The 60,948-nt window shown below is 37.1% G+C and overlaps 6 protein-coding genes across 23 annotated transcripts in view; 3 read left to right on the top strand and 3 right to left on the bottom strand.

Moving 5' to 3' along the window:
• Nucleotides 1-7,091: 7,091 nt before the first annotated feature.
• LOC112203673 (protein FAR1-RELATED SEQUENCE 5-like) lies at nucleotides 7,092-11,418 on the top strand. 10 transcript variants are annotated; one of them, XM_040507352.1, is made up of 7 exons: nucleotides 7,247-7,335; nucleotides 7,559-9,645; nucleotides 9,734-9,852; nucleotides 9,930-10,001; nucleotides 10,138-10,346; nucleotides 10,521-10,681; nucleotides 11,251-11,418. In XM_040507352.1, the coding sequence occupies exon 2, from the start codon at nucleotides 7,581-7,583 to the stop codon at nucleotides 8,919-8,921; it is 1,341 nt and encodes a 446-aa protein (XP_040363286.1). In that variant the 5' UTR covers nucleotides 7,247-7,335; nucleotides 7,559-7,580; the 3' UTR covers nucleotides 8,922-9,645; nucleotides 9,734-9,852; nucleotides 9,930-10,001; nucleotides 10,138-10,346; nucleotides 10,521-10,681; nucleotides 11,251-11,418. The 10 variants fall into 8 exon arrangements, with proteins under 10 accessions (XP_040363287.1, XP_040363286.1, XP_040363289.1 ...); XM_040507355.1 differs by lacking the exon at nucleotides 11,251-11,418 and having other exon boundaries at nucleotides 7,559-7,620; nucleotides 7,993-9,645; nucleotides 10,521-10,886; XM_040507354.1 differs by lacking the exon at nucleotides 11,251-11,418 and having other exon boundaries at nucleotides 7,559-8,166; nucleotides 8,476-9,645; nucleotides 10,521-10,886.
• A 1,492-nt stretch (nucleotides 11,419-12,910) lies between these two features.
• Nucleotides 12,911-16,493, top strand: LOC112167307 (putative calcium-transporting ATPase 13, plasma membrane-type). Its single transcript, XM_024304310.2, has one exon. The coding sequence runs from the start codon at nucleotides 13,289-13,291 to the stop codon at nucleotides 16,346-16,348; it is 3,060 nt and encodes a 1,019-aa protein (XP_024160078.1). The 5' UTR covers nucleotides 12,911-13,288; the 3' UTR covers nucleotides 16,349-16,493.
• An 888-nt stretch (nucleotides 16,494-17,381) lies between these two features.
• On the bottom strand, nucleotides 17,382-20,141 carry LOC112167308 (probable folate-biopterin transporter 4). 9 transcript variants are annotated; one of them, XR_005810763.1, is made up of 8 exons: nucleotides 20,026-20,141; nucleotides 19,697-19,824; nucleotides 18,997-19,146; nucleotides 18,575-18,917; nucleotides 18,350-18,437; nucleotides 18,116-18,200; nucleotides 17,665-17,997; nucleotides 17,382-17,560 (listed from the first exon to the last, which is right to left on the bottom strand). XR_005810763.1 is itself a non-coding variant. In XM_024304311.2 (5 exons), the coding sequence occupies exons 1-4, from the start codon at nucleotides 20,104-20,106 to the stop codon at nucleotides 18,376-18,378; spliced, it is 354 nt and encodes a 117-aa protein (XP_024160079.1). In that variant the 5' UTR covers nucleotides 20,107-20,141; the 3' UTR covers nucleotides 17,382-18,200; nucleotides 18,350-18,375. The 9 variants fall into 9 exon arrangements, 1 of the variants encoding a protein (XP_024160079.1); XR_005810768.1 differs by having other exon boundaries at nucleotides 17,382-17,997; nucleotides 18,575-18,662; nucleotides 18,849-18,917; XR_005810765.1 differs by having other exon boundaries at nucleotides 17,382-17,997; nucleotides 18,575-18,657; nucleotides 18,849-18,917.
• Nucleotides 20,142-29,266: 9,125 nt separating this feature from the next.
• LOC112203672 (putative calcium-transporting ATPase 13, plasma membrane-type) lies at nucleotides 29,267-30,013 on the top strand. The gene has a single exon (XM_024344600.1). It carries the CDS (start codon nucleotides 29,267-29,269, stop codon nucleotides 30,011-30,013), a length of 747 nt encoding a protein of 248 aa, XP_024200368.1.
• A 694-nt stretch (nucleotides 30,014-30,707) lies between these two features.
• On the bottom strand, nucleotides 30,708-33,062 carry LOC112201824. Its single transcript, XM_024342746.2, has 2 exons — nucleotides 32,872-33,062; nucleotides 30,708-31,201 (listed from the first exon to the last, which is right to left on the bottom strand). Exons 1-2 carry the CDS (start codon nucleotides 33,029-33,031, stop codon nucleotides 30,918-30,920), a joined length of 444 nt encoding a protein of 147 aa, XP_024198514.1. The 5' UTR covers nucleotides 33,032-33,062; the 3' UTR covers nucleotides 30,708-30,917.
• Nucleotides 33,063-59,190: 26,128 nt separating this feature from the next.
• LOC112167236 overlaps nucleotides 59,191-60,948 on the bottom strand; it is a 5,213-nt gene continuing 3,455 nt past the window's right edge. Inside the window, exons 5-7 of the mRNA XM_024304223.2 lie at nucleotides 60,865-60,948; nucleotides 60,241-60,364; nucleotides 59,191-59,794 (exon numbers count right to left, since the gene is read on the bottom strand). The gene's annotated coding sequence lies outside the window, so the exon portion shown is untranslated. The remainder of the gene's footprint in view (nucleotides 59,795-60,240; nucleotides 60,365-60,864) is intronic.

Here is a 60,948-nt window from a genome sequence, read left to right as displayed (position 1 = left end):
ATTAGGGTTTGAATCGATTTTAATTATAAGTTTCGGTTTTGATCTTTGTTCTCTCATTCCATCTTTGTATTTATGTTTTTGCATTTTAATTCTTTTGTTTACTTAATTTATTTTCAAAACCCAAAAACAAAATCTCCCCCCTTTTCGTAAATAATGTTTATACTTGTGAATATCTTTGTAAATATTATACTTTGTTTTAATTTTAATTGTTTGTTTGTCCTACATTGACAGGTGTACCCTCAATCCCCGGAATAGAACGATCCCTATTTGCTTATACTACTAACGATATTTATAGGGTTAAATTATGCGCTTGCTTTTAGCGTTATCAATTTTTGGCGCCGTTGCCGGGGATTGAAAAATCACTTGTTTTTGTTTATAATTGTTGTATATAAATTGTTTGAAACTTAGTTTAATTAATTAATTAGGTTGTTTTTTATATTGTTGAAATACGAGTTTTAATTGTAAGTTGTAAATTGAATGGAATAGGTGAAGTCTCTTTTGTTAATATTGGTCTAAACCCCTTATTGGTACCTAGTTCAAGTCCCTTAAGGTTGAGGGCGGCCTTTATTAACACTTGTTGAACTGTCTTCACACTTATGAACTTTTTCATCTTAGTAAGTATAGCCTATGTGGAATGGTGTCTAGGAAGGGGACAACGTTCATGACGGGTTTTTGAATCCAGAAGTGCTTACAAATGGGCCTAAACCACTATGTGGGAGTAGCTCATGCCAAAATGGATTTTTCCTCTCGTGTTCGTCCTCCCCCACCTGGCCATTTCAGTAAGGTTGCCCAAAGGATGTAAGAGGGACTTTGTGTCTAGACGACTATACTTGGGCCGCATGTCCAACTTGATTTACCGCTTGGAATTAGATTTGATATCAATAATATTTATGACAAAAGAAAATGTAACAAAATGTTGTGATACACTACGGTAAAAAAAAAAAACATTTGTGTAAATATTTTTCATGTTTTTTTTTACTCACTTGTGTACCTAACTTGTGTCTTGTGTACAATGTACTTGTTAATTATACTTGTAGTTTGTAATTCTTAGTTACTTGTTTATATATATATATATATATATATATATATATATATTTTTGTATTTCTTTGTTAATTATAGTTACTAACTTTTTAATTTCTATTCCGTCTGGCTGAAAGACGTTAAACTCAAGCGCTGCTTGGGAGGCAACCCAATTCAGAAGCAGCTGTGAATGAGTCTACAAACACAGATTTGCTTTCTCTTTCCCTATTTCTTTTTATTTATTTATTTTTCTTCTTTGTTTTTATTTTAGAATTTTTTTCGTAAATGCCTTCTATCTATGCTTATTTGTGTTCATTGCATGCTTATGATTGATTACATTGAGGACAATGCAATATTTAAGTGTGGGGGAAGGGATTTATATTTTTGTCATTTTTATTGTGAGTTATATATTCGAAAAAAAAAAAATCGAAAAATGTCAAAAAAAAAAAAAAAAAATTTTTTTTTGCATTTATTGAGTCTTTTGTTTTTGTTTTTGTTTTCGAGTCATAGGATGCCCTTTCAACTATCTAGGATGAGCTTATATCTCCGAAATTATGGCTAAGAGAGGATCACAAGATTGAGATGATTTTAAAATGGTATTCTTTGGTTAATTGAGATATATGAAAAATGTATGCATGTGTAGTGGATATGGATTTCGTGACCTTGGTACAGAATATGAGCATGTTAGGATGAGTTTTGATTCATAAAAACCCATGTTAGATATTTGAGCCATGTCCCTTTTTCTTGGAGTGATAATTAAAAAGAATATATTCTTAATTTCTTGGCGATGTTTTGATGATCTCATTATTCTTTCATTTGATTGACTGCTTGCCATAGATTAAGTTTGATGGACTAGAGAATGCTAGAATTCGCTCTTGTGCTTGTTGAGACATTTTATCAATACATGGCCCTGATTCTGGAAATGATAGAGGCACCCTAGGAATTACCACCATTGCCAAATAATCATGTGTCCCCTTTTGTGCCTGTCGTGGGACTCCCTTAGATAAACCCTTTTGAGCCTACATTAAGCCTTTTCTTTCATTACCCTTAAAATCCTTAACCCCCAAACCTTAGTATAGCTACACTCCTACCCTTTGTTCTAAAAACTTAGTGGAGCTATCTTTTGGGACATTACTTAAGGATTTGGCATTGAGAATGAAGATTGAGAAGAGGTGAAAGTTCAAGTGTGGGGGTAGACTTGTCCATACAGAGAAAAATATGTGAAAGCCGTGAAAAAAAGAAATGAAAAAAAAAAGAAAAAAAATGTGTACGGCTAGAAAAGAAAAAGAAAAATATATCTATGGATTTTAGTCCCCCATACTTGGTGAGTTTGGAGTTTGTTTTGAATTGAAGGCCCACTACAGAAAAATTTGGCCTTTGTCCAATTCACTAGGGTTCAAGGGAAGTTTAGAATGAAGGTTGAGCCCAACATGAAGACATTAGGCCCTTTTATTTTACCCCTAGGAAGGACATGACGTTTTGCTATGCCTTGGTGGATTTCTAGAAGTCTCTACATCTACATGAACTCTGCTAGGTTTTTAGGACACTTTGTTAAAATCCTTATCTTTCGTTTCTTAAAACCTTGAGCCTTAGCCCCATTACAACCTTTGAGAAGACCTTCTTGATCCTTAAGATGGGACAGCCTTTGATGTGGAGATGAGTTACAAGAGTTGAACCTATGGCTTGGGTCCATCCGTGCAAGTAGTTGGTATCTTTCATGAGATCTTTTGAAAAATATATACATGTGCTTTCGTTTCATATGATATGTGATGTACTTGCTATCTTTCACATATACTTGAGTGTATAAGCTTTTAAGCATTGCCATGATCTGAGAGAAGAAAGAGTGGATATACCTGGTGAGGATATGAATCATACTTGTCTGAAGCATGCTGAGCTTAACCCCATCACCATTGTTACAACCAAGTCCTACTTGTTTATATGTGGATTATATGTTTGAATTAACTCTCGAATATCTAAATATTGATTCTTGGTTGAGTGCTAATCTTGGTGTTATGAAAGTAAGAGATTGCTGAGACAAAAAGTTGAAGGGCAGTAGAGTCATTGTTTGTGTAGAGTCTTTAAATTTTCGTTGACTCTTTGTGTGATTTTGCTAAGGGACTAGCAAAAGTTAAGTGTGGGGGAATTTGATAGGAGCATTTTAATGCGACGTTTTAACTGTTATTTCCCTATATTTTCTGCGTTATTTCCTTAATAAACTCTGTTTAGGAAAGTTTCCATTTTGTAGTTTCTATTTTCCATTTTTAGAAAGTTTCCATTTTAGTTTAGGAAAGTTTCCATTTCTTATTTTAGAAAACTTATATTTTCAGGTCTTTGGAATAAATAAGCTGAATTGAGTTCATAAATGGAAAGAGAAGCTTCATGAAGATGACATGGCAAGGAGAGAATCAAGGAAGAGTTTTTTTTAGAAAAAGGAAAATATATTTTCCTTGGGGATTAAATTTGCCGTGTAATACTTAAGGAAAAACAAGGTGACAACGTGGGAATTGAAGATGATTGATTGAGGATTTCAAGGAGAGATTTTCTTGGGAGACTTTTATGGAAAGAAATATTGTTGGAGGAATAATTTGGTGTGATTGCCAACGTGAAAATCAGAAATAATCAAGGAGATGACGCAAAGAGAGATTCAAGGGAGATATTTATGGAAGGAAAATATGTGTGCACCAAGGAAAAGCTCAAAAGGCGTCTAGATTCATCCCTAAATTCCCTAAAGGAATGTTGGCCGAAATTCATGAAGAAAATCAGAATAATTTCAAGGAAATTCGGCAATTAAATATTAGGGAGGTATTTTAGAGAATTATGATTGGTTGGAACACATCACAAGGCTTACTTGGCATTCTATGATTGGTTGGACCACATCACAAGCTTACTTGGCGAATTATCATTGGTTGAAGCTATGTGGAAAATTCTGATTGCTTTGTGAACCCTAGCCATGCTCCTATATAAAACTCCCCCTTTCTCAACGTCAAGGGTGCCTCTACCTTACAATTTACACTTTAGAAAAAATCAGAAAATCTTCTTAGCATAGCCGTGAGTTTCTCCATCCTCTAGTCATCTCCACGAGTTCAAGCAAGGCCAAGGGAGAAGAAGCATAGCCGTGAGAATCCATCATCCATCTCCAACCTTGAAGCTTGCTTTCGAGATTCAAGAGACCACCACATCAATCGTTCATCACCATCCCCATCTCACGGTGTAATCCGATTCTCCTTTGTAACCTTTGCTTTGAATTTCGTTGGTTATGAACTAGTTGACATATGTGTTTGAACAAATATTAATTTCTGGAATTTTTATGATTAATTGAGAATTTTCAGATTCATATTATTGTGATTCGAGAGTTGCTTATGTGGGTTTGTTTAATTAAATTTGCGTTATAGATAACTTTTGTATTTTAATCTTATGTGGTTGCAAACACTTAGGGTTTCGATATAATTGGTGCTAGGTTTAAGAACATGAAATCGACTTTTCGTTTTGTGTAAACTTGAATCAAAGTAGTAAAGGTTTTGTACAAAGATCGAATTTAATTAACGAGGATTGCAATTAGGTGGACTTTTCCATACTAAGTTGTACACTTGAGTTGATAGCCTTTCTATGTGTTTCATGCGTTAAACATGTCATGATTGACTAGCTTTCTAGGGCTTGATTACATGTTTGATAGGATTAATCTTTGTGCTTTCACTTAGGTTAATTAGCATTGAAAAGTAAAAAAATGGGAAATTATTTGCTTTCGAATATTTCACATGATCAACTCTTTTCTCATGACTTAGATGAACAATATTAGGGTTTGAATCGATTTTAATTATAAGTTTCGGTTTTGATCTTTGTTCTCTCATTCCATCTTTGTATTTATGTTTTTGCATTTTAATTCTTTTGTTTACTTAATTTATTTTCAAAACCCAAAAACAAAATCTCCCCCCTTTTCGTAAATAATGTTTATACTTGTGAATATCTTTGTAAATATTATACTTTGTTTTAATTTTAATTGTTTGTTTGTCCTACATTGACAGGTGTACCCTCAATCCCCGGAATAGAACGATCCCTATTTGCTTATACTACTAACGATATTTATAGGGTTAAATTATGCGCTTGCTTTTAGCGTTATCATTTAGGGATATATATACTTTATGTGTCTATAGTGCCTCTGGAGTAGTACTGAAGGAGGATTTACGCTAGTCTCTACGAATTTAATGTATAATGAGTGAACCTATTTCTATGTACCACCATGGGTACTACCACACCTTCTTGATCTGTCTAGTTGACGGCAGCAGAAAGGTATGTAATGGCCATTCTGGCATGTGATGAATGATACTAATGCCCGATTGGGTTTGATTAAAAAAAAAAAAAAGATTTGATCTATATATTTGATATTTTTTAGTAGATATGTTTGTGTAGATATTCCTATTAGATTTCGTAGATTTCTCAACGTGATTAAACATCCTTTTGTGAAGATATTCCTATTATTAGATAGCACCTAAACTCTAGGTGGGAGTATTCGTTAGCCATCAAGAACTTGTAGAAACTTGTAGAATCTATTGAGAAACAATAAGAGGAAAAAAAAACATACAATCAAGAACTTGTAGAGTCTATTATACCTATTCAATAGCATAAACCCTGAAAAATCACAAAACAAATACCTCTTCGTCAGAATTGAATAGGTAGCAAATACAATGCTCATCAACTGTGCCAATCGGATTAAAGGGATATGCAGTTGAACAAAGGAAACCCACCAATATTTGATTATGCGATCCATTTATATCACAATCACAATTTGAAATCAAAAACATAATAGCATGATTGTGGAGAAGGTCGCACCTAAACTCTAGGTGGGAGTATTCTTTAGCCATCAAGAACTTGTAGAATCTATTAAGAAACAATAAGAGGAAAAAGAAACATGCAATCAAGAACTTGTTGAGTCTATTATACCTATTCAATAGCATAAACCCTGAAAAATCACAAAACAAATACCTCTTCGTCTGGAAGACACACACCTATTGAATAGGTAGCAAACACAATGCTCATCAACTGTGCCAATTGGATTAAAGGGATATGCAGTTGAACAAAGGCAACCCACCAACCTCTGATTGTGCGATCCATTTATATCACAATCACAATTTGAAATCAAAAACATAATCGCATGATTGTGGAGATATTGATACCGGCTTTGAATGTAGAGATTAGGCTTTTGAATGTGGAGATTACATAATCTCCAACCCAAAGGAGAGTTTTCAATTGTTGGAATCAAGGGTTGAGTAATTCCGGGTAACGTCTATGGGTAGCCGTTTCATGACTTCCATCGGCAGCAAGAGTGGATTTTAATATTAATCCTATTTAATAGGTGATGGGGAATTTGATAGTGGCAGCTTTAGTAATTCTTAACAACATTGAATTTTAATATTTATCCTATTTTTATTTTGAATATACCTAATTAATTGGTTTGGGTGTATATTAAAATACTCTTATGGATGAGTTTATTCTAAAAGGGGCGTGTAAATTTGGGTGTAGAATCAAATTTCCCTGGATTCAATATCAAAAGAAATGTAGTTGCTAACTCGGTCTAACTAATTTGAAGTACAAGAGAGGTGAAGATTCAGTCATCTTCAATCTTTAGGTAGGTGTTATCGATGCAGTTACTTTCGAGACTGCATACAATGAGTTCAGTGGCAATTAAAAATGTTGATGTTAAGGAGGTCTTCCTTCTGCAAGAGCCTCGACAAGACTTTTTGTCTCTCTTTTTCCTTCTGCAGAAAACTGTAAACAAGTGGATCGATATAGGGAGAGATTCTTAGGTGGGGAACCCATACCAACTCATTTCTTCAACCAACCACTTAAAATTCGACACCTCTGTAATTTTTTTCCATGCTGGCATCTGCTGGGAGGACTCCAAAATGGCTCCAAAATTTCAGTCAAATTTTATCTTTCCCTCCTCCTAAATTTCAGCTACTACTATTGTGACCGTCAGATTAAAGCAACGGCTATAGTTCCTAAACTCTATTGTTCTAGTTTGGGGGGGGGGGGGGGGGAGTTCGTCTCCTGGCAAGAACCTAAAGCCTACTATTTTCATTCCAAGAAAAAAGAAATCACTCTTTCTCTTGCGCAAAGTAAGCTAAACCTCATCATCCAGGTATATTCTTCATATGATTTTTCTTTATATTTATTGACTTCTCTTGCTGGGGTTGTTCTTCGTTTTTTTTCTTCCCCTTCTTCTACTGCGATTAATCCTTATATGTGAATCACTAGTTAGTCTTTTTCCTCCCTTGAGGAGATATATATATTTGAATACTTGTGCAATCTTGTTCCAGGTTTGTGAGTGTTTGTATGAATGAGTCTGAAAGACTATGAATAATTGTTATGTTTCTAGGTGCTGGGTTGTTTTCCCCTCTTTTCTTCACCTCATAATTTAATTGTTTGAGTTCTTAAAATATCATAGTCTGCAATGGGAGCAAGTTCTTGATTAAATCTAATTAATTGTTTATTATGTTGTTATATTTTGCTGACTAAATATTTGGTTTTTCCTTTTGACAGACTTTAATTGGATTATGAAGAGATGGAGGAGATTGTTGGAGAAGATGGAGAACTAAAGCCGGGTATGCAAGTATATTCTGATGATGAAGCTTATAATCTATACAATAATTATGCTTTGAGAAAAGGATTTAGTATTCGTAAAGGGCATATAAGAAGAGATGCATCAGGTAATGTTCGATTGAGAGAGTTTACGTGTGCGAAAGAGGGGTTTACAAGAGACCAAGATACATTTGAACAGAAAAGATATAAGAAGTTAGAGACACGAACCGGTTGCAAGGCTATGATTGTATTTACTGTCGCAGATGGAATATGGACAATTTCTCATATCAATTCAGAGCATAACCATGACCTTGCTAGGCCTGAAGAAAGACAATTTCTAAAATTAGGCCGAAAAGTATTGGAGGCTCATGGAAATGTCATGCTTTCTATGTTAGGTGCTGGTATACCGCCAACAAAATCATTCTTCTACCTAGCAAATGAAATGGGAGGTCCTGAGAATGTTGGGTTCACTAAAAAAGATGTTCATAATTTTTTACAGAGGAAGAAAAATGAAATGCTTGAAGCAGGGGATGGACAGAGTTTGTTCAATCACTTTAAGCGCAAACAAGGTGAGGATCCTAACTTTTTCTACTCAATGCAATTAGACCAATATAGTCGAATGACAAATTTCTTTTGGAGAGATAATAGATCAAAATTTGATTATGATTGTTTTGGTGATGTTATTTGCTTTGATACCACATTCCGTACAAACAAGTATAATTTGATTTGTGCTCCTATAGTGGGAGTCAATCATCATTGGAGAAATGTGATGTTTGGATGTGCCTTTTTATTGGATGAGACTACCGAGTCATTTGTTTGGTTGTTTGAGTCATTTTTGGAATCGATGGGAAATAAAGCCCCAAAAACTATTTTTACAGATGAAGATAAAGCAATGGCAAAAGAAATTGGGCAAGTTTTTCCAGGTACACAGCATCGGTTATGCACTTGGCATATTTCTAAGAATGCTGGAAAGAGAATTGGTAGTTACCTTGCGAATCCTGAGTTCAAGAAACAATTCAACAAGTGTTTGCATGGCTGTAGTACTGAAACTGAATTTCAAGCTTCATGGGATGATATGATCAGTAGATATAATCTTGGTGGTAATTCATGGCTTGAGAAGTTGTATTCGCTCCGGGAGAAATGGTGTCCAGTTTTTAGTTTGGACACCTTTTCAGCAAAAATTAGATCAACTCAAAGGAGTGAAAGTACTAACAATGTGTTCCATCAAATCTCTACACACACAATGGAGCTCATCAAATTTGTGCATCACTATGAGAAAAAAATTGAAGAGATGCGTTTGGCGGAGTTGGAAGATGACTACTGATGCAAAAATGGCACACCTCGTCCCCAAGTGTGGAGTAGAATGTTAAGGAGAGCAGCTAAGGTGTATACCATTAAAATGTTTCAGCTATTTGAAATAGAGTTTGTTGGCTGTATGGGAGTTAGACTAAAAGAAGCTTTCAAGAGGGATGAAGTACATTCATATGAAGCAATTGAAGATGGTAAACAAAGTGTACACAAGATTCAGTATAACTCTATATCCTTCGACATTTCTTGTTCTTGCAAGTGTTTTGAATCACTTGGAATCTTGTGTCGTCATGCTTTGAAGGTGTTTGATATCAATAATATCACTGTTTTACCCACTCAATATATATTGAAGAGGTGGACTAGAGAAGCAAAGAAAGGGATTGTGGTAAGCAATAACATTTCTGGAGGTACAAGTGAGAATATAAAGTCTGCTAGATTGTTGCGCCTTAGTGAGCTAATGCATGAAGGAAATAGTGTTTATGACATAGCTTCATTGAGTTGTTTAGGGACTAAGATTGTGAAGGAGCTGTTAGTAGAGGCAATGAAGCGTCTTGAGAAAGACAAGGAAACTCAGGACATGTTGGAAAATTTGAACAAAGTTGGTAATCAGTCCAATCTTGACATTCCAGTAAACTCAGGTCATGTTTTAGATCCACCATGCGCCAAGACTAAAGGAATGACAAATGAAAGAATCAAAGACATAAGGGAGAAAAAACAACGGAAGAATAAGCAAACAAAAGGTACACTTACATATCTAATACTTACATTTTAGAAACTTTAAATTTTGTTGTTGTTGTGTGTCTGATATAATTGGATTATGGACCATAGATGCAAGCCAAGACAATCAAGAAAACATGATTGATTCTTCTTTTATACCAAGAGCTCCACTTCATGTGCCAGCATTTAATCCTCACTTTGGTGTTCCTCACACCCCATTTCATAATCAGGTATGCATTTTAGACTTTACACGTTAGAGTTTTATGATATATAAATAAGCACTGTAACATTTTATCTTTTCTTTTAGGGTAATTTAAGTTGGACTTTTGGGAATCCTAATTTCTGTTTCAATTATGGTGTTATGCCTTCCTCAAATCAGGTATTGTTCAACATTTAATTATATATTTATACAATCTTGGTAGGTATGTGTTTTCATATTATATTCTTCAAGTTGATGTCATGAAACATTGATTACATTATAACTTTGAAGCTAATTTGTTCCCTATTTTGTACAGGACTCCTGCAACTCTGCAAGTACTAATAGAAGAGTATTGTGAAAGGAAGAAGTATACTTGAGGTTTTGGAGGTGGGTTTTGTTGGAATATAAATCATTTTAAGGTTTGGCAGGTGGCTTTAATTGGGATTCAATCTGGGCATTTCAACTCTTTGTTCGGTTTCAATGGGATGTTGCTTGGTTTGATGGTTGAATACTTGAATTGGAATTGTATGTCTCTTTAAGGCTTCCTTGCTTAGTCGTAGTGATTTTCCTTTGTCAATAAAAAGTGCTTGCCTTTTGAGTTCAGTAAGCTAAAAAAAACAAAAATTGATTTCAACTTCATATGTTATTCAACTTGATGAGGCTGCAATTGTTTCTTACGTTGTAAATTTTTTGTTTCAGAGAGTTCAATTGGCTTGTAAAGGAATGGAGGAAACTATTGGAGATGATGAAGACATGTTTGGAACTGATTTTGATTGAACCTTTTTCCCATCTGTGCTACATGTAATTTAATCTCTGTGAGATATGGTTTGGAGAAGATGAAATCAATTTTGTTGAATCTGGTATGGGTATATTGTAGTAGAAAACCATTTTTGAAACCTAGTTTATGAGACATGTAGCATCCAACATTTCATCTTGCAAAGGTTCTCTTACCAAACATGTGCTGCAAGTTTGTTTTGTTAGGTTCCATGTAACTTCCCAGATTCTTTTTAGTTAAATGAGTCATTAACTCAAGATTGCTGTATGTATATTATTACACTCAATCAATGAATATCTTTCTTATTCCTCTCCCGAATCTTTATTCTTTGCCACAAACAACATCAACAATAGAAATCAATCAAAGAGAAAATGGAAGGTGAATTTGGCAAAGAGATATATATATTTGAATACTTGTGCAATCTTGTTCCAGGTTTGTGAGTGTTTGTATGAATGAGTTTGAGAGACTATGAATAATTGTTATGTTTTTAGGTGCTGGGCTTTTTCCCCCCTTTTCTTCACCTCATAATTTAATTGTTTGAGTTCTTAAAATATCATAGTCTGCAATGGGAGCAAGTTCTTGATTAAATCTAATTAATTGTTTATTATGTTGTTGTATTTTGCTGACTAAATATTTGGTTTTTCTTTTTGACAGACTTTAATTGGATTATGAGGAGATGGAGGAGATTGTTGGAGAAGATGGAGATCACTAAAGGCGGGTATGCAAATATTTGGTTCCCTATTTTGTACAGAACTGCAACTCTGCAAATACTAATAGAAGAGTATTGTGAAAGGAAGAAGTATGCACTGGTTCTAAATGCCCTCTTGGCCTACCCCCTTGCTTCCAGCTATGTGAGATATGAATTGGTCATGATCGGACTTCAATTTTTTTTTTTTTTTTTGAATAGCTAGTTTATGGGACAATTAGCAAACGATCTAGTTTCATAAATTTTAGTTGGTATGAAGCTGAAATTATCATAACACATGTGCTCTTTATTATTGGAATATGAAGCTGTCAATTTACCAAGTTTTTCTTACATAGCAATTTGACTAGTTTTTATTTCCTTATGAATTGAGTATGTTGGATGTTTGTGCAAAAGTTTTCTCCTTTTTTGTTCCTTTCTTTTCTTTTTGATTGGAGATTCAATTCATTGATGAAGCAAAGCTTATAGAACAGAATGAGGAACTTAACATGGAAAATTCAATTCATTTATCGAATGGAAGTTTACAACCATGACAATGCATGAAAATTGAAAAGCTGAACCAATGACACAAGACAAATCAAATAACTAGCCATTGAGCTCATTGATCCCTATAGAAAACTCTGTCTGCATCAATTAGGCTGTGCCTACTAAGATCGTAACCAAAATTCAAGCAATCGCTGCACAAAATGCCCCCAATGTCTTCTACCAGTGCTCCAATTTCACTAAGATTACGTCCTTGCTTCTGTACTTCTTGGATGAGATTGAGATCATCCCCTTTCAATTTCCAAGTGCAATAACCTTGCTGTCAAACAATTTATTGCAAAATAATACCACAATGTTTCAAGTTAGTAGAAGAAGGAGAAAGAAATAGAGATCTTGCACATCATATTATGTTGTATTCCATGTATACAACCCTATAATCATTTTAACAGATGTTAAGCTACATAACCCGAAAATACAGTTTGATTCATGATATGTAACTCTAGAACATATAAAGCCAACTCACATCCATACTCCAGACTAAAAAAACCTAAGATTTTTAAAATTGCCCTCAAAACCCAATCACCCAATTAATTTACATATAAAATTGACCCAAAAAAAAAAGAAAAAAGAAGCTCATCTTAACCAATTCATACACACACCTACGAAGGAGAAGAGCCTAACAAGAAAACCCAATTAAAATAAATATTGCACAAGTAATAATTAAAGATATCCTCAGAGGAGGATAAAGACCAGTAAAGGATTCACAAATACGAATTAATCGCTATAGAAGGAAAAAGGAGAGAGAGGAGGGGGAGGGGTGGGGAGACGAAGAAGAAGAAACCCAAGGAAAAATGATCTTGTTAGAGATGGACTATATAGTGATAGAGATGAATTATAGCCGTTGCTTTAATCTGACGGTCACAATAGTAGTAGCTGAAATTTAGGAGGAGGGAAAGATAAAATTTGACTGAAATTTTGGAGCCATTTTGGAGTCCTCCCAGCAGATGCCAGCATGGAAAAAAATTACAGAGGTGTCGAATTTTAAGTGGTTTGTTGAAGAAATGAGTTGGTATGGGTTTCCCACCTAAAAATCTCTCTCGATATAGGTGCATGCTAGCTTATTTGGATTTTGTATACGTCATTACGTCTCTCGTCACAAGCTGGGCTGCTTATTTGGATTTTGTATGTGTCATTACGTCTCTCGTCACAAGCTGAGCTGATTATTACGTGTAACGTGTACCCCTTCGTACCGACATCGGGCCGCCTCTTCTTTTTCAGTAGTTTCTGAACTATTTCTTCGTGATGCCGCACTTGTTCTGGAAGAATGTGTTGGATTGAGTTCACACGTTTGTCACACGGCAATCGGAGTTTATAAATTCTATCCCAATTCAGAAGCTTTATTATTCTCCCCTTTTCTTTCCCTTTTGAACATGGTTTTGCTTCGATAATCAAAGTTTCTAACCGGAATATTAATTCAGTTATTTCTTTTAAGCAAATCCCCACAGTATGTCTGATTCTGAAAGCATGCATGATCCCAGCAGTTGGCTTATTAGCAAAAAGAAAAGCAAATGGCGTTCTGCTTTTTTCACCGTCTACTGCTCTAGAGCCTTCCTCTCTTTATTAAAACCTTCCTTGCTCAAAATCACAGAAACCAAATCCCTGTCTGGTTCTCTCTCTCCTGTCAATACCACTGCCGATTCAGATCCAAACCTCGATGACTTCGGTGTTGACCAAACAGCTCTTACTCAACTTGTGAAGAACAAAAATCTCTACCAGCTGCAAGAGTTGGGAGGAGTTGAGGGAGTAATATCCCACCTCAAATCTGATGCAGTGAGTGGAATTCCTAGTGTTGATGCTGAGGACATTCTCAAAAGAATCAAAGCATTTGGTTCCAACGTTTATCAAAAAGCACCAACAAGAAGGTTTTTCCATTTTGTGTTGGACGCCTTCAAAGACCTAACAATTCTCATTCTATTAGGCTGTGCAGCGCTCTCTCTTTGTGTTGGCATCAAAGAGCATGGATTCAGACAAGGTTGGATTGATGGTGGGAGCATATTGCTTGCAGTCATTTTGGCCATTTCTGTGTCAGCAACCGGCCCTTACTTGCAGAGCAGACATTTGGTCCACAAGAATATCCAAATTGAGGCTGTGAGAGGTGGCAAGAAGCAAAAGATTTCTCTTTCTGAAGCTGTCGTTGGTGATGTAATTTTCTTGAACTGCGGAGATCAGGTGCCGGCTGATGGGTTACTTGTAGAAGGCTATTCACTGCAAGTAGACCAATCAAGCATGTCAGGACAAAGTGATGATATTGTTGAAATTAGCCATGACCAGAATCCATTCCTGTTTTCTGGGACAAAGATTACACATGGGTATGCTCGAATGATTGTCATATCCGTCGGAATGAACACAAAACGGGGTGAAATGACTAACCAAATCAGCCAAGACACTAGTGAAAAGACACTACTGCAAGCACGTCTGGAGAAGCTAACTTCACTGATAGGTAAAGTCGGTCTGGTGGTTGCTTTCGCTGTTCTTGTAGTGTTGTTAGTTCGATACTTCACAGGGCATACGGAGGATGAGAATGGAGACAAAGAGTTCAATTCCAGCAGCATTGAAGTTGATGACATGATAAGTGCTGTAACTGGGATTATAATGGCTGCCGTTTCAATTGTCGTCGTGGCAATTCCAGAAGGTCTGCCATTAGCACTAACTCTTACTGTTGCCTATTCTATGAAGAAAATGATGGCTGACAAAGCAACGGTTCTGAGGCTCTCTGCTGCTGAGAATATGGCATTTACCACCACAATCTGTACTGACAAAACAGGTACTCTCACAATGAACCAGATGAAGGTGACCAAGTTTTGGATAGGTGAAAATAGTTTGGAACAAGAAGCTTATTCATCAAAAATTTCTCATTCTGTTCTTAATTTGATCCGAGAAGGGGTTGCTTTGAATACAAGTGGTAGTGTGTACAAGCGTAGCCTGGATTCAGAAATTGAGATCTCAGGCAGTCCAACTGAAAAGGCTATTCTATGGTGGGCAGTATATGGGTCACAGATGGATGTGGAGAAAGTAACGAAGAGTTGTAGCGTTCTCCAATTTGAGGCCTTCAACTCACAGAACAAGCGAAGTGGGGTTTTGATTAAGAGGAAGGAAGACAGCACAATTCATGTACATTGGAAAGGAGCTGCAGAGATCATACTAGGAATGTGCTCTAGTTACTACGAACCCTCTGGAGTCGTCAAACAAATGGATGATAATGAAAAAGGGAAATTTCAGCAGATTATTCAAGGCATGGCAGCTAGCAGACTCCGATGCATTGCATTTGCACATAAAGAAATTCCAGCAGATCAATATCGACTGGACCTAAAACAAAAAATTATGCTACAAGAAGATGGATTTACCCTGTTGGGACTCATAGGTCTTAAAGATCCGTGCCGTCCTGGAGTGTGGAAAGCAGTTAAAGATTGTCAAAACGCCGGGGTGAACATCAAAATGATCACAGGGGATAATGTTTTCACTGCACAAGCCATTGCCACAGAATGTGGGATACTCAAGCCTGGTCAGGACATCTTCAGTGGAGCAGTGATAGAAGGTGCTGTTTTTCAAAGCTACTCTGACGAGGATAAACTGTTGAATGTGGACAATATCTGTGTAATGGCAAGGTCCTCTGCTCTTGATAAGCTTACAATGGTGCAATGCTTGAAGAAGAAACGGCATGTAGTTGCAGTGACCGGTGATGGCGCTAGTGATGCACCTGCATTAAAAGAAGCTGATATAGGACTATCTTTGGGAATTAAAGGGACACAAGTTGCCAAAGAAAGCTCAGATATCATAATCAGCGATGATAACTTTGATTCGGTGGTGAATGTTTTGGCATGTGGAAGATGTGTTTATCACAATACTCAGAAGCTCATTCAATTCCAGCTCACAGCAAATTTTACTGGTCTTGTAATCAACTTTGCAGCAGCAGCTTCATCAAGAGCAGTCCCATTTACAGTTGTTCGTTCAATTTGGTTGAACTTGATTATGGACACACTGCTAGCTCTGGCTCTTTCCAAGGACAAACCCACAAAAGAGCTCATGGAGAAGCCGCCGGTGGGCAGAACTAATCCCCTCATTACCAACATCATGTGGAGGAACCTCTCGGCTCATGCTCTGTACCAGACGACAGTCCTTTTGGTATTACAATTCAAGGGCAAAGCAATCTTTGGTGTGGATGATAAGGTACTGGGTACCTTGGTATTTAACACTTATCTTCTTTGCCAGGTGTTCAATGAGTTTAATGCAAGGAAGCTTGAGAAGAAGGATATCTTTAGGGGTTTACAGACAGACAAATTGTTCATGGGGGTCATTACGGTGGCAATTGTTCTACAGGTGGTGACGCTGGAACTTTTGAGCAAATATTTGGATACAGGGAGGTTGAACTGCGGACAATGGGGACTATGTCTGGGAATTGCAGCCATGTCTTGGCCGATCGGATGGGTTGTTAAGTGTATACCCGTGCCACAGAAACCCATTCTCCGCTACCTGCTCGAGTTGAAGTTGGAAAGCAAACAAGAATGAGGCAATTGGATGAGATAGAATCAAGCAGAGGGATAAACTATAGATATTGACCCCTATTGACTAATGTATATTCTTTTGTTCGTTTAAAATACTCAGCACTAGATATAAGTATATAACATCTACTATGGGTTTATTTTTATTTTTATTTTCTCTCTCGAATTTTTATATTATATAGTCACAATTATAAGCGAAGAAACTTTAACTGAAATTGTTATCAGTTCACTTCATACTAACCAGCAGCAGAAGCTGTAGAAAATCCAGGACACGGCTAGGCTGCTGCTTGATGAAAGAGGCTGATCTGGGTGGTTCCTCTCATATTGAGAGATTCTGTCTAGTGGCATTCGATCACGTCTCGACAAAGAACTTCCTGAACGGATTTTTCTTTGCTTTCTATTTGAAATCGACCTAATCTATCATTTGGACGATTGGATCTCTCTATCAATGGAAAAGGGGGTGCTTCGGTCTATGATGCAATGTGCTTTTCTAGTCGCGTGCAATACAATAGATATGCATTCACAAAAAATACAATAGGGTTTTTTTTCCTAGAACATCTGGTTTTGAACTTTTGATGCCCATGAGTTTAGAGTGCAGGATTTCCCTAGTGATTAGCTGGAAGGTGGAGAAACTCGCCATTTATATATGCGAATGGATTGTAAAAGGTCTACAAGTACCAAAAATGACTCCCGGCCAGATAGATAAAAATGAAACATCTGCATGACAACAAATCTGGATATTGCGGCAGGTATCAGTACATATAAGATTCTCAAACGATTCTAGCTGTAAACAAAAGAAATAGAGGCTCATGGTCCATGAGAAGAAAAAAGGAAAAAGTTCTAATCCCCATATCAAATAAGGATGTCACAGATTTAACATAAAGGAAACTCAGTTCTGATGGATGTCAACTACGTCTTATTAGCTTTTAAACCACACTAAGCGAGTAAGGAACATCGAAGACAAACACGTGAAGTCCAACTCTTTTTCCACCCATCAACTGATGATACTTCGTCATTGGAACAATAAATGAAAGTAAAGATGTCAAATCAAAGGCAGCGATTAGGCTTTATTCTCATGCAATATAAATTATGTGGAGTAGTACACTGCCATACCCAAGTTCGTAAACACAGGCTCAATCCTAGCACAATCTAAGAGGATATTGACAACTTCATCTCCTTTCATACACAACTGCAGACACCTTTCAATTAAATTCTGGACCTACAATGTTCATTATTGTACCAAAACAGAAAGATGCGCATGTAAGTATCATCCTTTCAATAAGCGAAACTCAAACATATATGCAATGAAAAGATCTGTCTTACAACTTGAATATCTTTGAAGTGTGGCTTTGCTGCTCTTGTTCTTTGCAATGACAATCTTTATTCTTGGCTTCCTTCAGAAGAAGAATGATAATGTTCCTTCTTCCATTTTGAAGGGCAACCTTTGTTTTGTTCTATTTCCTGTACACTTATGCTTCCAATTTAGAACATTCATGAAATTAAATGTCGATCAAGATTCATGGGAAATACGATTGATAACTTTCTCTGGTTGTTGATTATTGTGGCTGCTTTTTTGAGCTCCTCAATGGACTTGAACAGAGGAGTTAGGTTAATGTTCTTATCTAAGATTTTGACTTCCAAATCCTTCATGTATTTCTGTCAATCAAGGATTCAATACCATAGATCTCTATTCAGGTTGACTGAATGTAACTAACGACATTTAATTATTTCAAAAGTGCGTGCAGTGGTTAACTGAAGGATAGTGTTGCCTTACCTGTAGCTCCAGCGCATAGGATGTATAAAAGGCAAAAACTCTGCATCCGCTAGCCAAAGAGCTATCAAACCCCATAAGTTTGCCACTGTTATTCAACACAAACACAATCAGTTGGGACACTTGAATTTACATTGTCATTGTAAGTGCGTAACTTTATAGTGTTTGGATGTTTTTATTTAGTGGAGTATAAGAATTTCATTGGAGGTTGAAGAAGGAGAAAAGAATAAAGCAGACCTGCAACATGCCTATGAAAGAATGGATCACCAAATTTTCCAACCATACAAAGTCATCATACATGGAATGGCATGGTATACTGGATATCCTGTAATTCAAAAATGATTTGTAAGTAATTTAAATCACAATGCTAAGTAGATAGGTTATGTATGCCATTCTTCCTATTTTTTAGTGGCAATCATGGTTGAGACTTGAGAGCTTTAGGAACATCAAATATGTTGTTACCTTTACAGAAAGTCATGTCGGCAGACGGAATTCCATTATTTTGAACAAAAGCTGCAAAATCAGATTCTCCACTTCCCAACCTGCTAAACTTTGTATGAAAAATACAGTTTAAAATATCCATTTCATGAAAAAAATCTTCCAACATTTATAATGTGTAGATAATGCAAGACTTGAATAGCTGATCGGTTGAACACAAATAACATGAATTGCAATTTTTCTTAAACGTAGCAACAAAGTTTTATATTATGGGGTGTTATGTGAAGTAGTTGCGTACTCTAGGTGAACTGCTGGAACCAACCCACGCTTGGTAGAGAGTTTGTGATGAGTTATTGAGATCTTTGACCTTCAAATTCAAATTTCAAATGACTGAGCTGGGGTGTCATATCAGTGTTAGAATATCTAGCTATACTTTTTTGTACTACCTGTTGAGTAGCTTGCTTAAGAAGTTTATCAAGCTGTGGAGTGGCAGAGGCCCAGAATCCTGGCGCATATACTGCACTGTCGACATTCAAGCAAGCAATAGCCCTCGAAGCTAGCATGTCTCTGTTTTTTTTCTACCCATCCAGTTGATCCTATCTCAATCAACAATTAGATGATTTATAGAGATAAGTACTAAGCAACTGAGTCGACTTTACAAATACATTGTAGTCTATTGTTATGTCCAACTTACTGTATTTGCTCATGCCCTTACATGAAATGTGTTATATATACTTCAAAGACTGGGAGGTAGACAGAGGAGAAACAGCAAATCCTCTCTCAAAGACAAGGATACAGTCTGTGTTTGCGATGATATTACCAATTTACCAATAAAAAGGCATCATATACATCGTTCATTATTATCCAGTTCTTTTCTCTTTATATACATTACGTCACAATTCCATTTTCATCAAATTACTTGAATTCACTACAAGGGAATTTGAACCGCTAAGAACATGATGACGGAACCTTTTCCATCATCATTAGACAGCACATCACAATCAGAACTCCCCTACATTTGAATCTACTACGTATACATGGCATAAGTATTACCAAGCAGCACATTGCATAGTTGTTGTCTACGAAAAGGCATTTTGATACTTACACACTCAAGAACACATACACTAGGTAGAAGAAGATCCATACCCATATAATGGTTTAATGCTCCATGGGAAGAAAGGTATCGAAAACACAATCTGGGAAGACGACGGTGACAACTTGAGCCTATCTTTCAGCTGGTAAGAAACTGCAGTCCAAACAAAGTATCTAAAACCCTACAATACGTCAAACACAAACAACAGTCATATGTCATTTACCATATAAATTCTTCTCACACCCCCTAATAAAATCACCCAAAAAAATCAAAAAATAAATACAACCCAGAATTCCAAAACACAAAAAACCTCATTACACAAAAACCCAGAAACTGAAAATCATAAAGTGGATTAATATAGTTTGACAGAGAGAAGGAAAACCTGGGTGAAGTAAATGAGGCAAACGAGCCAGAGAAATGAGGCTCCAAATGCAGCTCTTAATCTTTTCAGCCTTTCAATCATTTGCGTTCAACTCTCCTCTAGTGTTTCAGTTTTCTGTTTCAAGGGTAGAGAAATAGTAAGAAGACGATTATGACCCTGTTGCGTTTTCAATTTGTAGTACAACGGGCCCTTTATTAAGTGGAGTGTTTTGACATTTCGCACGGGGCCCACCCGTAGAACCTTGACCAAGTGGATAATGTGGGAACTGTAGATCTGGTTTTCTTTTGATTTTCTCTTTTTCCATTTTCTTTTCTTGACACGAAAAATGAAGGGAAAAAATCACAAACAGTGTCTGAATTATGGCCCACTAATAACTTTCATACTGTTTAAGAACACCTAATTTATGTGTCTAGCCCAAACTTTAATTACTTGTCTAAGTTATAATAAGGTTAGTCTTACAGATATGCTCGAAGATATTTTCGGCGATATCCTAATCAATATTGTACAATTATGTTTCCTTGTAAGACTTAGGGCTTGTCCGGTAACGTTTTTAAAAATGATTTTTCAAAAATCGATTTTGAAAATAAAAACGAGAAAACAAGATTGGATTTTTGAGATCCGAAAATGTGTCCGGTAGGTTATTCCGAAAGCAATTTTCAAAAACGAGAGAAGATGACGACTAGAGATGAGAGAGAGACCTGAGAATTAAGAAGATAGCGATGTGAGAATATGGAAGAAGAGAGCACGTTCTTTTTTTTCTTTGTTTTGGAAAATATATCTCCGTGTTTTCTAAAATATGAGAATGAAAATGTGAAAACGTCTATTTGTCGTTTTCCTGTTTTACGAGTAAAATAAAAAAATATTTTCAAAAATTATTTTCTGCATTTTTGAAAACAAACCAACGAACGCATTTTCAAGCCATTTTCATTTTATAAAATGAAAAGGATGACTTGAAAACGTTACCGAACGCCACCTTAGATTCTCTGCTTGTAATCCTCTATATAAAAAACCTCATTTTTCAATGAAAACACAGTTCATTCTCTCCCAATTCTCTCCACTATTCTCTCTGCATCACTTTTCCTAAAACACGTTATCAGCACGAAGCCCTAACCCTGAAACAAATAGCCAAAACCTAAATTGGAATACAAAACCTTGAAACCCTTTCTGCCTCCACCCCATATCTTAAAGAGCTTGATCTCAGGAGTCCAAAACCGGCAGCAGAATCCCAAGAACCAGTCGAAAAAGTACCGAACCGGCCCCTGGAAGAAGAAGTAAATTATCCACCAGTTCACCGCCTTTCAGACCTTCGATTACCACCAAATTTTATCAGAAGTAGTGACTTGATCCAGGATTCAGGAACCGGAAGCAAAACCTCAAGAACGGGTCTGAAAGTCACCGAACCGACTGCTTAAGTGACTGAAACGTAAGCAGAAAATCGGACAGAAGCCATTTAGGGGCAGTTCCGGCCATTACCGGCCAACCACTGACCAGAAGCACCTTTTTTCAGCCAACTTCAGGCCAAAAGTTCCAGCGACGCCCACGCATCCTTGGCACCAGACACCAGTGCAACCAGGATCGAAAGCACACTGCAATCCTACAAGTTCATCTGCCAACACATAACTAGGATTGAAGCTCGTTTGCAATCCTACCACAAGGATCAAAGGCACTCTGTAATCTTAAGAGGTATTTTTTATTAAACGTTCCCGCTTTCCGTACTTTCAGTTCAGCTTCTTTTTCTCAGGGACTTGCAACCTCACTTCTTCTACCCCCCTTTCTTCTTCATAGGGGAGACATAAGCCGAGTTATGGGGGTTCGTGCTATCTTCAAACTTGGAGTTTGTTGAGACCTCCAAACTTAGAGTTTGTTGAGAAGATACGATCGACCACAAACACATTATTGTTTCGATCTAATCCACTACCTCTTGGAATCAAATTTCTTGGGAGCGACAACGCTTAGAAATTCTCAATTTCTTGGGAGCGACTACGCTCAAAAATTTCTTTTGTTTCATGGTAGCCTTTTTACTCCGAAACTAACTATTTTCTTGTTTCTTTTCAGGATGAGTAACCTAAACAAATTGGACTTTGCTCCATTGGAGACAACAGGCGCAGGATACCACAAGTGGGTCTGTGATGTCCAATACCATCTTAAGACAAAATGAATTCTGAATAGGATCCTCGAGCCAAGTCAGAACGTGCTCACGATTGAGCAAGCTGCCGCTTTGGAAGCGAATCAAGTTAAAGCCATTATTCTCATGACAAGGCACATGGATGACTCGCTCTAAAATGAGTACCTGAATGAGGAGGACCCTAGAAAGCTATGAGCAGAACTCGAAGAGCGATTTGGCAATGTTTGTGACTCCCTGCTTCCTGATTTAGAAGTGAGATAGAACAACCTCTGCTTCTGTGATTTCAAGTCTATACTTGACTACAACTCGATCGGAAGCCCTTCGTATCAAGTCTTTGATGGAGTTATGTGGAAAGAACATCATTGATACGATGTTGATCGAGAAGACTCTCTCTACCTTCCTCGTCTATGCATTGATGATTGCAAAGAATTATCGAATTGACATCAATGCAGGACACATCACAAGGTTTCATGAGCTTTTTGGAGCCATGAATGTAGCTGAAAAGCACGACACATCCTTGTGAAGAACTTTTACTCTAGACCTGTGGGAACCAAGTCTATTCTGGAGTCTAACTATAGTCGTGCCCCTAAGGAAGGGAGCCAAGAGCAAAACCCTAAAGCGAGGGATAATTCTGGATGTTCTGATCCATATTCTCGCCCCAAAGAGAAAGGTAACCTCCAAGATAGGGGTGCACGGAACCATGTAGGTCAACGTGTAAGTAGAGGGGGAGGCAAAGCCTTTGGCTATGGTGGTGACACCACCAAGGTTAATAGTCATTCTAATCACGCACCTAGAGCGCCTCTATCAAGGGAGTCTGACCATAATGATGCTTGTATTCTGTGTGGTGCGTCCGGACATTGGGTCAAAGTTTGTAAAGCATCCCAGAATGTTGCAAACGCTTACAAGATGTATCATGAAGCAAAGAAAGCAAATTACATGGAGCAAGAAGATCAAGATGATGATCTCGCTCTAAGGGTGGAAGACTTCAAAGGCCAAGATCAAGAGACTGGCGATTTTGTTTAAGTCTTTTATTTTTCCCAAGATATGTAGGCAATTGCCATATTATTTTTATAGTAAATACCAATGGTTTAGTCTTTCTTCAAACTAGGCTCATCTAAAGTAAGTGTGATGTCTAGGAAGGTTTTGAGATTAGTGGTACTAATTAAGCAAGCCTTGCTCCACCGACATCTCTCTACTCACCTGGTCATATTTATTTTGGAGTTACCAAACGAAGTTAAACGACTACCATTGTTTTGCATTAGCTAGTATTTGGATCAGAGTCTCTTAATGGTTAAGACACAATGATGTACTCCGTTAGCTTATGAATAAAATTTCGAATTCTTTCCATTATGACTCCATTTCACTGAGCTTTTGAAGAATGAATGCTAGAGAACTTCAACGTCTTGCGGATAGTGCGACTATGCATACCATTCACCACCATAGGCAATCATTCGTACAGATGTTGCCTACATATTTCTTCATGACTACGATGGCTGGCCCATCGAGTTTAGTTCAAGGACATGGAATAGCCCAAATTCTTCTTGCCAAAAGGTACCTTGATTACTGTCACATAAACTCTCTACCCTCTAGGGAGAATCGAACCCTATTGAGCTATTCGAGCTAACAGATTCCATGCAGAAATGTATGTAGAGAACGGAAATGAGTTCATTTCCAATACTTCTAATGGTTGCGAACAAAGGCACATCTTAGAAAAACTTGTGTCTCTCTAGTGGTTTTTATGTCACCACTATTCGAGCTATTAAATCCAATAGAGTTTTGAGAGAAGATCACTTAGATCCAAACACATATTGGCTTTGTCACGATAAGATAGGACATCCTAGTCATGATATGATGATCCATCAATTAAAGACTTTACACGGACATCCATTCTTTCGAGCGAAATGAAGCAAAAATCAAAAGTTGATTCCTGGACTAAGTGTGACCGTCGCCGTCGCCGTCACTGCCTCTGGCACCGCTGCAGTCCACCACCGACCTAAGGCAGCCGTTGTCCCCCCCTAATGACGCCATGGTTGGCGTCTCCCATGGCCATGACGCCATGGTTGATGGTGTAGTCTCCGATTTTGCTTCTAATAGCGTTTCAGGCGCTCAGACCCAACCAAAATCCTCAATGGTTAATTCTAAGGCCCCGCGCTCGTTCTACAAAGCCTGTTCCGTATGGAAATTAGGTTTGAGACCGTCCTATGCAAAGGATACGAAAATACTCATTCTGTTCTTACATAGAATTTGAGGGGATTCTGTGGACTGATTCAGCCAACTTGCGGAAGTTTAAATATTTCATGATGTTGGTTGACACGCAAACATGTTGGTCGAGTGTTGTGCCATTGTCTACTTGTAATATTGCTAATACTACACTCTTAGCACATATTATATGGTGACGAGCTCACTCCTCAAGTCATCCCATTCAGTCAATTGAACTTGACAATGCTAGGGAGTTTACATTGAAGACTTTTGATGATTATTGCGTTGGGACTGATGTTGGACATCATATTCCCATGTACACTCTGAAATGGTCTTGCATAAATGACTACGATGGTAGCCCAAACATTGGTAATGCGCACCAATTTCCCTATATCCACTTGGAGTGATGCAATATTGCATGCAGCTATTCTAATTTGTTTACGACCCACCCCCACTCAATCTATCTCTGCATTACAGCTAGTGACTGGTACAAGTATCTTGTACTTACACATATTTGAGTACGCCATTTATGTACCAATTGCGCCGCCACAGCGTACCATGATAGGTCCTCATAGACAAATGAGCAAATATGTTAGATTTGAGACTCCAACAATCGTCTGCCACTTAATACCCTTGCTAGGCGATCTTTTTATCACTAGATTTGTGGATTGTCTCTTTGATGAGGCAGTCTTCATGTCGTTAGGGGGAGATAAGAACATGGATGTTCAGCAAGAATAACAGAAATTGTTGTGGTCTGTCCGCACCATGTCTCATCTTGATCCCCGCTAAAGTGACGAGATCACATATATCTGCTGCAAATATGCCTACAAGGATGGACGTCCCTACGAGTGGATGTAACACCACCATACACGGAGGTAGGAATTGCACCAATGCCATATAGAGTGGCACTCTAGCATTACAGGCCATGACCCTAGTTAGGATGCGTGAGAGGCTAGTAGGTTCGAAGGATACTTAAGCGCAACCCAATCATTTGATCATCGACACTCAAAATCTGTCTCATGAGAATCTTCCTAATTATGGTTATCATTGGGGGACGCCTTAACGTCAGGACCTATTCCTGATAATATAGAGACCTGTCTGAAAATTACACTAGTGTACATGAGATGTGGGATAAAAACCCCATTATGATTGATGATGTAATCACACATTATGTTGCGCATGAGTTTGTTGATTCTGATGATAACGAACCACGCTCTGTTAATGAATGAATGCCAATGTAGAGAAAATGGGCCTAAATAAAAAGATGTGATCCAGGTTAAGTTGGATTCTCTAACGAAGAGGAAGATTTTTCGAGCTAGTGATGCCAACACGTCCTAACATAAAATCTATTGACTAATGGGTCTTCGTTAGAAAGCGTGATGAGAAAAAGAGATGGTAATCTTGCCTTATGGCGCAAGGCTTCTCACAAAACGCTCTGAAGTCGACTAAGATGAGACATATTCTCTCGTAATGGATGTCATTGCACTCCACTACCCTGTCAGTTTGGTAGTTTCCGAATAACTGAACATGCAGCTTACGAATGTGGTTACTGCATATCTATATGGCAATCTAGATACGGAGATATACATGAAGGTCCCAGATGGACTTCAGTTACCCAAGTCAAGTAGCTCTAAATCACGAAGCACGTTTGCAATAAGGTTGAAACACTCACTATATGAATTGAACCAATCCGGACGGATGTGGTATAACCATCTAAGTGAATACTTGACCGGGAGGGGATATGTTATCAATGAACTATGCCTATGTGTGTTCATAAAAAGAACAAGTTCTGAATTTGCAATAGTAGCAGTTTATGTTGATGACATGAACATAATTAGCACCCTTAAGGAGTTAAGGGAAACCACTAAACGTTTGAAATCCGAGTTTGAGATGAAGGACCTTGGGAGAACACGGTTTTGCCTCGGTTTGAAACTTGAGCACCGTGAAGATGGTATCCTAATTCATCAATCAGCTTATACCCAAAAGATGCTTAGGCGATTCAATACTGACAAAGTTAAGCCTTCAAGAACCCCAATGGTTGTCCGTAGTCTTGATCCAAAGAAGAATCTATTCCGTCCAAAAGATGACGATGAAGATGTGCTAGAGGTAGAAGTGCCCTACTTAAGTGCAATAGGTACATTGTTGTACTTAGATCAATGCACAAGACCAGACATCTCATTTGCAGTAAACTTGTTAGCTAGGTATAGTTTTGTGCCAACGCAATGCCAATAGACTGATGTAAAAAATATCTTTCGATACTAGAGATGTACGTTTGATATGGGCTTGTTCAATCCCAACAGAGAGATGACGGATATGACCCATTAGATATCAGGAACGCCTCCAACTCTGGACTGCGTCCTCTATCCCCATCCCAAAAAGACATTAGTGTTTTGGAAGGTTTTGCTGATGCTAGGTATCTCTCTGACCCACACAAAGGTCTTTCCCAAACTGGTTATGTGTTTACCATGGGTAAGACTGCGGTATCTTGGAGGTCTACAAAATCTACACTAGTCACCATATCTTTGAACGTTGCAGAGATTATTGCTCTTCACGAAGTGGTTCGTGAATGTATATGGATTGGATCCATAATTACACCTGTTCGAAGCAATTGTGGTTTGGAAGTCTACCAAAGATAAGCCTACGAGCATTTATGAGGATAATGCTGCTTACTTTGAACAAATGAAGTAAGGCTACATCAAAAGCGACAACATCAAGCATAATCAGCAACAATGGACTCCCCTCAAGATCAAAGTGAACTAGATCCGATTTGAGGACAGTGTGGTAGACTTGTTTACTAAATCATTGCATAAATTCCACTTTTGAGAAACATGTTGGTAGCATCGTTTGCGGAAATTATCTGAACTCCTATGACAGTTGTCATCAGGGGGAGATGTCTACATATTTGGTCTCGAAATGTGAAGGGTGTGTTGTACTCTTTTTCTCTTTCGACCGAGGTTATTTTTGTCCTACTAGGTTTTTGTTACTCGGCAAGGTTTTTGACGAGGCAACGAGAGGAACACCATGTTTGGGCAACACAAGGGGAGTGTTTAAGGACACCTAGTTTGTACGTCTAGCCCAAACTCTAATCACTTGTCTGAGTTGTAATTGGGTTAGTCTTACAGATATTCTCGAAGATATTTTCGGAGATATCATAATCATTTTATGATTATGTTTCCTTGTAAGACTTAGATTCTCTGCTTATAATCCTCTATACAAAGAGACCCCTATTATCAATGAAAACACAGCTCATTCTCGCCCAATTCTTTCCACTATTCTCTCTGCATCTCTTTTCCTAAAACACATACCTCAATTTTCAAAAATATCAAATTGGTACCTAGACTTCACTTTCACTATTAACCCCGTTAACTTTTCAATGGTAGAGTCGTCATTTTACTGTTCATCTTCTCCACTTTACTGTGGTTGGGTCTAAACTGAGTAAAATTTTTGTATGACATCTGCAAAATTCTTTTTCCAACTTTATATATCAACATAATCTTTTGAGATCTACCTCAAACCTCGTTTTGAAACTTTTATTTAGTTTCTAGATTAATCAACTCGATTGCCTGTATAAATGGGGCAAACTTATATCTACACAAGATATGAAGATGCCCCAAACATGAGGATAATACAAGATGATGAGGACTGGCCGGTGCCATGATAATACCAGTCTTTCAATTCAAACATCCATCCACAAATGTAGTTAGAATGCATGCTAGATGAACCAATGCATAAATAAGAAGCTAGATGAACCATTTATCTCAACATTTTCTACAATGAATATCTAAAGTCAAAGGGTTAAGGGTTATCAGCTATAATTAAGTGGTTTCTTTCAACTAACTACAAGTTTCTGAAACCGAAGCTTATCTCTTCTTGTGTTTTCGAGGCTCTGAGTTTGGTCTGTGGTGCTATGCTATCATTTCCAATGTAGCAGATGAATCTAAGAACTATTGCCACTCTAGATGGCTGTACAATGTTAAAAGTCAAAGGATGAAGGTCATGAGCTATGAGTTAAGCGATCACTTTCAGCTAGAGGTGAAATCACTGATTATAAGTATCCGGATATCCTGCTTAACTCCTGTTTTGTTTTTGAGGCTCAATATATGGTTGATCTATGGCACTAAGCTATCATTTCCAATGTATCAGATGAATCTAAGAACTACTGCCACCCTTGTATATTCAATGGCTAACAAACAAGTTCCATCAATCCTAAGAACAAAATCCAAAGGGAAAGCATATTTCGGGAAAAAAGAGCTGCAATCAGTCTCGGCGACCTCCCAACAGTCCTTTAACCTCGCCTCCCGAACAACAATTTCAGGAGACACTGTAGGAAACAGATCAGCCACTTGACTGGCTCTGCAGACACCTACACACAAAAACCAGAAAGATGCCCAATAACCAAATTGCTATGCACATATAATAAACAAATCACTCAGTCCCACAATTACACTAGACCTCTGTTTGGTGCCATCAGTAGAATTAAGCAGAAACAAAAAAAAAGTGTGAAAAGTGTTCATGCTAAAGAAGATGAAATCTTCAAGGGTAGAGTCGTTATTCACTAGCGAAGCTAAAGAAGCTGAGGAAGAAATTTGTTATTCACTGTTCATCTTCTCCAAAAAAAAAAGTGTGAAAAGTAGAGGGGGTGAAATCTTCGTAAACTCAAACTGCGCACTAGCGAAGCTAAAGAAGCTGAGGAAGAAATTTGCCACCAAGCCTAAAGTTGTGGTGGAAGAGCAACTGGGGGTGGCGAAGAGTATCGATGTGAGTGTCAGTATCTCCCCGGATACCCTCTCTTCGTAGGGTGGCCCTGTATAAATTATGATAAGTTCTTGAATTGTTTTGGAGCTAGCTCTTCTCAGTAGTTTCATGTACCGGTTACTTTGAGCTTATTCTGATGGTGATGCTGATATAGGACTGTCTATGGGAATTCAAGGAACAGAAGTTGCCAAGGAAAGCTCAGATATTATAATCACGGATGATAACTATGCTTCAGTGGTCAGTGTTTTGGCATGCGGAAGATGTGTTTATCACAATACGCAGAAGCTCGTCCAATTCCAGCTCACAGCAAATGTTGCTGGTCTTTTGATCAACTTTGCAGTAGCAGCTTCATCAAGGCAAGTGCCATTTACGATAGTTCGTTCAATTTGGTTGCACATGATTATGGACACACTACTAGCTCTGGCTCTTACCAAGGATAAACCCACAAAAGAACTCATGGAAAAGCCACCGGCGGGCAGAACTGAGCCCTTCATCACCAATGTCATGTGCAGGAAGCTCTTGGCTCAAGCTCTGTATCAAACAACTGTCCTCTTGATATTACAGTTCAGGGGAGAAGCAATGTTTGGTGTTAATAATAAGGTAAATGGCACCTTGATCTTTAATACTTACGTGTTTTGCCAGATATTCAATAGTTTAATGCAAGGAAGATTGAGAAGAAGGATATCTTTAGGTATTATCCACACCGACAAATTGTTCATGGGGATAATTGCAGTGGCAGTTATTCTACAGATTGTGACAGTGGAATTTCTAAGCACATTTGAAGATTTCAACCTATGGGGAGTATGTCTTGGAATTGCAGCCATTTCTTGGCCAATCGGTTGGGTTGTTAAGTGTATACCTGTGCCACAGAAACCCATTTTCCACTACCTGAAGATGAAGATGAACTGAAGAACAGAGCTCCACAAGAAGTTTGAAAGGAAAGAACAGGCTTTAGAAGCATCATGCATTGTTCAGATTGATATTTTTGTAAATATATCAGGCAACCCCTATGTTAGGATCAGACAGGATTCGATTAGTGCATCTTCTATTTTGTTCTATTAATATTTTAGTAGTAAAGCGATCTGGAATTGTCGACATGGGATCTAAAGCAAATTATATCTATATGTGCCGACCAGCAATTAGTTCAGTGGTAAGGAGTTTCACGCCAACATTTTTCATCAAAGGGGATGGGACAATTTGAACTTAAAACCTCCACTAACATTTTGTTGGAGAGAAATTCCTCGCTATATGGCAAAAAAATCAAAATAACACACACACCACCAGCACCAGCACCGCCACCACCAACTAAGACATAAAATACAATAGAAAATATAAGTAAAAAATGGCCTCGCCTCACATTCATATGCTAGAAACATTTTTAGGATAACAGTATATCAAATTATTATTGCAATATCTTTTAGACTGAGGAACTGCTGCCTACCACATGAATACAGAAGAAAGGTGTGTCCTCTATCTTACCACTATCATGTTCATCAGAGTTCTTCATTTGTGTATTCTTTGATGACTCATCGGATACTAAACTTGGATCTATCAAAGCTACTATCTAACTAAAAAGTATGTGTTCAGCAAAATACACCTACTATTTTAATTTTATGACAGTTCCTGTATGGCTATTTCAATCAAGGACTGGTCTTAATTAACAAGAAAGATGCTTAACAAAAACTACACTGCAGCATCAATGTCCCACAGCAGTACTGTGTAATGACTGCATAATCTCTTTTCCAATTCCATTCAATATAGGCAAAGAAAGATTGCAACTACAGAACAGTAATATACATCAAGCCTACAATGTTCAAATGCAGTATGCTGGTACACTAGACGGTCGATAGACGAAAGTTCTGACGGTGTGAGAATAACCTGATGGGTGATTATAACTGAACTTTACTCCTGAGCTGGCACCCCTGAGATGAGTGCAGTGCTCATGGAAGCTGCTGATAGGTCGTGCCAGGCACGCATCCCAGCGGTCACTTTCAGGCATCGTCTCTGCCACTGTATATCTCCCCTTAGCATTCGTGAATGCCTGGTAATTTAGAACTTCCCCAGATTTTGTGATGCATAGAACAGCAACCTCAGCACCTGCAAAAAGTCAAACCCATTCATTTCTTCCATATCCCCATATAAAAACACGTGAGAATGTCAACGTTCCAGTAACATACTTAGCTAAAATTGTAAATGCGTGTAGAGAGTTAGAAGCTTAAACATCCTCTGTATCTTTATGACTTCAATACCCAATTCAAAAATGATACGAATCACCAGAAAATGACATGAATGTGAACCATTTCAATATATAGCATTTGAAAATACAAACTAACAGATAGAGAGATTAACCAACAAAGAAGAAAAAACCCAGCTCATTGAGAACAAATGAAGATTAAAATTTTGTCTTAGCGGATTACAAATGTTCCTAAAGACCTAAATACTTGGTCCAAAAAGCACATACCAATCAAGTGAATAATGTACGTATGAATAGGATGGAAGTAGAAGTTAAGGAATCGGAGAAGACAACTGCAGGGAGTACTTCAGCATAATATAGAAGTTCTTGTTAATTGACAATTGTTGGAACAAAGGTTCTATCATAGGGAGAACAGTCCAACTCGGAAAGTCAAATGTTCAATTATGGGAAATGGAAACTAGCAGCTATGAAGCAGCAGATTGTCAAGAGGTTTTCAATTGAACTATGATTTTTTTTTCCTCGTTATCATAATATTTTCTCTAAATGTATCCAAGTTCCAAACTACAACATCTATCCTACAGACCGAAAAAAAAATAAAAAAAAAAATAAAAATAAAAAATAAAAAAAATCTTTCCCACTCAACAAGATGATTGTGCAGTTGTTCTGCACCTACTTAGCAATTGGTGAACACCAGCATAAGATCATTTTGTCCTACCTATTTAGCGAAATATAAATGAAAATTTTGTTCATAAGCCATTAGTTATGCCTACTATGTACTGCTTGAAGTACATGTAAAATCAATTCATCAGGTCTTGATTCACAAAGACGTTTTTCAGAAAATGCAACACCATAGACATTGATGCATATGAGAAGGACAATGATTTAGCAACAAATTCAAATGGCAATACTGGAAGATCTTGTACAGAACAATGAAATATATCTTTGTTCCAGCTGTATGACCTTTAAAGTAAGACTAATACTCTTCAAGTAAGAAAAGGGTTTCAGGCCTGATGATAGGCCAAGCTAGCTAGTTTCATTAGTCTGTTTATTTTTCTGGGTCTTTTTGATCCATGCTTACCAGCCAGGGAGAGAGAGAGAGAGAAAAAAAAAAAAAGGGAAGTAAGAACAGGGTTTCAGCAAGAAATTTATATAAGAGTACGAAACTGTTGGTCAGAACGTAGAACAAATCTTAATCAATTACTACATTTTCAAGAACTAAGCAAAAAAAAGATATTCTGTACATCTTAATATCTATGAAGAGGAAAGTATACCACCACTTTACTCATAGTTCTGAGATTAAAAGATTATAATTACAATATTTAGATTGGTAGAACAATCAAACTATAAAACCAGAGCAATTTTCAACTTTTTAATATCTCCGATAAATTCATGTGACTTTGAACGAATTTCTCTGACCAATCAAATGGGAAAATATCAACAATTTTATGCAAAACACATGATGATCATAACCAAATTCCAACCCAGAAACCCAGATAACCAGGTTGTTAATAATATCATCATCAAAATTCAATTATAGAATCAAAAGTCTATTATAGAGAAGGAAAGAACGGACCTTCTAGAATATGATCTTCAGGTCCGAGGGCGGAGTCGCCGCAAACATCACAGATAACTCCGCCGTTGATTTCACCGGTCCAAGCTCCGATGCGGGAAATGAAGACTGTAAGGATGACAAGGCCCGCCGCCAGCTTCTTCTTGTTCATCTCTGCTTCCATGCCTCTATCACTGTTTCTTCGACTTATTTATACGCCAAGGTGTTAAGACTATGTCCCACGGGGTCCGACTCCTCTAAGGTTACCGGGCCCTATAGTTTCCTAGGCTTTGTTTGCCTGATTAGTGTCGGTAGCCCGTGAAGAATAGGTGAACCATACCAGAAGTTTATTTCCACCCAAACGAGACCTTATTCTAGATTTTGGGTTAACAAATTTTTTTTTTTTTTTTTTTTTTGAAAGGAACAAAATCACTATGCTAGATTTTGATAGATTTGTTCTCACTAAAAAAAATGAAGAAGCTCTTCACCAAAAAAAAAAAAAAAAGCAGCAGCTCTCAATAGGTGATACTCATCCATTTTATCTTAGATCTATCTTCCCATTATCCTCCTCTGCCTCTGCCTCTGCTGAGTGAGTCTGCTCTCATCTAATAATTTTTTTTATTTTTATCACTATAGCTCTGGAAGCCTTAATCCTTAGTTAATTAAGGTCACTTTCAATGGTATTGTTAAGATGATACATACACACATGTTTCTTTTTTTTTTAATTAAACCCGAAGCCAGGTGCCGATATATATACATATATTTATCTAAACCCAGAATAGGCCATTACATACACACATGTTTCTTTTGTAGATTAGATATGAAATAAATTATGTCATTAGTTTACTACTTTATTTTTTGTGAAACATTTTGGTTGATTAATTTTCTCTTATTATTCATATAATACACAACATAAAGAATGATAGATTGCCATACATATATATATATATATATACACACACACACACTTTTTTGTCACTAATGCTATATCATAGTTGGTTCCATACATCCATTGCTTTTAAAGAAGAAGAAAGAAAGAAAAAATTAACCTACCAAAAACATCATAAAGACTTGTAAAATCTAAACAAATACTAGTAAATCAATCCATTATAATCAATCGAAATCCATATAGAATTTAAACAATCCGTGGATATAAAAACTCAAACAAAATCTTTTAAAATATGAATTAAATACACCCCGCTAAGAGAAATTTTAAATACACCCTCTCAATTACTTAATGCACATCCCTATGTTAAAGTAAAATGACAATTGGAATTGGTTTACTCATTTCATTTCATAGCCCCTTTATATAGGGAGAGAATTACAACGGAAATATCAATTACAATGATGACATTAACTACTGATTTGTCCTTGATCCATGCTGATTGATGGTGATTGCTAATTACTTGATTCCCTCTCTGTCAATTGCTTTGACGAAGGCACATAATCTGTTTTTCCTTTAACAGTCCCCCTTGTGCCAAGTTAAAGACGAAATGGTGCATGAGTTGTTGCCTCACTAAAAACCTTGCCAAGTAACAAAAAACCATGTGGGACAAAAATACACCTTGGTCGAAGGAAAATAGCACAACGCACCTTTTACATTTGAGTATGACATGTGTGTGTTAGACTCCCCCTGACGTCTACACCTCCCCCTGATACTTACATTAATCAGGGGAGCTTGGAAAGTCTTCGCATTCCTGTTTTTCACATGTTTCTCAAATATGGCCTTAGGCAATGATTTGGTGAACAAATCTGCCACATTCTCCTCAGACCTTACTTGATTCACTTGAATCTTGAGGAGAGCCTGTTGTTGCTGATTGTAAAAAAACTTTAGCGATATGTGCTTTGTGTTATCACCCTTGATATAACCTAGCTTCATCTGTTCGATGCAAGCTGCATTATCCTCATAAATGCAAGTAGGATCTTCAGTGGTAGAACTCAAACCACTAGTCCCTCGAATATGTGTAATGATAGCTCTTAACCATATACACTCACGAACCGCCTCATGTAGAGCAATGATCTATGAGTGGTTTGAGGAGGTAGCCACAAGGGTTTGCTTGGTTGATCTCCAAGATATCTCCGTGTTCCCAATGGTAAATACATAACCAGTTTGGAAACGACCTTTATGTGGGTCAGAGAGGTACCCAGTATCAGCAAAACCAACCAAAATGTCATTTGGCATTTCGGTGTAGGGAGTGGCTCTTTCGCCATCAACATTTCCTTTAGGTATTGCAGTTCCATCTGCGGTCCCTCTTGTCTCTCTGTAGGGAAAGAACAGTCATAAGTCAATGGTTCCTTTTAGGTATCGAAAATGTTCTTGATACAATTCCAGTGACGTTGCATTGGCGCTGAGCTAAATCTAGCTAACAAGTTCACTGAGAATTCAATGTCTGGTCGAGTATATTGGGCTAAGTACAATAATGCGCCTATTTGATAGGAGCATTTTAATGCGACGTTTTAACTGTTATTTCCCTATATTTTCTGCGTTATTTCCTTAATAAAACTCTGTTTAGGAAAGTTTCCATTCTTTGATTGGGAAAGTTCCTAATTGTAGAAAGTTTCCGTTTTGTAGTTTCTATTTTCCATTTTTAGAAAGTTTCCATTTTAGTTTAGGAAAGTTTCCATCTCTTATTTTAGAAATCTTCTATTTTCAGGTCTTTGGAATAAATAAGCTGAATTGAGTTCATAAATGGAAAGAGAAGCTTCATGAAGATGACATGGCAAGGAGAGAATCAAGGAAGAGTTTTTTTTAAAAAAAGGAAAATATATTTTCCTTGGGGATTAAATTTGCCGTGTAATACTTAAGGAAAAACAAGGTGACAACGTGGGAAATGAAGATGATTGATTGAGGATTTCAAGGAGAGATTTTCTTGGGAGACTTTTATGGAAAGAAATATTGTTGGAGGAATAATTTGGTGTGATTGCCAACGTGAAAATCAGAAATAATCAAGGAGATGACGCCAAGAGAGATTCAAGGGAGATATTTATGGAAGGAAAATATGTGTGCACCAAGGAAAAGCTAAAAAGACGTCTAGATTCATCCCTAAATTCCCTAAAGGAATGTTGGCCGAAATTCATGAAGAAAATCAGAATAATTTCAAGGAAATTCGGCAATTAAATATTAGGGAGGTATTTTAGAGAATTATGATTGGTTGGAACACATCACAAGGCTTACTTGGCATTCTATGATTGGTTGGACCACATCACAAGCTTACTTGGCGAATTATCATTGGTTGAAGCTATGTGGAAAATTCTGATTGCTTTGTGAACCCTAGCCATGCTCCTATATAAAACTCCCCCTTTCTCAACGTCAAAAAGTTCCTCTCCCCCATACAATTTACACTTTAGAAAAATCAGAAATTTTGCTCTTGTTGCCGTGAGGTTTTCCTCTCCTCTCTCCATCCTCTAGTCATCTCCACGAGTTCAAGCAAGGCCAAGGGAGAAGAAGCATTGCCGTGAGCATCATCATCCACCACCATTCTTGAAGCTTGCTTTCGAGATTCAAGAGACCACCACATCAATCGTTCATCACCATCTCCATCTCACGGTGTAATCCGATTCTCCTTTGTAACCTTTGCTTTGAATTTCGTTGGTTTTGTTCTAGTTGACATATGTGTTTGAACAAATATTAATTTCTAGAATTTTTATGATTAATTGAGAATTTTCAGATTCATATTATTGTTCTTCGAGAGTTGCTTATGTGGGTTTGTTTAATTAAATTTGCGTTATAGATAACTTTTGTATTTTAATCTTATGTGGTTGCAAACACTTAGGGTTTCGATATAATTGGTGCTAGGTTTAAGAACATGAAATCGACTTTTCGTTTTGTGTAAACTTGTATCAAAGTAGTAAAGGTTTTGTGCAAAGACCGAATTTAATTAACGAGGATTGCAATTAGGTGGACTTTTCCATACTAAGTTGTACACTTGAGTTGATAGCCTTTCTCTATGTGTAATGCATTAAACATGACATGATTGACTAGCTTTCTAGGGTTTGATTGCATGTTTGATAGGATTAATCTAGGTGCTTTCGCTTAGGTTAATTAGCATTGAAAAGTAAAAAATGGGAATTCATTTGCTTTCGAATGTTTCACATGATCAACTCCTTTCTCATGACTTAGATGAACAATATTAGGGTTTGAGTCAATTTTAATCATATGTTTCGGTTTTTGATCTTTGTTCTCTCATTCCATTTGTATTTTTATGTTTTTGCATTTTAATTGTTTTGTTAACTTAGTTTTATTTTAGAAAAACCAAAAACAAAATCCCCCCTTTTTTCGTGTAAAATGTTTATAGTTGTGAATATATTTGTGAATATTATACTTTGTTTTAATTTTAATTGTTTAACTGTTTGACAATGACAGGTGTACCCTCAATCCCCGGAATAGAACGATCCCTATTTGCTTATACTACTAACGATATTTTCAGGGTTAAATTATGCGCTTGCTTTCGGGCGCATCACTATTGCACTTAGATAGAGAATTTCAGCTCCCAACACCTCTTCGCCATCTTCCTTTGGACGAAATGGATCTTTCTTTGCATCCAAGCTTCGACCGATCATGGGAGTGCTAGCAGGATGCGCTTTGTCCATGTTAAATTGCCTGACTTTTGGACATACGCAGACTAGTGGATTAGTATTCCACAAACTCGGTGTTCTAGTTCAAGGCCTAGACAGAATCGAGTTTTCCCAAGATCCTTCATCTCAAATTTGGATTTCAAATAGCTCGCGGTTTCTCTTATTTCATCAAGAGTACCTATTATGTTCATATCATTGACATATACAGCTACAATTGCAAATCCGGAACTTGTTTTAATTTCTTTATGAATACGCATGGGCATAATTCATCGTTCTTATATCCCTTCCCAATCAAGTAGTCACTTAGACTGGTATACCACATCCGCCCGGATTGTTTCAATCCGTAAAGTGAGCGTTTCAACCTAATTGCAAATGCACTCCGTGGTTTAGAGTCACTTGACCTGGGTAATGTAAGGCCATCTGGTACTTTCATATATATTTCTGAATCTAGATCCCCATAGAGATATGTAGTAACCACATCCATGAGCTGCATTTCCAATCCTTCGGAAACTACTAAGCTAACTAAGTAGCGGAACGTTATAACGTCCATTACGGGAGAGTATGTCTCCTCGTAGTCAATTCCAGGGCGTTGTGAGAAACCTTGCGCCACAAGGCGAGCCTTGTACCTCAGGACTTCATTCTTCTCATTACGCTTTCTGACAAAGACCCCTTTATGTCCTACAGGCTTTACACTTGGTGGGGTTAGCACTACTGGACCAAATACCTGTCTCTTTGTCAGAGAATCTAATTCTGCCTGGATTGTTTCATTCCATTTAGGCCAATCTGCTCTTTGTTGACATTTTGCAACAGAGCGTGGTTCGATATCATCGTGCTCTATGATTCCTTAAGCAACAGTATATATCACCAATGTGTATGGAAGATCTTTCTATCAACTCATACGAACTCTCATAATCCTCTGAGATTTCTTTGTTCTTTGGAATCATTTTTTAACATCGCAGCGTCCTCCAGTATTGATTCATGGACATAACTATAATCAGAGACAATCTCATGAGAGGGATTCTATACATTGATGATTGGTTTGTGCCTTACTCGCCCTCTTCTTCCTTGGGTGAGTGTCAATCGAACCAAGTGACCTCCCCCTCTTCCTTTGGGGATCCAAGGCCGGCCTCAACCACACCTCCACTAAGTGTGGTTGCAGTGCCTCTATCTGCGGCACCGTGCCCCTTGTTGGGGACTTCTAACCTTGCAGGCACATTTGCAGCTGGTATATGTGATCTCGTCACTTTTGCGATATCAGTAAACGCATCAGGCATCAAATCTGCTACGTTCTTAAGATCGATAATTCTTTTCACTTCACTTTCACTTTGTGAACTGCGGGGATCAAAATGAGACAGAGTGGGGACAAACCACGACAATTCCTGTCGTTCCCTTGAAAAATCCTTTTTCCTATCTCCCCCTAACGACGGGAAGACTGTCTCATCAAAGTGACATTCCGCAAATCTAGCGGTAAAGAGATCGCCTGTCAAGGGTTCCAAATAGTGGATAATTGTTGGGGATTCGTATCCAACATAAATACTTATTCGTCTTTGAAGACCCATTTTGAAGCGTTGTAGGGGCGCAATAGGCACATATACTGCGCAACCAAATATGCGAAGTGTGAAATGTCAGGCTCATATCCAGTTACCAACTGGTATGCAGAAAATGGTTGGCTAGTAGTGGGTTTGAAACGAATAAGTAAAGCTGCGTGCAATATTGCATAACCCCATGCAGCTATAGGCAGGTTGGTGCGCATAACCAATGCCCTAGCCACCATCTGTAGCCTGTGGATAGTGGTTTCTGCGAGACCATTTTGTGTATGCACATGGGGTACATGATGCTCTACCTTGATCCCAATAGACATGCAATATTCATCAAATGCTTTTGATGTAAACTCTCTAGCGTTATCAAGCCTTATAGACTTGATAGGGTGATCAGGGTGGTGAGCCCTTAAACGTATAATCTGTGCTACAAGTTTTGCAGCATTTCTTGTGGACAATAAAACGACATGTGACCAGATTGTCGAAGCATCCACTAGAACCATAAAGTACTTGAATGGTCCGCATTCTGGATGGATAGGTCCACAGACATCTCTTTGTATCATTTGTAAGAATGGAATGTTTTGTTTTGTGTCTTTAGCATAGGAAGGTCTCGATCCTGTTTTTGCTAAAGAGCAAGCTTTGCAAAACGAGTGATGTGCCTTTGAAATAGTCAATGAGGCATAATGGGATGTAGTGCTTCTGGTACTTCAGAAAGCAATGACTGCATTTGAGCAGTACTAGGACCGACACCTTGCAGTGTGACGGATTTTTCTCCCACTTTATTTTTCACTCGAAAGAAGGGATGTCCATATGAGTTCTTTAAAATACGGATCATCATGTCACGACCTCGGTGCCATAGGTGGTCATGCCAAAGCCTGTATGAGTCAGTGTCCCACATTTCATTATGGTGACAGTATAGGACTCAATGATCTGAATCGTAGTGAGGTACAGTCCACTAGATTGACTCATAAGTTTCTCTAAAATGCGTTTCCTTCCACATTCATTAGAGGTAATATAAATGTATTCAGTTCCATTCTCACAGTGTGTTTTTACATGAGAACCGTTGGCACGAATATCTTTGAAATTTAACAAGGTTTGATTAGCTCTTGGTGCATACAGAGCGTCTTTGACTTTAAATATATCTCAGATTCTTTAGAGTATTTCTATTTTAGTAGAATGATAATCTTTTCATTCTAAAAATAATTTTTTCTCTAGATGTATTGCTTTACATCTTTATATTGCAATTTTGAACCATGTAAATATGTGTAGTAAATAAATTTGAATAAATTCAATGCTTGAGAATAAAATTCAAAATTTATTAATGAGCCAACGATAATCAAATCAAGGTCTTGTTCTAATTCATCAAACCATTATTGAAATAAACTTTAAGACTAAGTAATAGTCTAATTAAAAATGAGGCATTATGCCTTCACAACTGTTTTTGGAAAATAAATAGATAAAGCAGGTCAGTCAAAATCTAGTGCATCCATTGACTGAGCAAGTTCCTTGTTGCCATTGAGGTCTGCAATTGTGAGGTTGACATCTGCGTCATGGCCTCCTTCTTCCATATAGTGAGTGTCTTGTTCTTTAGCATCCATATATCTCTTGTAAGTGGCTGCAACTATGTTGCTTGCTTGGCAGTTCTTGTACCAAAGCCCAATGATTCCACACCTATAGCATGGTTCATTGCCAACTCTATCATATTTGACTGAAGGGTTCTTAGGTACCAATCCCTATATCTCTTGTAAGTATCCTTCTTAGGTGCCTTTTGCACCTTGTTTCCATCACCTCCACGTCCCTTTCCACGTGGTGCATTGTTGCCACGTGGGTAGGGATTAGCACGTCCAAACCCCTTTGCATTGGAGTTCTTTCCACCTTTTATTTTTCCATAATTAGCCTCAGGAATTTTCTTTGTCCCAGTGGGCCTAGCATTGTTGTTCAAGAGATCCTCATTTTGCCTCTCAGCCACTTGCAGTAAGCTGATCAACTTATTGAAGGTTGTGATTTTTTTGTTATCATACTCCAGCCTATACTTGTCCGCTAGCATAAACGCTGAAGTAGGAAAGGTGGAAAGAGTCTTGTAGATCATATCATCTTCTATGATTTCCCTTCCACAGAAATTGAGACGTGCCTTTAATCGCAACATGTCCTTGTTGAAGTCATTGACCCTTTTATAGTCAAGCAAGCGGATTCCATTCCATTGAACAGCTAGTCCTGGGAGCAAAGTATTGTGAATGTTCCCAAAACGTCCCTTAAGGGCATCCCACAGTTCTTTGGGTGTCTTCAACTGAAGGTACTCCCAGCGTAGGCTAGGATCAATATGTTGCCTCAGAAACATTAAGGCATCTGCTTTCACCTTATTAGATAGTTCATCATCTTTGGGGTCGGTAATAGTGGCGGTGTAGTCTTTTGCCACAAAGGCAGTTTCTACATCGGAAACCCAACGGTGGTACTCAAGTCCTTCTGAGTCCAAAATGTCAAACTCAGGTCGAGTTGGATCAGCCATCTACATAAAACAAGAGGGAAGATATAAATTACGCAGTCATAAAGACATCCACGTGAATTATTTTCCAAAAATATGAATTATATTTCAAGACCAAGATTCGTAATGGTCACATTTTTTTTCGATGCTATGTGAAAATACTTTATCACAGTAAGTGTATGTGTATAATGCTCATGAATTTTCATTATCATGGAAAAACGCAATTTTTGTATATTGCATTCTAAAAATAAGCATAGCACATTTAAACATAGCATATATAGGAAATAAAGTACATGGCATCCTCAAATTTCATAAATATACAACAAATTATATACTACACATAATCATAGCAAATTATATAATAATAGCAAGAATATATCATGCATAAAATAAAATGTAAACAATAGTATAATACAAAGCATGCGTAGACATAATTTATATAAGCGTAAATAAAATAAAAACATGCTCAAAATTTCATAAATAATATATAACAATATATATAGATATATATGGCATGCTCAAAAATAAAATATATAATCATGCTTAAAGATAATTATAAAAAGCATAAATGACAAAGCATGCTTAAAATGATTAATATAATCTAACAAAACATGCTCGAAAATTTTATAATAAAAGCATATATAATAAAATCTAAAGCATGCTTAAAAATAGAAAAGATAAATCAAATTCACATGCTTGGTTAAAAAAAAAAAACATACTTGATTTCGAGAAAATAAAACAATCCTTGCGCACGCGCGTGTTGATGCAGGCGTGCGTAGCGATGTTTTTGGACTGGAAAAAAAAACTGGGCCACTTCCTCTCGCTTTTTCAGCAATGGGCCTTGTTCTTGTTTTTTCTTTTCTTTGTTTTTTTTTCTTTCTAGGTCGCAGGCCTTGTTTCTTCTTTTTTTTCCTTCTTTGGGCCGGGTATGTTCTTTGGGCCCGATCACCACTTTTCTTTTCTTTTTTTCTGTTTTTTTTTTTTTTTTTCGCGTTTCTTCCCTCTCTCCTTCTTCCTCCACCTGCTCTTTTTCGTCAGATTCTCTCTCTTCTGTTTCCTGGTTTTCAATGTTCATGTGCTCTCCTGGAGATTGGGCCGAGGCTGCGCAGGGATCGAGGCTGAGGCTGCTGCAAGGCTCTGTCTGGCTGGCTGCTGCAGGCGGGTTGCTGCAGACCAGTAGCTGTTGCCCGTGGGATCGCCAGATCGGTGCTGGGCAGGGATCGCCGGATCGATGCTGGGATGGGCTGCTGGGCGCGAGTCGGTAGCGAGGTCTGCGTGGGCTGCTGGAGGCCTGTCTGGCCTGCGAGGACGTGCACTGGATGCCCGTAGGGAGCAGCACTGTTGTAGGCGGGGCTAGGGGTGCTGCAACTGGGCTCGGTGGTGGTGGGATCTGCAGCAGTATCAGAGCAGCAGCGTTGGTGCAGGTGAGCAAACGCTGGGCAGGGTGAGGGGCCGCCGAGGCTGTGTTGGAAGTTGCAGCGCGCGGCCTAGTGGGTTGGGATCCGGTGGGAAGGGCCGCCGGGGAAGAAGAGATTTTTTTTTTTTTTGGTTGTTGGTGGCTGCAGAAAAAGAAGAAAATATTTTTTTCTTCTAGGGTTTTTTTCTTTTCGATAGAAAGAAAACTAGAAAATTAGGATTTTTTTTTTCTATTGGCTATTTGCTCTGAGCGTGCTGATAACGTGTTAAAGTAAAATGACAATTGGAATTAGTCTACTCATTTCATTTCATAGCCCCTTTATATGGGGAGAGAATTACAACGGAAATATCAATTACAATGATGACATTAACTACTGATTTGTCCTTGACCCATGCTGATTGATGGTGATTGCTAATTACTTGATTCCCTCCCCGTCAATTGCTTTGACGAAGGCACATAATCTGTTTTTCCTTTAACACCCTGATATTTTTTTGCCTCATTTTTTCATCAAACTTCTATCTATGCCCCTCCTTACTAAATAAATAAATGAGAAAAACTTAAGAAAATAATAGGCCGACTATGTATCATAAATTTTTATTTAATATTTCTTTTTTGTTTTATTGTGGAATTAAGTTTGGCACATATCAATATGGTAATTACTAATTACCTTTTTTTCTCACATAAATGAGGTTCATATCTCGCTAGAAGATTGAATAACATAACTTTCTTACCTTTGTTGTTTTTCAAGTTGAAAAACTTGATACCTCTAAGATTTTAAAATATTCAACATACGTTAATATCTTCGTGATCGATATAGTCATGGTCAATATTAAAATCGCTAAAGAATCTTTTGCAAACAATGTATTCATGTATCTAAGGTATATCTGATGATTTTATAACTTCTTTCAATATGTTTCAACCAATTTGTTTTTTTTTTTTTTCGATACGTCCAACCAATTTGGTTGCTTGCTAATTCTTCATGTTGACTACAATTATTATATCTGTCATTGCTGTTCATGTATGATCTTGAAGAGACGTCGATTGTATTATGAAGACGAGGGGAACATCTAACCTATAAGAAAATATTTAATTAATATTTTGAGATATAAAGCATTTAATTCTTATTTTATTTTTGTGGACTCTTCTTTATTTGTTTTTATTTATTTATTAATGAGAAGGGGTATAAATGAAAGTTTGATGACAGAAAAATATAAGAAATGTGCATTAAGTAATTAGAGATGTGTATATAAAACTTCTCTTTAACTACATGTAGAAATATAATACATAAAGGCAAAAAAAAAAAAAACAGGTCCCACTATTTGGATAGGAGAGGCCAGATTTAGCCTTCAAATTTTTGTTACGCCAAAAAAATTTCTTGGGTTTCGTGTAGTAGCTTACCGTGGGCAGGAGGAGGTTCTAGGCTAAAATTGGTCCCTATAGCTCATGGTGAGAGATGCTTTAATTAGCTTCACGTCTTCATCAACTTTTTTCTTTTAAGTGTGTGTACATGGCTTATGGTGAGAGATGCTCTAATTAGCTTCGCGTCTTCATCAACTTTCTTCTTTTAAGTGTGTGTACAACTGTACATAGCTTACGGTGAGAGATGCTCTAGTTAGCTTCACGTCTTCTCAACTTTCTTCTTTAAATACCTTGGTATGTTCCAAGTCAAGTAATCATTAAGTCCCAAGACCCATTCTTTAGTGTCATTCTTCTTTGCCTTCTTCCTCTTCTACCAACAATGTGGAAGTTCATAGTTCAAATTACTACTGAGTTGAGCTGGTTGTTCAACTACTTGCTTTTCTGTTCTTTTGCCAAATAGTACTATGACTTTGAATGGCCTGCAGAAGTTACAGAGACTCTTAGTAGCACAGTCCACTACGAAAGCTCCAACCCTGCTGTGATGTACTCTAAAGAAAAATGTGTTGTGTGTCTATGCAAAATTGAGAAAGGAGAAGAGATGAGAGAACTGAGATGTGCTCATCTCTTCCATAAAGCTTGCTTGGACCGCTGGACAGGTCTTAATCATGTCACGTGTTCCCTTTGCCGAAGTTCCTTAGCTCCCCTATTAAGTTCAGAATCCCAGTTTCAAACTGAAGTGCTTCGTTTCAAGTTTTGCTCTTTCCAGTCAGATAGAGATCGCGATACATGGTGGTTGCGCTAAACCAGAATCGAGCGACGGAAATGGAGAGGCCATTTTAAATATTTGTTACCAAGTATATATATGCCACTTTACACTATGTTTTGGAGTTGGTTCGTTTTACCTACAACTTGCCCACACGATGCTGTGGGTTTCTTTTCTTCCTGAATATTATACACAATAAAGTATTAACTGAATTATAATAAATATTGGCTTACTTCCATGCTAGATATGCAATACAACTGTGATATAAATTATAAAAAAAGACTCTGATATGTAATATAACTCCGACATAGAAAAGAAATTAACTCATCTGCAAGGCCAGACTTGTTTACAAACTTAAAAGGTTTAATCTCATCTAAACTCTGATGAGAAGTGCAAAAGCCTCTTTTCGCTTCCTTCTCGCTTGCTTTGTTCAATCAGCAAGACACTTTGTTCATACCAACTACCTAATAAGCAGACCAGACAGTAACACCAATACTCTTCAAGTAAGAACAGGGTCTCAGGCCTGATGAATTGATGATATGCCAAGCTAGCAAGTTTCATTCATCTGTTTCTTTTTTCTGGGTTTTTTTTACCCCATGCTTCCCAAAAAAGAAAGAAAGTAAGAACAGGGTTTCAGCAAGACAAACAAAAGGGCCAAATTCTCTTCCCACATTTATATGATAGTACGAAACAATTGGTCAGAAGGTAGAAGTAATATAAACCAGCAGACAGACTCACGTGCTTTTATATCCATTACTGGTTCAAGAACTTCTAAAGATCTTAATGAATTACTACTCGTTCAAGAACTAAGCGAAAACCAGATATTCTGTTCATCTTAATATCTATGAAGGGGAAAGTATACCAACTCTTTAATCAAAATATATCTATGAAGAGCAAAAGATTATAATTACAAAATTCAGATTGGCAGAAGCAGAACAATCAAAATATAAAACCACAGCAATATTCAACTTTTTAATATCTCCGATAAATTCATGTAACTTTGAACTAATTTCTCTGAACAATCAATTGGGAAAACATCACCAATTTTGTGCAATATGCATGATGATTATAACCAAATCCAACCCAGAAACCCAGAAAACACCTAAGTTTCATCATTAACATTATAGAATCAGAAGTCTATTACAGAGAAGGAAAGAACGGACCTTCTAGAACATGATCTTCAGGTCCGAGGGCGGAGTCGCCACAAACATCACAGATAACTCTGCCGTGGATTTCACCTGTCCAAGCTCCAATACCGGAAATGAAGACAGTAAAGATGACAAGGCCCACCGCCGGCTTCTTCTTGTTCATCTCTGCTTCCATGCTTCTCTCACTGTTTCTTCCTTCGACATCGACTCATTCATAAGCAAAGGTGTTGAGACTATGTCCCACTGGGTCTGACTCCTCTGCTGTTTCCGGGCCCCACAGTTTCATAGGCTTTGTTTGGCCGATTACTGTCGGTAGCTTGTGACGAGAACCAAAACATTTTTTTTTTTTTTACGTTGTGGGGAACCTAAAGGCTTCTTAGGCCTAAGATAAACTCTTTCGGCGCATGTGAAATGCTTCAACTGTGTATTGCAGCACAATGTCTGGCCACTTTGACAGCTTCGTGGTTCGAACCTAAGTTGGGGAGCACATCCAACTAAACAAGAACCACTAAGTCACTTGCAGTGGTTAAGAGAACCAAAAGTTTATTACCACCCAAACGAGGGGAGAGGATCTCTCCTAAGCTTCTTATTTGCCTAAGCTTCCCAACCTTTTCACGAAAAAGTGACATGTGTACTGAATGAATCTAAAGAATGATATGAGTTTTTCCCACTACTTTATTATTATATACTGTAAATCCTTCCTCTGACCAAGTTCTACTTCTTCGTCTTCTTCAAGTTCAAACTCAAGACTTTTCAACACTTCATCATGTTTCTCTCAAATCATGGTCATAGACTCATAGCAGAGCTTATTTTTATTTGTTCCCTTCCTTATTTATCTCAGTCTTGCCATTATTTTTCATTGCTCTTCTTAATTGATGTTCATAATTTTTGTCTAATAGTCAGAAGGGGTTGTAAATAATTCATAGCCTACCCGTCTCGAAAAACAAAGGATGATGGAATTGAAGCATAAGCAAGTTTATTTCGTGAAATCTTTGAACAGAAAACAATGAGTTTTGACTGGTGGATCATTTTGTTTTAGCTCTCATTTAGATTGAAATCTATATGTCTTCATGTTTTTTATTTTATTATTATTATTATTATTATTTTATCTTTTTTCTTTTGGGGAAATGATCATTTATCCAATTTTAGCTTAAAAATTGCCCGCTTACCCAAACACTCTAACAGATTGCCTACTTACCTAAACACTCTAAGAGATTATTTTCCTAATACCCAATTAAATATTTTTTTAATTCATTTTTATTTATTTTTGAGACAATTTTGCCCTCTCATTCTTTGTCACTTAGAGAAAGAAGTCATTTGAGACATTGCTTGACTCCGATGGCGGACTCCGGCGACCGGTGACAAGAATCCGGCAACCGATTACCAGAATCCTGCAATGGGTCACAAGAATCAGGAATCCGGCTACCGAATTGATGATTGGATTCTGGCGTCTGAATTTATTGCCCCCCTAATAATACCCAGTAACCATATTATTTCCCCCAATACTCATATTATCGCCCCCCCAATACTCATATTATCGCCCCCAATAATCATATTATTGCTTCCAGTGAATTGCATAAACTCCCAAAACCAAAATGAATACACTGCAGGCACAATTGATCAATTTATATGCATATTATTGCCCCCCAATACTCATATTATTGTCTCCCAATAATCATATTATTGCCCCGCAATAGACATGTATAACTACTCAATAAAACTTTTTTTTTCATTCTTCTTTCTTCTTTCCTTACTCTGCCAAATTTACCAAAAAAAACAAAACAACGCCGTCCGAGCCCTACTAGCGAAGCCCAGACCTGATTCCGCCAGTTGCAATCACCGCCACATATGGTTCATATGCACTCCAAGTCACCGGGTCATCAGGAAATGCACGACCATCCGCCACTGGAGGTTCCTTTTCAGCCGGAGGTGAGGAAAATGGAGACTCACAGAGTTGCTCCGATGAACAAGAGAGTGAGAATTTTGAGGAGGCCTCACAGCGACTCATCTCTGAAAGTGATGTTCGGAAAATTCGAGGTGGAGACTAAGGCGAGCGTATGCAATACTTGTTCATCAGAATCGTCAAGGAGTGTGGACTCGCTCCGAAATAGAGCCCCTACATCAAGGTCAAAACATCGAACCACCTTGTGAAGTCGAAAATGGCGGTTCATCGGCCGATCTAGAAGAAAAGGTGGAGGCGATTTGAGAGAGAAAAAGATGGAAGAGAAGGCGGAGGCGATCTGGGAGAGAGAGAGAGAGAGAGAGAGAGAGAGAGAGAGAGAGAGAGAGAGAGAGAGAGAGAGAGAGAGAGACGAGCTTTACCAGTGGGACTGGAGCTAGATCCGCTTTTGGGATTGTCGAAGTTGAGAGGGAGAGAGATTTAATTGAAGTTGTAATTTAATAATTGAGTACTCGGCCGGGAAGGGAGAGAGAGAGAGAGAGAGAGAGAGAGGGGGGGGGAGGAGAGAGAGAGAATAGATCGAAGATGGGAGGGGGAGAGAGAGAGAGATGAGTGTAATTTATTAATTACAATGAGGGCAAAACTGTCTGTAGATATTAGATTGGGTAAATGGGGTTAAAAAATTCTTAGTGGAGTAATTGGGAAATTTTTAAGCTAAAATTGGGTAACTGGTCACGACCCCTTTTCTTTTCTCTAAATGGTGTTGTTGACTTGTTGTTCATATCTGGGTTTTGTTCAATCTGCTACAAGATTTTTGTCTTAATTTGATGTCATAATCTTTGATTTCTTGGTTTTCTTTCTTCTACCCCTAACTCTCTTCCTTTCTTCGCTAGAATCGAAGATAGTTGTTCTTCCTTGTCAAGGATTTTTTTTCACAAACTAACACAACACATGAAGGAGAGACTCACCCTCCAATTTCCAGATTAAACCAAAATCTAGATAACTCAATGACACAGATAAGATTTTTTCTATGCAATTTTGGGTTGTGAGAGTGAAGACCAGGAGGAAAAGAAGAACAAAAGAGAGAAAAGAGAAAGGAAAAGAAGAACATAAGAGAGAAAAAGAAGAAAGAAAATGGCTGTGAAGGAAAACGGAAGGGAAATAAAATTGAGAAATTGTACACCATTAGATTTGAGAGATCCACATGTCTTTATCTGCTTCAAAGCTTAGGACGCTTAGGTAAATAAAGAGCTTAGGAGAGGATCATTTCCCCAAAAGGAGACCTTACTCTAGATTTTGGGTTACTTTACTCCCTTTACAATATCCAGTTAGGAAAATCGTCCAAACAGTACATGAACTTTGCTCTACTATTAACTTTCGTACCTATATTTTTTCAAGTATCAAAATGGTACCTGACTATTTAAGTATGACCCAATTTTCATACCTAGCAACAGTAAATACGTTAACTCCTTAACTTTTCAATGGTATTTTCATTTTTTCAGTATCCGTCTTCTCCAAACCAGACAACTATAAAAAGAAATAAAAGAGGAAAAAAAAATGAGCTTGCTATGGGTTGAACTTGCACAGATCGAATTGGATCTTCTTCTTCTTCACAGATTGACGGTGGCTTCTCGCCTCTTTTTTGGGTGGTTGTCTGGTCGGCGTCCGAAAACAACTTGGGTGCGGGTAATCTGAAAATCTGTTTTAGGTCAGGAGAAGATTTAATCTCAAGTCAAAATTGTTTGATCGATAATCTGTTGCAGTTGGGAATCATCGGTTGTTTATGCTACATTGTTAAAAATTGAATTTATATTCTCAGACCCAAAAAAGGTTTGAGATTGAAGACAAGTCAGAATCTCTCAACTAGCAAGTTCTTGGGGTTGCTTCAGGCTACAATAAAAAATCAAAGGTCTTTTTTGTACAAAATCCTCTATTAATGGATTTGTGGGACTACGAACAAGCTATAGGTTAGAAAAATTTGATTCATTGGATCTTTTAGGAATCAAACATTAGTGTGCCCAAAACCTGTTTGAATAAATGCTCCAAAGGTGGAGCTTTAATTGCTAGAATCATTTTGAACATGGTGGCTAATAATTTTGTAATTGTGTCGACTAGTTTTGGAGTTTTTGCTTTGATAATTGGTCTACTGATAAAGTTTTTGCTTTGTGGTGTTGATGGTGATGCACCCGCGCGCTCCTCCAGCTTGAGACCTGATCATCTTGATGGCATGAAATCTAGATCCCAAATATATTGTTCTCTCTAAACCCTAATCATAAATCTTCCAGTATTTAAGCACAACCAAGCATAGCAAATCTCTCAAGTCGCAACCTCCTCGATCTTTTCCCATTTCCTTTCCTGTTCGAAATAATCTTTTTCCAAATTTAGTCTTTATGTGTTTATGTTAATTTTTACAGTGCCTCGTATAGAATTCCGATTTCATAACTTGAAACAGACCAGTATTGCTGCTCGAAGTTACAGAGCAGAGAGGTGGGTTGCTCCTCCAATTGGTTTGCTTAAAATAAATGTTGATGGTGCTTTTAATCATGTAACCTGAAGAGGGGGAGCAGGTTTTGTGATTCGTGATTCTCATGGGATTATGCTTGCGGGTGGACGTTTTCCTCTGAGTGGCTTGATATCTCCTGAGCATGCTGAGATTTTGGCTTGTAAAATGGCTGTAGAATTTTCTGTGGACCATGCCTGTCTGCCGGAAATGCTGGAAACTGACGCTATGGAAGTACAGTGTCAACTAAACTCCCATGTAGTTAGTAATACTTCTGTTTTGGGGCGTCTTTATGAAGACCTTGGACTTGTCTTGGAGTCACATATCAATCTGAGAGTGACTCATATTGGAAGGAAGGCGAATTTAGTGGCTCACCTATTAGCTGCACATGCTAGTACTTTTGTGCAGGCTTGTTTTTATTTTTCTACCCTTGTTTTTCTCCAAGCTGCAGTTGCAGCTGAATTCTCTCATTTGTAAACTCTTTTAATTCAATAAAAGGCTAACCTCCTTCCCTAAAAAAAAAAAAAAAAAAAAAAAAAAAAAAGGTGATATTTGATTCTTGTAATCAAAAGGGGGCAAATTCTTGCAGGAATGTTAAGTCACTTCGCCTTCGAGTTTTCATGGGCTCAGTGAATTACATCCTGTGACGTTCCTTTTGATTCAATTTCAACTTTTTCTACCCTTCCTTGAATCTTTTACTATTTTTTGCATTGTATAGGGGCTCTGATGATGGCATGAAATCTCCGATCTCGTTGTAATTCTTGGGGCCGCTATTCCCATGGAGGCCAAGGCCATGGTGAGGGTGACGGTGAGGGTGGAACAATATACTTCATTGGCGTCTTCTTCGTCTTCTAATCACAGTTGCCGAAATTTAGAATAAATGAAGTACTGATTTACCCCTCGAAAGTTAATGGGTTAATGTATTTATTGTTGCCAGATACAAAAATTAGGTCGGGCTTAAATAGTCAGGTTCCATTTTGATATTTGAAAAAAACAGATACGAAAGTTAATAGTGGAGTAAAGTTCAGGTGCAGTTTGAACGATTTTTCATATTCAATTTCGTAAAGATTACTTACCAAAAAGTCCAAAACACTCTAAAATTCATCATTTCTCAAATATAACTATTAAATTCAGAAAATTTGACTAACAAATCAGTAGTTATTTGATCATGAGATCAATTTTTATTTTTTTAATAGACTGATAAAATTTTCAATCTAAAAACCTATTTCACATTATGTACCACCTTTCATGAGATCATGGTTGTTCAAACGATTTTGGAGTCCTCACTTGGACAGTAGTGGAGTTGTTAGTGAGGCGGTGTTAGGATTACCTGTGATCAATAAATAAAATATTTAGTCTCACGATTTTAGAGTCGTCAGATTTACCGATGGGGAATTCGTTAGTAGGTCACTAGGAATGGAGTCATCACTCAGTTGGTGAGGTCATTGATCAATTTATTGACCTGAATGGTTGACGAGGTTTCCGGTCAAGGAATTTTTTTGGTGATGTATTGGTGGGATATGACGGTTCGTAAATGAGGTCTTTGATCAGTGTGGCCTCTAGTAGACATGCTGGTGAGGTAGTTGATAAAGTTAGAGTCTAAGTTCAAGCGGTTGTAGAGTTGCAAGTTAAGGTGGCGTCGTGGTGGTAGTCTATTTTTCGTCTATATTATTATTAGGGTTATTATCACAAATGGTACCTGAACTATATCTCAATCTTATCGATGGTACCTGAACTTCAATTTTGATCACAACCAGTACCCGAACTTTTCGATTTCATTTTAAATGGTACCTAGAGCCACCTCCGGTCACTATTCCGACTAAAAACTGCATGGGAGGCAATCATAGTGATGATTTTAAATGATTTCAAGGGTTGCAATCATATATAGTGGTGATTTTTTGGTAATAGAGTTTCCTTAAACTTGTTTTGTTTTTTTTTTAGATTTGGCTTTCTTGGCCGGAATAGTGACCAAATGTGGCCTTAGGTATCATTTAAAATGAAATCGAAAAGTTCGGGTACTGGTTGTGATCAAAATTGAAGTTCAGGTACCATCGATAAAATAGAAGATAAGTTCATGTACCATTTGTGATAATAACCTTTATTATTAAGAGAAGAGAACTTGCTTTCCATAATTGAATTTTTTTTTTTTTTTTTTATGATTATAGCCCAGAAATATTAATATAATTTAACATAAAATTAGTTATCAAGAACAATTACGTAAATACATAAAATATAAGATAAATAAAAAAAAGAAAAAAAAAGAAGCAAATAGCTCTAGACATGGAGGAAAGAAACTTCCCACTACTTTACCATTGAGAAAAAAAACTTCCCACTACTTCATATCTCCCCACACACATAGGGTGTGAGCCCTACTAGTTTTGATTTATAAAAAGCAGCCAAAAGTGCAACAAAATACTCATATCTATGTATTAAGATAACTTTCTTTATAATGTAATTATATCATTCTCAAAAATAGAAACAAAAAATTTTTGTCACTCCCCTTTCTGTTTGAACAATTAAGACAAATGTGAGTTGAAATCAATATCTTTACTTATATTACTAAGCTAAACAATCATAAGCATCCACTACAAGTGGTTGAGTTGGTCTAAAACCCCACACCCAGGTTTGAACCCACCAATGCTAATCGGGTGTGAGATTTGTGGGAGGTTATGCTTATGTGAGTTGGCAGTTTAAGACAATTTTTTTTATTTAATTTCAATTTTTTATTTTGTTTGTTTTGTATTGACATTTTTGTTCATGATGATTAAAATTTTATCCATGATTTTTTTAATCATCAGATTATAGTTGTCAACACCTCTTCTCTTAAATGGAGTATAGATATAAAAATATATAGAAAAATCAAAGTAGGGATATTAGGAATGTAGCTCAATTTGTAAAGCAAGCGATTACAAAACATTGCGTCACCAAAATAAATTGATTTACTTTTATTTAACAAGTGAGATGTGGATAAGATTTAAATACAAATGAGAGTATGTTGAAATATCAAGTTAGGGATGTAGCTCGATTGGTAGTGCAATTACAAAGCATGTATTAGATCTTGGTTTAACTTATTGTGTCTCCATCAAATTTATTTTTATCTAAGAAGTGATGATAATAAAATTTGAATACAAATGAGAGTACATTGAAATTTCAACTTGGGGATGTAGCTCAATTGGTAGAGCGATTACAGAGCATGTATTAGATCTTGGTTCGACTCCTTGCTTCTCCATCAAAATTATTTTTATTTTTATTATTCAACAAGTGATGACAACAAAATTTAAATACAAATGTGAGTACATTGAAATATTAACTTGGGGATGTAGCTCAATTGGTAGAGCAATTATAGAACATGTATTAGATCTTGGTTCGACTCCTTGCGCCTCCATCAAATTTATTTTTATTTTTATTTAACAAGTGATGACAATAAAAGTTTAAATATAAATAGTACACTAAAATATCAACTTGGGGATGTAGCTCAATTGGTAGAGCGATTACAAAGCATGTATTAGATCTTGGTTCGACTCCTTGCGTCTCCATCAAACTTATTTTTATTTTATCATATATTCGAATATAGCATGAGGCTCAACTTACTTCTAAAAAAAAATGAGGCTCAACTTAAAACTCAAAATATTTTTAGAAGAAAAAGATATGCATGTCCAGAGGGAAAATAATTCTATCTCTAAGCATATGATTTATGAGCTGGCTTTTTTGGGTCTGGATCCAGTATGGTCTTACAACTATAATAATAGTGATTTCGAACAAAAAACCAAGAAAAATAGATGAGAAAAAAAAAACTATAGTATCCAAGAAAAGAGCTGTTCTGTAAACGGGTTGTGTGTGCGTGTTTGTGTAACTGAAAGATTTTTCCTTCGACATTGAAGACTGCATCAAACCATGGTATCAAGAGATAGAAAACTGCATTTTCCTCATAAAGAATGCACTTATAGTCAAACCCAAGATATCACGTTGGATTCAAGAGTTACTCAACATTTATAGATCTAAGATGTCGAACCCTGATAGAATTGTTCTGAATTTTCAACATCAATTAAGATAAGAATCCCGTTAACATCGCTACAAATGATTGTGCATCATCTAAAAATAGTGCCTGCTGCAATTGTTTGGTGGAGACTAGAGAATTGGAAAACACAAAAGCAGGTTTTCGGGTCTGTGGCATACCACATTCTTGGCATGTTTATAGTGAGATTGCAAGTACAAGACCCAAGAGAACTTAATGTACTAGTTACCAAGAGATTCTGGCCACATTGTAAGCGATCCATAGAGTATCTACAAAAGACAAACTTCCTAACACTGGCAGAGATCGGCTCTTGGTCTCCTCTTTCTTCAAAGAAAGAAAGAAAGGGCTTAAAACTTGAGTTCATCTGTTCATCAAAAGGTGGATACCATGTTGAATGGCAGGAATAAGACATAATTTGAATCTGAAAGGAAATAGGATCAAGTTCAAACCAGGTATGTTGTTCTGTATATATATAGTAACAAATACTGATAGGAGTAACCAAGTAAAATAAGTGGTAAATCTGATTTTAAACGGGACTTTAACCAACACTTGGGAGTCTCATCACCAACAACCAAATCAACATGCCAAGAATTCAGTTTCAATTTTCCTTGGATGAGATGAGAAAATGTTATACTTTAATCTATAAATGAAGAACAAGATTATATTAGGTTGAGATAACATGTAATCATGCATGATTCGAATCATGCAATCATGATTGTTTGATGAATCAATGTGACTGATCGAAATTTTAAAGTTCAACGTACAAAGAATCAAATAGGACTCTCCTCCATCAATGAAGAACAAGATTAAACACGAGTGCAAGAGTCAAGACAGGAGCTTTTTTGGGGTTCACTGCTTGCTGCGAATCTAGAGAGAGAAATCTTTGAGCTTTTGGAGTTTAGGAGGGAGGCTGAACTGAGTCAAAGTTGTGTTCAAAGAAGCTGAGACCATGGTGAACATAGTCAAATCTGTAATGGCAATAAAGGTTGTAGTGAAGCAGAGTTCCCTGTTTTAGGAAAGCAGAGTTTCAGGTTGAAGACCCAATGTGTATTTTACCACAATTGGTAACCAAGATGCTTAAGTACTCGTCTGTTGTGCCATCTTTCTCTCTACACATAAATGCAAAGTTGTTGGTTTGTTACCCATATAGAGATTTTTCACACTCCCATTTTTGTTTTTTATTTTTTTTTATTTTTTCACATTTCCACTGTCATAGATTATTATGTAAACAGTTTACAGTTTTTTAGAAAAAGTTTTCTTCTCTTCCTCGAGAAACCCTAACACCCAAGACCAGTTCCTTTCCAATTGATAACTCGAGCTTGTCCGGCAGTGATTCGACCAGTGTGGGCCTCCGGCCTCGCCGGCGTTGGAATCTGCTACCGGACAGGTTTTCGACCCGATTTGATTCAAGAGGGCTCCATGGGTGGTTGAGCTCGAGGTAGGTCCAAGCAGCTTGTGCTCTGTGACCGGCGGCGTGACTGTGCTAATCAAGACCGGTGTATGGTTTTGAATCGGTGGTGGTGCAGACAGTGGGATGCTAGATCAACGCGATTTGGAGTTGGACCTTCACGACGGTGTGGTGCGTAGCGGTTTGGGTCACAGCGGCGGATGGTCGCGGTGGGAGGTTGTGGCGGGTGGTTGTGGTGGCATAAATCGAGGCGGCAAGGGTCATGGCAGTGCAGATCGGGCGGAGTCACCGGGCTGGTGACGTACGACATGTCGTTTGGGATGATGGGCTCAGGCCAAGGCTGCTTAATGGGCTCTGGAGTTGGATTACCATTTTGGATGCTCTTGGGCCTACTAATTGGGGCAGTGGTGTTTTGCCCTAGGCCCATCCTATGTTTTTAGTTGGTTTAATTACAATAAATTCCTTGTATTAGGAAGCTAAGCACCGTTTTTTGGCCTACAGAATGTTTGTATTCTACATCCAAAGAGGAACAGTTTCTTGATGCACCGCAATTGAGCGCGTTAGCTATGGAAGCTTTTCTTTGTTATTATTCCTAGCTAGAATATTCTAGTTCCGATAGGCTCCTGATTAGAGGAGCGGAAATGTTTCAAGTGTAATGGCACCTATCACCCCTGGTGGGAACTATATACTTGTGCCATTCTGGCCTGCGTTTTGCTATTACTGAAAGGGTGAGGCTATTGCCACCCAACCATTTTCTTTGTTCACCCTACAAATATTTGAATTATTGAAAGACTATATTACCCAAATGCAAAATGACTAATAAGTACACTAATTTTCTAAAATTCAAATCTGTAAGGAAAACCAAATACATAACTAATTAAATACAAAACTACTTAATTTCTCTTCCGATAACATTAATCTTTATCTTCTCCGTCCAAATTTCAATTTATTACAATTTTCTTTTTTTTAAATATTTTTGTTGCGTCCTCATCGTTAATTTGTTATTCAATTCACAAAACCATTAGTGTTAACTTCATCAAAATCTTTGTAATACCTTTATAAACACGGAAAGTAAAAAAAATTAAAACACAAAAAAAAAAAATCAATCTTTTCTTTATTGCTCATAGTAGTACTTACTAATTTTTTTTAATATGGATTGAAATAAACGAACATTGAAATTGAATGGAAAAAAATAAAAATAAAATAGAAGAAAATCAAATTATGATTTTATTAGGAAACTTTAATATATTTTAGTACGTATTTTTAATTGATATAATTTTTTTTAATCAAAATTGATATAAATTAAATGAGAAATTTTCGTTAAACAAAATTTATTTTTTAATTTGATATGTCATATGATGGTGGATATTTCTGGAAAGAGAAATGGGTTCGATAAGTAAATCTAATAATTGAAATTAAAATGTAGAGTGTAATGAGCAAGTAGGTGAATAAAGAAAATTACAGGGTGGCAATAACCGCACCCTAATGAAATCATCATTTTACCTCAAAAATACAGAAGAAGATTATTATGTAAACATTATTTTCCTCATTTTCGGGTGTTTCAGGCTTTCAGTGTGTAAAAAAGGTGTAAGTTTTAAAAACATTAAAAAGGAAGTCGCTATTCGAACAAGGGTCCCCTCTACTCCTTAATTCCTTATGTTTTTAATTTTGATTCGTTTGATTCTGATTGTATATGAGGTTTTAACTCTAGTTTTTGTTACAGTCGATTTCCTCATGTCAAATATATAAAAAAAATTAAATAAAATAAAAAAAAACATAAAGCGGAGAAACAGGAAAGTGATCATCCTCAATTCCTTATAAAAGGCCGGGCAATGATGTGCATTTGCAGAGGGTCAGTAGGGGTGTTTAGGTCTTTCATCATGAAAAAGACGAACTTTGGCCAATCCCTACGCTGGGTAGCCTTGACTTTATGTTTATGAGTATAGTTTAGCAACCCTGATATTCTTTTGCTTATTTATTGGCCAAGAAAATAATAGAGACTCACCGTTGGATTTAAACTTAATATGGAATAATAACGAAAAACAAAAATTATGAATGCAAAGAGTGCTTCAACTCATTTCTATGTTAGAGTTTAGATTTAGGGGGGTGTATTGTATTTGGATTTGTGCAGACTTTTTTTAAATGACAGACTTTTTGAAAAGTCCACAGACTCTTTAAAAAGTCGATAGACTGTTATGGATTTCTTAAAACCATTGATTTTAGCAACAGACTTTTATTGATTCATAAAAATCTATATACTTTATTATGAATGACTTCTACAGATTTCCTAGCATATACAAAATATATAAAAAAAAAAAAAAAAACAAATGCAGCCCAAACACAAAACAAAATAATAACTTGTTGTCTCTTCAATGCTCCAGTATCTTCTAATATTTGAGTCAATTTCTAAATGATTGTTAGTCTGTCTAGCAAGTTTGTTCTCATTTCTAATCTCCCAACAACATAAATATACAATATAGATCACTTGATGTTTATGGTTAATTATTCTCATCAATTTTGTTTTCACCGATTAACATATATTATTATGAATGACTTCTACAGATTTCCTAGCATATACAAAATATATATATCTAAAAAAAAAAACAAATGCAGCCCAAACACAAAACAAAATAATAACTTGTTGTCTCTTCAATGCTCCAGTATCTTCTAATATTTGAGTCAATTTCTAAATAATTGTTAGTCTGTCTAGCAAGTTTGTTCTCATTCCTAATCTCCCAACAACATAAATATACAATATAGATCATAAAATTCTTGATCGGTATATGTTGATGTACCTACAAGGGTAGCTTAACCACAAAATGAGAAAAGGGTGACAACCTCATTTTTGGAAACCACAAAAATACATAAGAATAATCAAAATGGTACATCATTTAGGTACCTCGTCAAGGATTATCTATGTATAGAATAATGCAGCATGACAAGACAGAAATTACGATTTCGTTGAAAAAAAAAAAAAAACACAAAATAAAACACAAATTAAGATGAGGACAACCAAATGATAAATTCATTTTCAATTTGCAAGAAGGATGAAGAACCTAAAATATGAACGGTGAATGTAGAAACAATACACAGTTCACACCAGCAAATCTATCACACACACACAAAATCAAGAGTACTGGAGCAACGAGGGAACATGTCATTAATCACTGTGAGACACAAGTGAATCTGACCGTTGAAAATCAGTGCACAGTTTTAAATTGTTATAATTTCTGCTTTTTTATTTAATACATGTGGTTTAGATGCATTTGTCATTCACAGCTACTAGCAAATTACAAGAGGCACAACCATATATAATAGATGTGCAGCAACAACTAATAGTTTAAAGCAAAAGCTGCTCTAAACCCAAAAGAGACGGCATGCTAAAGTACTTTACGCCAAAAGGACAGCAGCCTAGAATAGTCCACCTAGAGTACTTCAAACAACACTACCACACTAAAGCACTTAACTAGGTAACTATTACAATAGGAGTGACAATTATTTAAATAAGGCTTGGTTTACTTTTCCAACAGTGAATACCGAACTTCATATGAGCCGGAGAATGATCACCATATCAGCTGGAGGCAGATGGAGAGGGAATGCTGGAGAGGGAATGCTGGAGGAGTGTTATTGAATGCATGTGGTACTTGGCTTGTGGACTAGCAAAGATACATGGATCAATATGACCTGCTCCCATTACTGAAGGGAAAGCAACTTGAAAACTCCTATCTAGAATTGGGTCTAAAGTATTATCTAAAGGATTTGCTGTCGATATAATGGCATGCAGCAGGGCTCAATTTGAGTGTGGCCTTGAAAAATTATGCGTGTCCGCAGGAAAAACTGATCTGGAAGCAATATCAAACAGCAAAAATAAATAAATAAATAGAACAGAATCACAGCTATACTAATAGGTATCTCAATTACAGCAACAAAAAACACGAGAAACATTGAGACTGCACCAAGCTATAATATGAAAAGATATAAAAGTGCATTTTCCTCATAATGAATTCAAAAGATTTAATCAAACCCAAGGTGTTCCATTGGATTCAAGAGTGGACATGTATTAATCTAAGATGTCAGAACACTTTGCAGGATGATAGAACTGTGAATGAATTTTAATATCAATTAACTTGACGAATTATATTTTTCATGGCCAGAAACGAACCTGCAGGAATGTTAATTAAACATAATGGATCTGATTGTTGGGAGGCGATTATAGAATTGAAATTTCTGCTGATAACAAACCCACATTGTCGGCAAATTTATCATAAGATACACGTACAAGATTCACCTGAGTTCAAGAGATCTCAAAGAACTAGTTTCCAGAAGATTCTGGCTGCCTTGTTAGATATAGAGTATCTGCAACAGAGAAAAGGTCCGATATTTGCAGAGTTCAATTCCCGGTCTATCCTTCCCTTCATCAAAGGAAAAAATAGTTTAAAAGATGAGTTCGATCAACTTTCAAGAAAAGGTAGAGTTATCATCTGAAAGGAAGGATGGAGTCCAAACCATGCAAGTTAAACTAGCAAATAGTGATAGGAATAGCATAAGTAGCAAATAATTAATATGATTCTATACACTGACCATTTGAATTTATCATGAGAAAAGGAATGCAGGTTTCATACTTCATAACTTCCTGACTCTACTAAGTTTCATCATTAGTTGCAAGAGTGAGTTATCTGTCAAACTTCATATAATTTTCATTTTAGCAAACGGAAATGACTGTGAACAATGCTACACATAGTACGTGAATTGTTTGGAGGAGCCTAGAGACATTTAAAAAACAAAAAAAAAGATCAAGTTCTTTGGTTAATAACAAAACCACAATGTTTGCAAGTTTAAGGTCAGATTCCAAATACAAGAACCACCAAGGTTTAAGAGAATTTAAGTGTAGTTAACAAGAGATTCTGGCCACCTTAACATAGTTAGACTACATATCTACAAATTAAAGACAAAAGTTTCTGATATTTGCAGAGTTCGACTCCTGCTCTCCCCAGCC

The sequence above is a fragment of the Rosa chinensis genome, chromosome 5, assembly GCF_002994745.2.
Source record: "Rosa chinensis cultivar Old Blush chromosome 5, RchiOBHm-V2, whole genome shotgun sequence".
In the NCBI taxonomy this organism is placed as follows: domain Eukaryota; kingdom Viridiplantae; phylum Streptophyta; class Magnoliopsida; order Rosales; family Rosaceae; genus Rosa; species Rosa chinensis.
This window is presented reverse-complemented; position numbering and strand designations above follow the sequence as displayed.

What these genes read in the sequence shown, in the direction of transcription:
- LOC112203672 (XM_024344600.1), top strand. Translation starts at nt 29,267, where the DNA reads ATGGGAATTCAAGGAACAGAAGTTGCCAAGGAAAGCTCAGATATTATA.
- LOC112167307 (XM_024304310.2), top strand. Translation starts at nt 13,289, where the DNA reads ATGTCTGATTCTGAAAGCATGCATGATCCCAGCAGTTGGCTTATTAGC.
- LOC112167308 (XM_024304311.2), bottom strand. Translation starts at nt 20,106, where the DNA reads ATGATTGAAAGGCTGAAAAGATTAAGAGCTGCATTTGGAGCCTCATTT. An exon ending in GCCTCATTTACTTCACCCAG is followed by an intron (nt 19,825 to 20,025) that starts GTTTTCCTTCTC and finishes GACGTATTGTAG; the next exon opens with GGTTTTAGATACTTTGTTTG. An exon ending in CGACATGACTTTCTGTAAAG is followed by an intron (nt 18,438 to 18,574) that starts GTAACAACATAT and finishes TTTGAATTACAG; the next exon opens with GATATCCAGTATACCATGCC.
- LOC112203673 (XM_040507352.1), top strand. Translation starts at nt 7,581, where the DNA reads ATGGAGGAGATTGTTGGAGAAGATGGAGAACTAAAGCCGGGTATGCAA.
- LOC112201824 (XM_024342746.2), bottom strand. Translation starts at nt 33,031, where the DNA reads ATGGAAGCAGAGATGAACAAGAAGAAGCTGGCGGCGGGCCTTGTCATC. An exon ending in TGAAGATCATATTCTAGAAG is followed by an intron (nt 31,202 to 32,871) that starts GTCCGTTCTTTC and finishes GACTTTTTGCAG; the next exon opens with GTGCTGAGGTTGCTGTTCTA.